The sequence below is a fragment of the Pararge aegeria genome, chromosome Z (assembly GCF_905163445.1).
Source record: "Pararge aegeria chromosome Z, ilParAegt1.1, whole genome shotgun sequence".
Taxonomy (NCBI): Eukaryota; Metazoa; Arthropoda; class Insecta; order Lepidoptera; family Nymphalidae; genus Pararge; species Pararge aegeria.
In genome coordinates, this window is record NC_053208.1 from 37,213 (window position 1) to 98,599 (window position 61,387).

At 39.4% G+C, this 61,387-nt stretch overlaps 4 protein-coding genes across 4 annotated transcripts; 1 reads left to right on the forward strand and 3 right to left on the reverse strand.

Annotated features, from left to right (window-relative positions):
- The first annotated feature begins 4,714 nt into the window (after positions 1–4,714).
- LOC120636270 lies at positions 4,715–8,953 on the forward strand. Its single transcript, XM_039907679.1, has 4 exons — positions 4,715–5,074; positions 6,063–6,993; positions 8,143–8,378; positions 8,948–8,953. Exons 1-4 carry the CDS (start codon positions 4,715–4,717, stop codon positions 8,951–8,953), a joined length of 1,533 nt encoding a protein of 510 aa, XP_039763613.1.
- A 6,234-nt stretch (positions 8,954–15,187) lies between these two features.
- LOC120636341 lies at positions 15,188–16,461 on the reverse strand. Its single transcript, XM_039907773.1, has one exon. The coding sequence runs from the start codon at positions 16,373–16,375 to the stop codon at positions 15,488–15,490; it is 888 nt and encodes a 295-aa protein (XP_039763707.1). The 5' UTR covers positions 16,376–16,461; the 3' UTR covers positions 15,188–15,487.
- A 7,895-nt stretch (positions 16,462–24,356) lies between these two features.
- Positions 24,357–25,289, reverse strand: LOC120636274. Its single transcript, XM_039907682.1, has one exon. The coding sequence runs from the start codon at positions 25,287–25,289 to the stop codon at positions 24,357–24,359; it is 933 nt and encodes a 310-aa protein (XP_039763616.1).
- Positions 25,290–27,269: 1,980 nt separating this feature from the next.
- Positions 27,270–57,806, reverse strand: LOC120636279 (DENN domain-containing protein 1A). Its single transcript, XM_039907691.1, has 15 exons — positions 57,606–57,806; positions 55,062–55,217; positions 54,743–54,880; positions 46,810–46,993; positions 45,692–45,949; positions 44,865–44,966; positions 43,080–43,192; positions 35,996–36,104; positions 35,159–35,329; positions 35,060–35,092; positions 32,804–32,910; positions 32,390–32,528; positions 30,903–31,169; positions 30,598–30,718; positions 27,270–28,692 (listed from the first exon to the last, which is right to left on the reverse strand). Exons 1-15 carry the CDS (start codon positions 57,632–57,634, stop codon positions 28,514–28,516), a joined length of 2,106 nt encoding a protein of 701 aa, XP_039763625.1. The 5' UTR covers positions 57,635–57,806; the 3' UTR covers positions 27,270–28,513.
- Between the last annotated feature and the right edge of the window lie 3,581 nt (positions 57,807–61,387).

Genomic DNA, 61,387 nt, shown 5'->3' on the forward strand with positions numbered 1-61,387 from the left:
ATAACAATCAAAACTTGAGAACTCACATTAACAGACGCGATAGCGATTTAGAATCGCCAACGCCTGTTAATAAAACCACATGCCCAGGGCGTATCGTAAAAATACCAGTTTGTTTTGCTAATTTACCTAATCAGCAAAACAAACTGGTATTTTTTCTTATAAATAAGTTGATTTACTTTAAATACCTCCATAAATCAGTTGCTATTTAGCTATTATAACATTATCTTTACGATACGGTAAATAGTTTAATGACCATATTTATAAACATGGGGGAAGACTCAAAGCAAAAACTCAAGAGGTTGTTATTGCTCAAAATGGTACAAACAACGCTGAGGCTACGGCAAATTAAGAGTACAAAGTGGATTTTTTTTCCATTATTACTGTATTAATGATATGCTGTATTGGAGCCATAATTTGTACGATCACTTGTAAAGAGTTTGGGGAATATAAAAAGAAAGCTTTTGTAATAGATATTGTTTCACATATGGAGAAAGCTCAACCAGCCGCCGGACAAAGCACAAACTACGTGTAGGCAGTAAGAGACAGTTTTCAGGATTTTACTTAATACTTATATTTGTTAAATTCAATAGTGTCAGTTATACATTACTAACTAGAATAAGTAGTAATTTATATTTAAACTATTGTTGAATAGGGGCTATAATACAACCTAGTTGCACAGGGATGAAAATATTCCAGCCGCTAATGATTGGAATGTTCCAAAGGAATGGGGTGGATTAAACTTCAATGCAAAACGGGATCATGAATATAATGGTTTACGAGATGTGTTGGATGCAATGGTTTTAAAAACGAGATTGTCCCGAGTAGGATTTCATAAAATATTCAAAAAATGCACATGCACCAGTTCTTCTAAATGGCAATATAGCAGGATCAGTTCAAAGTCAAAGTCAAAAATATCTTTATTCAAGTAGGCCCACAGGTGGCACTTTTGATGCGTACATAAGAATTACACGGTAGTGAGATGATGGCGATAACCACATTCGTAAACTTAAAACTAAAGCTACGAGGGTTCCAAACGCGTCCCGGTCTAAGAAGAAGCCCACAACAAACTTAGCCGGGTGTTTTTTTTTTTTTTTTTTTGTTATCGCCATCTCACAATGTCATTTTAAATTATTAGAAGAGCAACCTGGTTAGAGCAATAATTTACACCCAAGCTTTTTTATCGTTGACGTAGTCCTTTATACTATAATAGGACTTTTCTATAAGCTTACGTTTAATACAAACTTTGAACTTTTTAAGAGACATCTCCAAGATGTCAATTGGTAGTTTATTGTAAAATTGTATGCAATTTCCTTTAAACGAATTATGAATTTTATGTAACCTAGTATATTGCACTGTAAGTTTATTCTTTGTTCGTTTGGATAGTGTGCATCTAAACGTGAATTCAACGTGTGCTTTTGACTCAATTTTCCAAGCAATTCCTTGCGGCCTGCAGTTAAACATTACTAACTAGAATAAGTAGTAATTCAGTGTCATATTTCAACTATTGTTAAGTGTTTTTATAATGAACTGTCTTCCGAAATTAGCGTTTTTCATTATCATACCAATGAATTAATTAATTTTTTAAGGATGTTTTTGATATATAGGTATATGAATTGCTGTACCAATTTCAATGTAACATTACATTTTTTTGTATGGGGGGGATATTGTGGGGATTACTGCGTAAGAAGATTTTGTATAATACATAATCGTCGACGTAAACGGGTCGCGCGTGTTAGGAAATAGGGAATTACAGCACTTTATCTATAATAAACCCGATGATTATATTAAATGTATCAACAAATCGTAGTATCAATGAGTATACATTGATAATGTATTGAAAATAGAATAATGGACTTTAGTAGACTGTCAAAGAAAAGTATAGGATCTATGGCGGGAGACGCGAGTTTGACAAGTTAGATTGGCGGCAAAGAAAAGTGAGGACGGATTTAAATTAATGAATTGAGAATAGAAGATTAAGTAAAGTATTGTGGATAGAACGTTACAAATTGGGAATAGATGATTTATAATGGAAAACGACATACTTAACGAAATATTGTTGTGGCAAAACAAGAGTCGTATATACTGGTGATGGAGTTGAGATAAGTTGTTAAAAGTTGTTGGTACTATGGTTGTACCTGATGTAGCATCAGATAAGTATATGTCTTATATCCTTTGGGTTATTCAGGTATCATATATGGAGCCCTAGCATTATTTCATACAGATAGCTTATGTAGCATAGGTTGCTCTATACAAACAATTTGTTTCAAAAGTCCTGATGTTATAAGTGATCATAGTAGTTATGTTTGACCTGTCTTATATGTCTTGTATCAAAGGGCCTAGCGTTATATCATATGATAATGTTGTAATTGTGTTTATAAGTCTTGTTTTAATTGATTGAATAAAAGAGCAACGGTAGAGTTTCTTGCCAGTGGTCTTCTCTGCCGAAGACAGCATTCCGAACTGGTAGTAGAGTCATTTGAAGGTAACAAGTAATATGAATTATAGAGAAGCTTAATATCAGAAGCTTAGAGTCAGTCCGGTTGTTTTATTTCACTCCTTGGGAAGTCAGGTTTATAGAGTACAGACCCACAACACTGCTCTAAAGCAGGTTTGTGGGCTTTAAAGATGTCTTTTATAAAATGAATACTTTAATAGTAAGGAAGAATAGTAGTCATTAGAATAAATAATTACTGCTAAGAAACTAGGTATTTAGCTTCAATAATACTGTTAATTAAAGAAAGATCTAAGTGCCATCCTGAACATTGTGGGTATTGAAGTGAATATCTGAATACCATGACCTTCCATTCTCTATATTTTTTTAGCACGCGCTTATTAAAAATATACGTCGCAATTAGTATTTAATTTGATTCCAACTGACCACCCTCTCCACTCTCTAGTTCAGTTGTTTAGCGTAGAGAAGAGCCTCAACAGTGAAGTATTGTTTTTACCTCGAGATGTTTATGTCGAAAACTTGGGTTGCCTATCAACAATTTTCGACACTGTACAATCTCGACTTCGGCAGGCTCATATAAAAAATACTTCCCACTATAACTTGCGCCGTAAGTTTGCTGTATTTAACGTTGGTGACGTAGTTATGAAGCGTGCTTACTTCCTTAGCAAGAAGAAAAACCGTTTTTATAAAAAACTAGTTTATGTTTTACAAGACATGGCTGGAAAGGATCTAGGAACCTGGCATATCAAAGACTTAAAATCAACCGTATTGTCCAATTAGTTTTCCTATCTAAATTAGTTTTTTTAATATTTTATTACACAATATTATGTTATTTTCTTCTCATCGCCTTTCGTTATTTCATCTATGGCTAAGTTTGTAGGAGAGTCTATGGTTTTTCTTACAACCATTAACTTTTAATGTGGAAGGATGCGTCAGTATTTCAAATACAAACACTGTTGCTTTTATTGTATGCGTGAAGTACGAGAGAATTTGAAAGTTGAGTTTGAATACGTTATTGTACGGACGCTACTAAGCGTCCTAGCGGATTTCATTACAGTGGAATGAAATCCTCGGAAGGCGAGGGGGATATGTAACGTAATAACATTACTATTTCATTTTATATATTAATATTGTTAAATATAGGTTTGATTTCGCCAAAGGGTGGGTTCCATATGTACCGCTGTGGACAGGGATTATGATACCTATTTTTGGAAGAAGTTCAATTATCGCCTCATCTGCTGCCGTAGAATCGATATTTGCAGATTTGAATAATCATGAGATTAGGGGTGAAATTCCAATGCGAACTGATAGATTTGTTATGCAACATCTCGAACGCATCGACATTAAATTTGTGCGCGCACGGGAGGAGACGCGCGGGGGGCCAGGCGAGTCGACGGGGACATCGCACGGTCGCGGCGGCGAAAGGCACTCGCAAACGGACCACCGACGACGCGATCGGCGGTTTTATAGACAATTGTCTTTTGTCTTTTGTTGTTCTCATTATAACCAGCTTTATATACAGTCCACTTAGTTTTATTTATAAACACATAAAAGCGGCCGTGAGGACGCCAACAGTGGTCCTTCAGGATTCGCCTAGAATAACAAAAGTTGGTCAGCATAGTGGAATCGGAGCACCTTAACTGCGGTCTTCAGCTGTGGAACATTCAAAAACTTCAATTAAGCAGCCGCACAAGCCCGAGCGAAGTCTACCATACAAAATCTGGCGATCGTATATCGGACTTTGGACCCGTCGAGTCACCTTCAGAGGACATACCTACCTACATACTACCTACATTGGAAATTGTTATCGTGTGGATGGTTTGGATCTTCATCAGTGAATCCATCTCATCTTCATAATTCCAATTATTTCCTTATCTTTCCTTCGCTTAACGTGCATACAACCTACCTATTTTCTTTATCCAAGTAATGTAATCCAGTGAAAACAGCCTTATTTAGCGATAGCGTGGGTATCTCATAGGTATTCCATAGTAGTAAGTATTTTGTTCAATTGACAAATCCCTTTAATCTTTCACATAGCTATCACCTAGTTGACAATAAGTAGGTATTAGAACATTTGGAACGATTAGCAAAACCTCGCGTGCATATGGCAAGCGGCCGGTTCTTATCTCAATGTATAGGTTAAACATAGTTCGCTTCTTTTGTTTCAAAACATTCTTAGTACAGCAGGTGTTGTAAGTTAATTGACTTGGTTTTGTTTGTTTACGTATTTGTAAATTTGTATTTTGCGCGTAGATTATCATTATGGCTGAAGAAAAATTTGAAAAATTAATTAGAAGACGTAGTTGTATGAAGTCGAAATTAACTATATTCAATAACTATATAAAGGTTTTTCAAAGTGGCGGCACAGCTAGCAATTTGCAACTACTAGACTTAGAAAGTCGTTTTAATAAATTCGAAATCTTATATGCTGACTTTGATAAACTTCAGAGTAAGATCGAGATGCTTTCGGAGGACCTCGACGAGGAGACCGGAGAGCGCGCGCAATTCGAAGACCAGTATCACAGGCTGGTGGCCACAGCGCGCAGTCTGCTCGGTACGCGGCGTCCCGAGCAGGCTCCCGAACTTCGAGACAGCTCCGTAACGAGTAACGAGGATGTTCAGGCAAGTGGGTTTAAATCGAGTTGCGTAAGATTGCCTAAAATTGAGTTACCAGTCTTTCATGGTAACTATCAACACTGGCTCGAGTATAGGGAAACATTTATTTCTTTAATCCATTCGAGAAACGATATTGACAGCATAAATAAATTACATTATCTTCGCGCCTCTTTAAAAGGTAGTGCTTCCTTAGTCATCGATAAATTAGATTTTAAAGCTGAAAATTATGAGTCAGCTTGGACTTTATTGTGTTCTAGGTATGATAATAAACGCCTTCTTGTGAACAACCATGTGAATGCCATATTCAACATCGAGCAAATGCAAAGCGAATCATACCAGTCCATACGCGACACGGCGTGTCATAGACATAACTAATAAAAACTTGCGCGCTTTGCTTACATTAGGTCAGCCCACTCAGCATTGGGATACAATTATAATCCATATGATAGCCGCAAAACTTGACGGTGTGACTCATCGAAAATGGGAAGAGCATAGAAATACTATGTCTGATCCTCCTTCGTTAGAAATTTTTATTAGTTTTCTGAGCAGCAGGGCAGACTTATTAGAAACTTTAAAAGAAAGTAAAACTACAATGCAAACATCAGCATCATCTAAATCTAATACAAACTTACTTATAGCTACGGAAAATAAACATTTACAAAATAACAAATATAACAATAAAAATCAATTAAAAAGTAATAAAAAACCATACTCGTGCCCTATTTGCAATCAGCAGCATTATCTTTTTAACTGTGAATCATTTAGGGCCCTACCCATAGAAAGTCGCATTCAGAAGGCTACCGACTCTCAGGTTTGCCGGAATTGTTTACGGCCCGGGCATTTTCCGGAAAAATGTCCTCTGGCTAGCTGCAAATACTGTAAAAAGAAGCACAATACACTCCTGCACCTACATGAGTCGCAGACAACCCCTGAACCTGTCATACCATCAGTTAACAGTATTAATAATTCCGCTAACTCAAAAAACCAAATACAGGTTGCTACCTCTTCGCAAATTTTGCTTTCCACAGCGCTCGTGAAAGTAGTCGATAGCAGAGGTGATGATCAGCCCTGCCGTATATTGCTGGACAATGGCAGTACGAGCAACTTTATTACACAATCACTCTGCGGTAAGCTGGGTTTGACACGACGTAGTGCCAACTCCACGGTGACAGGTATAAACAATAATACTTCTCATATTACACAGTCTTGCAGCCTTATAATGAAATCGTACTATAATAATTACAGTTTAACTGTAGACTGTTTTATTTTGCCACAAATAACTCAAGCATTACCGTCTTCTTATTTTGAAGTTAGTAACATTCCACTTCCAATTGGAATAAGCCTTGCTGACCCCTCCTTTAACGTTCCTGCAGTCATAGACATCTTAGTAGGCGCTGAAGTCTTTTGGTCAGTCTTATGTAGTAATTCCATATATTTAGGTAAAAATCAACCTAAATTATATGAAACGAAATTGGGTTGGTTGGTGTCTGGGTATGTTGCCCGTCTTAAAGCACCGTCTTCGTCTCTCTTTTGTAACTTTATAAATGAGAAAGCTAATCCAGACTTAACTCGCTTCTGGGAACTAGACAGCGTAGCAGCTGAGCACTCTTTATCTCCCGAAGAACGTGCATGTGAGCAGAGCTTCTTAGAAAACACTACACGCAAGAAAGACGGACGTTTTGTCGTGACAATGCCACTGAAGGAACATCCCTCAGTCTTAGGCGATTCTTTCTACAAGGCAAAATGTCGTTTTTTGTCTTTAGAGCGTAAGTTTCTTCGAGAACCTGTCTTCAAAGATAGGTATATAGATTTTATGCGTGAATATGAGCGCCTGGGTCACATGACTGAAAATAAAGCGTCAGCAAATAGCTGCGCTGATACTATAAACTACTACTTGCCACATCATAGCATAGTTCGGGAGTCGAGTTTGACGACCAAACAGAGAACCGTTTTTGATGCTTCTTCTCCTTCTTCCTCAGGGTTATCTTTAAATGATATACAAATGGTAGGTCCAACAGTACAGGAAGACTTATATTCAATCCTGTTACGTTTCCGCCAACACAAGTATATTGTTACCGGAGACATAGAGAAAATGTATAGAGCGATTGAGCTTAATCCAACTCAACGTTCTCTTCAACAAATTATTTTTCGGTACGACCCATCGGAACCTTTGAAAACCTTCACCCTTAACACATTGACTTATGGAACTGCATCTGCGCCATATTTGGCCACCAAGTGCTTGGTTAGTCTAGCATCTAGCCCTTCAGACATCAGCATTTCACGGTCAATTCAAAGAGACTTTTACGTTGACGATTACTTAGGTGGTGCGTCGACTATTGATGAAACCATAAGAATATGTAAAGGGGTCATAGATACACTAAAATCCGCGCAATTTAATTTGAGAAAACTTAAATCGAAAAAGCAGGTAATTCTTGAATCAATTGTACCACTATATACTGAATCAGGCAACGTATTAGAAATTTCAAATAGTAAAAATAATAAAACTTTAGGTCTAAATTGGATTTGTGATTTAGACATATTATCATTTTCAATTAACATTGAACTCCATGATACGATCACGAAACGTCACGTGCTCTCTGTGATTAGTCAGATTTTTGACCCATTGGGTCTTGTAGGCCCATGCATAGTGGAAGCTAAAATCATAATGCAGAGACTTTGGATCGAACAATGTTCGTGGGATGAAGAAGTCTCAAAGGAAATACAACAATCATGGATGTCATTCGCTAAAACTTTACCTATTCTTAATAATTTAAAAATTCCTCGTTGGATACTTAATGATGACATCATCACCCATGAAGTTCATGTATTTTCAGATTCGTCAGAGAGAGCCTATGGGGCCTGTTTATATGTTCGTTCTGTCAGCAAGTCAAACTTAATTTCAGTACATCTTCTAACCTCAAAAAGCAGGGTCGCCCCAGTTAAGCCAACGACAATTCCACGTCTTGAGCTTTGCGGATCTTTATTGGCTGCAAGATTATGTAAGAAAGTTTTACATTCTTTAACTTTTCCAACTGAAAAATGTAGATTCTGGTGTGACTCGATGATTGTTTTAGGATGGTTGAAAACTCCGTCAACACGACTTAAAAGCTTCGTTCGCAATCGTGTTCATGAAATACAAGATAGCACCAAAGGTCACACGTGGAACTATGTACCGTCGAAAGATAATCCAGCCGATCTTCTTTCTCGAGGGCTGAAGGCTGATCACATCAGCAATTCTCGCTTATGGTGGTCAGGGCCAACATTTTTGGCTAATAATGAATCTGAATGGCCAAAAGTGCCCAATACTAATGTGAATAATGATTTACCTGAGATAATTACTTGCAACTTAATGCTCGATGTGAACCCTAATGCCAATTTATTTACTGACCTAATTAAAAATAAATCAAACTTAACTAAGTTAAAAAACATAATAGGTTACATAATACGATTTATTTACAATTGTAAAAATAATGCTAAGCGGTCCGGTTATCTTACGACTCAAGAACTTCAAACTTCATTAAACTTGATTATTCATAAAGCTCAACTAGACATGTTTCCCGATGAGTATGAAATTCTAAAAGCCGGGAAGGTACTGTCCAAGAAAAATAGACTTATTTCTTTGACTCCATTTTTAGACTGCAATAACATAATCCGGGTAGGTGGCAGGCTCGATAATTCTCCTTATGCTTATGACACAAAACACCCAATCTTGTTATGCAGTAAACACCATTTCACTAAAATACTTTTTGAATATTTTCATAAGAAATACCTACATACACCACCGCAGCTCTTACTAGGAACTATCAGGCAAACATATTGGCCTTTAGGTGGAACGAATTTAGCCAAAGCCATTGTGAATAAATGTGTACGATGTTTCAGATATAAAGCCGAGAATGCCCAACCTATAATGGGGCAACTACCGACATCCAGAACTGAGTTAGAGTTTCCTTTCTTGCATTGTAGTGTCGACTACGCGGGACCAGTGATGATAGCAGACCGAAAGGGCCGAGGTTGTAAAATTTCTTGTAAAATCGGACCTTCAAAATCAAATTGCCCAAGAAGGCATTGAATTTAAATTTGTGCCGGCCTACACACCTCACTTTAATGGGTTAGCTGAAGCGGCAGTTCACTCCACAAAGCATCATCTTAAAAGGTTGCTGCAAACCACTCATCTTACCTATGAGGAGATGGCTACCTGCCTCGCTCAAATAGAGGCTGTTTTAAATTCGCGTCCGCTCACCCCTATTTCCTCTAATCCAAATGATTTTACAGCTATTACCCCTGCTCACTTTTTAATTGGGCGTTCACTGACGTCGATTCCGCATCCACACATACCGGACGATGCCAACGTCAATCGACTCGAGCGATATAAGAGAGACGAAACAATTAAACAGCATTTTTGGCGTCGATTCTCAGTTGAATATATAGGCCTGCTGCAGAAGAAAGTGAAGTGGACATCGTCAAGAAGGGAGCTTAAGGTCGGAGCTCTGGTGCTTATCAAAGAGAAAGCCCTTCCCCCTCTGCTTTGGAGTATGGGTCGCATAATAAATGTTTATCCAGGCAGCGACGGCGTCGCTGCCTGGATAAAGACTCAGCGAGGAACAATACGAAGAGCATTTAACAACATATGTCCCTTTCCAGAAGGTTGAATAGTTCAACCCGGGGAGCATGTGCGCGCACGGGAGGAGACGCGCGGGGGGCCAGGCGAGTCGACGGGGACATCGCACGGTCGCGGCGGCGAAAGGCACTCGCAAACGGACCACCGACGACGCGATCGGCGGTTTTATAGACAATTGTCTTTTGTCTTTTGTTGTTCTCATTATAACCAGCTTTATATACAGTCCACTTAGTTTTATTTATATACACATAAAAGCGGCCGTGAGGACGCCAACAAAATTAATGGAGCGATGTAAGGTATTAGACGGACATAAAATAGCTAAAGACTTCGTTAAAGCTTCTGAGGAACAAACTATCTCAGTCGAAGAGCAGCTCGGAACAGAACTCGACGATCCACAGCACACAACCCTACAACCTGACGAATTCCCGTTTGGCGTCACTACAAATAATATTTGTATCACTTCAAATGAGAAGGCGAGCAAAGGATTACAACATAAACCAGAGTGCAACGAAACTTTAAGCATTATTTTAAATAAATTAAATAATTATAAAACAACCCAGTTGCACAGGGAGGAAAATATTCCAGCCGATAATGATTGGAATGTTCCAAAGGAATGGGTTGGATTAAACTTCAATGCAAAAAGGTGCAGTAACAAAAAGTTTGTTCAACAAGCATTCCATCCTAGCTTGTTCCTAACACGACCAAGATCCTCTTCGGTTGGAAGTAGTTCCACAAGTAATATTGGGTGTAAGATACCCACCACTGCCACAACAACTACGGCGAAGGACAAAGCAGACAGCTGGCAACAAGACCATGTTCCAGAAAAAAGAAAGAGAAAGAGAAAAGAAAACAGCCCCAACCAAAATGAGAAAACAAGCAAATTTACAAAGAGCAACATCCAATACACTGTACCTACACATAATCAGTTTGATCTACTTGAAGATGATAAACCAGATAGAAGCAACCAGGAGCAAACATATATACCAAAACCAGAGCCAATATTGGTTACAGGGGTAATCAACATTGGACCTCTGAAAAATTTGCTCAATGATATAATGGATTATAATTCATACTCAATGACTACACTTAGATCAGGGCATATAGTAAAGATAATACCACAAACCATCGATACCTACAAGAAAATGAGAGAAGCATTTACTGCAAATGACATCAGCCATTACACATACAAACTAAAAAGTGAAAGAGCATACAGAGTGGTCTTGCGTGGACTTCACTCATCGGAAAATACAGAAACAATTTCAAATGAACTTAGAGAACGAGGACATGAACCAAGGCAAGTGATAAATGTTCTTCATAAGAAAACGAAACCTTTACCTCTATTCTTTGTAGATCTGGAGCCTAATGCAAACAATATAGACATCTTCAAAATAAAATCATTGAACTATACAAAGGTTACCTTTAAAGCACCATACAAAAAGAAAGAAATTCTACAATGTAAAAGATGCCAGCGCTTTGGACACACTAAAAACCAATGCTTTAGACCATTCAGATGTGTGAAGTGTGGAAGTGACCACCCTACAACAACATGCACTAAAAGCCGAGAAATAGAAGCAACATGTGCAAATTGCCAAGAAAAGCACCCTGCGAGCTACAAAGGTTGTGTTCTTAACCTAAAATCAAAATCGGCACTGCAAGAAAATGCAAAAGGACGACCACCTGCAAGAAAATACACTAAATCATACACTACACCGGCAAGCTATGCTGAAGCAGTAAAACAGGATCAAGAACACACAAAAAAACCGAATTTCAGACAAACGAATGTGAATTCATATAATTCAGACAGCCTAGGGGTGATGTTAGACGCAATGTTTAGCAAATTCCAACAAGTCATGACTAACATGATGGACAGCATGATGGACCGCATGATCCAACTCGTCAAGACCCTTCTACCCAAACAAGTAAAATAGGTAATTTACGAATAGTCACATGGAACGCCAATGGATTGAGGGAACGCCAGCTGGAACTTGAAGTGTTTTTGAACACTGAAAACATTGATTTAGCACTTATTACTGAAACGAGAATAACATCTAAAACTTATATAGCCCTAAAGAACTATACAGTGTATACAACAAACCACCCATCTGGAAACACGCATGGTGGAACAGCAATTTTTATAAAACAGAACATAAAACACTTTGAATTGGAAGCATTTTGTACCGAAAAAAAAAAAAAAAAAAAATTAAAAATTCATTTATTTATGATCAGATTACATTGGATCAATAACAATAGAGACGATGGCGACAGGAAAAGTTTAAAACTGCGTTCCAGCCGCCGCGCCCACCTCCGAAACTAAAGCTATTATTATATTATGTTCTAAACCAAGTTGTTGTATAAATAAAGTATACAGTTAGTTCAGCATGCAAGAAACATAATAATTGTTGTGTGTATGTGTGCATGTGTGTGCATGTGTATATGTGTGTGTGAGTGTGTATGCTTGTTTTGAGTTGGAGTGATAATGCGAGCGTGTGCATGTGTATAAGGCGAAAGAGTATGAAAATAAACATTATTTAACTACTAATAGCAGTTTTTCAGTCTCTTCGTAAGAGAGTGACTGAAGCCATTTGGAACATTTTTCTTTACAAATGTGAGTTGTGAGGGGAAGTATGTTTAATAATTTGTTAACTCTGTTGCACAGTAGACAACTTAAGAAAGGATAATGCCGTTTGGAAATTGCAGTACGAACAGACTTATATGTAGCCGCCAAATCCGTTCTTCGTTTTGTTTTAATAATTGGATCGTAGGGAACTTCGGGGTGTTTTCGTAAAATGGTACATAAAATAAACAGTTGTCGCACTGTCAGGACCTTAGTGTTTGCATAGAGCTCACAAGTTGGAAAAAGGATGGGTTTATTACACATGACTTTTAAAACTAATCTTTGAGCCCTTTCAAGTCTCAACATTGAAGTTGTCCCGGAGCCGCCCCAACAGGTTATGCAGTAGGATAAAATTGACTGAGCTAGGGAAAAGTAAACAATTTTTAAGGAACTCATGTCAAGCACATTTCTCAAGCGCTTGAAAACAAAAATGAGTTTTCTCAGTCGAGATACTAGAGAATCGATCTGGTGGTAGCATGTCATGGAACCATCCATAATCACACCGAGATACTTTGTGCTTAGTGAACGCTCTAGTAGTGGACAGTTACAGACACTATCAAGACTGGGACAATGGTGAGCTCGAATATTAAAAGATGAAGGTGCTTGTGAGGTTGAGGAAGAAGCAAAGGTAATGAATTTTGTTTTGGAAATGTTGAGAGTAAGCAAATTTAGTTTCAACCAATTCAAGACTGATTTCATGCAAGATTCCGAAAATTTGTGGGTTTCTTCCCAGGTTTTTCCATATACAAGGAGTACTGTATCATCCGCGTATGTGATAATCTTACAGTTGGGGAGAGGTAGGCAACACAACTCATTTATATATATGAGAAACAATGTAGGGCCAAGGACACTTCCCTGTGGAACGCCGTAGTCAATTGAGGACTCGTTGCTAAGGAAATTACCTATCTTGACGTATTGGGTACGCCGTGTTAAATAACTCTTAAAAACTTTAAAAGCCAGACCCCTGATACCTATTTTCTCGAGTTTAATAAGCAGCTTTGGGATGGAGACGGTGTCAAAGGCTTTGGAAAGGTCAAGATAAATAGCAACAGATTTTAATTTATTGTCGATATTGTTCAAAATATTTTCAGTGAGTTTCGAAACTGCGTCTTCCGTTGATTTGCCGCTGCGGAAACCAAATTGGTGGTCTGATAATATGCCGTTTCGATTGATGTAACTTAGCAGCCTCTTGTTCAGTATTTTTTCAAATATCTTGGACAGAGATGTTAGTACCGAAATTGGTCTATAGTTTGTGACACTGCCTCTATCTCCGCATTTGTAAATAGGGTGCACAACGCCTTTTTTGAAAGCAGTGGGAAATATTCCTTGAGAAATGCATAAGTTAAAAAGGTGTTGTAAAATTGGAATGAGAACATGTGCACCGGCTTTGATAACTGCAGATGGAATACCGTCCCAACCCACTGCGCTTTTGTCTTTGAGACTACGTATTGCATCTACTATTTCATCAAAGTCTACTGGAAGTAATGCCATAGCATTTGAGGAACTATTGTTGGGAGAGTAGGCTGCATTCGTTGGAAGCCCAGGTGGTATAACGATTTTTTCTGCAAGATTTGCCCCTACATTGGAAAAATAGTTGTTAACCATGTCAACAGAATCATTTGGATTACTGCACAAATTTAGCAACTCAGAGGAGGTAAACTCTTTTTGTTTGAGATTAGCAACTTTCTTAATCATGTGCCAAGTTTTTCCAGCATTATTTCTAGCCTTCTGAAATTCATTACGCTCATATTCTTGTTTAACTTTCTTGAGGATGTTATTACAGAAATTACGGTAACGAACAAAAGTAGCTTTAAGAGTTAAATTGTCTTGCTGTTTTTTTGATTTTCTGTATAAGCTGTCTCTATGTCGAATGCATCTCAGTAGGCCGGGGGTAATCCAAGGTTTTATAATTCTTTTTTTACTAGGGATGACCAAAGCATGACTATTGGCCTTTATAGCATCAGAAATTGTATTAATGAGCAAAACAGCTGCTTTGTTAGGGTCAGAATAGTTGAGTATCGGATAAAAATCAGCTTGTTCCAAGTTTGTAACCACGCCTTTGATATCGAGCTTCTGAGTTGTTCGATTTATAGATTGAGCCCTTGTTTTGATATTGCAATATAAAATTATAGGTGCATGATCAGTAATGAAGGTGTCCAAAACCAGAGTGGTGACAGGATTTGGGGATCTAAACATAACATGGTCTAGACAATTATTGAGTCTTGTAGGTAGATTGTGTGCAGGTAGCATTCCATTCACAGCAAGCATATTGAGATATTCATCAGTAGAGGTATCACGATTACCAGCTGCAATGTTAATGTTTAGGTCACCAACGAGTATTGCATGCTTATAAGAATTGTAGAGCTTTAACTCTGAGTCAAGGCTAGTAAAAAAAGGTTTAAGGTTTTTATATGATGGGGAGCGGTATATGGCGATTACAGCGATGGAATTAGAGATTATTATCGAGAGACTGTTTGCATCAATTAAATTCGTGGTTTTGACTTCATGGGTCATATTAGATCGTATATAAACAACGATTCCATCATTTTGGCTATTAAATGATGAAGCATAGGCATTGAAACCATCTAAGGGGGGAATGGACGGTGTCTTACTTAGCCAACATTCAGATAAAACTATTAGGTCTAGGCGGTGATTTATTCTATGTAACAGAACCAGCAAGCTATCGAAGTTGCAATTAATACTGCGTATATTTATGTGCATAACTTTGAAGCATTCGGCTGGATTGGTCACGTGAAGTAAAGTCTCATCAGGGGAACATACCATGGATTTCGATGTTGTTATCAGTTCTATATCCTTTGCTATGTTGAGGATGTCATCCATTATGTAAGTAAAATATTAACACTGGAGAAGTAACAGAAGACTCAGAAATAGGGCTCCGTGGATACTCTAGAAACGGTCTTTTGCTTATTAACATTGTTACTGTAAATAACAAACAAAAATTGAGAGTAGAAGAGGCGAAAAACTTTATGGATGGTTGCTGCATAAATGTCGTGTAAAAGACGAGTAGTGCGTATGAAGTGTATGTGTAAAAAGTGTGTGAAATAACTATGGTAATGAAAAGCACAAAGATACAATAGAAAGCCTTATAAAAGTTAATTATAAAAGAAATATTCTCAAATTCGAAGCCAATGATTCCAAGATGCTGGGTTACTGTTTGAAAGTCTAGTCACTTTTGATTCTTAAGGTCAGATAAGTCGGATTCGCCAGAGATTTGAATAAGCGGACCACCCTCTCTTTTCCGTAAGTAAATCCTGCCGTGCGACACCCAGCAGAACTTGAAATCATTAGTTTTGGCATAATCACGAGCTAAAAAGAACACTCTCTTCATTTTCGTCGTCAAGTTTTCCGAGATGAAAACAGGCTTGGCGGGCCCTTGGATTTTTAGATGTTCAGTCGTTAATTTATTCTGTCCCTTGTTGAACCTGCGGACCGCGCTTATAATCTTTTCTTTCAATATGACGCTTGTTAAATCGACAATTATGGTTTTTCTGTCTAGGGTTTTGGTTTTAATACGGAAAACGTCTTTAATCTCGTGTGGCTGGATATCTAAATTAAGGGCCTTGCCAGTGTTGATTACTGTGTTTAATAGGTTATTTTTCGACTCTGCGCTCTGTGTCGGTATATTTCTTATTTCTAGGCAAGTAGCCCTTGAGGACTTTTCTGTTCTTTCTAGGGCATCCTCCAACATTTTTATATGGTTAAGATCTTCCTTACGGTCCGTTTCCAATTTTTCATACTTGGAAGCAAGCAAGTCGTATTTCTCAGCCAAAAATTCGACCGAAGAGCGAAGATCATCAACTGTGGAACACAATTTTTCGATGGTTTCAGATTGCTTAGCTTGTAATTCCTGAAACATTAGTCTCATCTCCGAAATGAAGTTCTTAACATCGCTATCGGACTCAGAACGTCTCCTTTTCAGATTGCGTATAGTGAATTTTGGTGTACTACAAATAGTTTCATTACTGGTTTGGTCCAAGGCGGTATCAGTAAGATTTTGTTCTAAAGATAAAGAAGAGGCATGATCCTTTTTCGGCTGCGCGCGATTTAGCGGCATCACTGCGCGTGCGCAGCTTCGAGTACCAGGCGTTCAGAAATATATAAGAGTAGAAAGGACAGTTCGTTGATCGGCGCCACGGAGGGGTCAACGTTATTTGGTGATTATCGGCGATTTCATACAGTTTTGCTTTCCGTCCAGTATAAGTTGATCCCGCCTGGTCCCAAGTAAAGTAAAAATGCTCCTTATAATTGGAAGCTTATCGTTATGTACATACGGCTCGAAACTTGGTTCCAGTTAATACAGCAGTATTGTGGGCGACGCCGAAGTAATTCCACTACGCGGCTCTTCAGATTTTATGCTGTCCGATTATTTGGCACAAATTTTTACTACGCAATATAAATTAACAAATTAATTTAAAACATAAAAACAAAGTGAACACGTCTTATTTGCACGGGGATCCGGAAGGAAGAGGGGAAAAATTCAGGCAACCTCAATTACTGTCCAAAACAATAACAAAGAAACCAGTATCTCGGCTGTATACTGTCCACCTCGGCATACCATTACTACTGCTGATTTCAATGCATATTTTGCCACTGTTGGCCCAAGATTCATATGTGAGGATTGGAACTCCAAACACACCTACTGGGGGTCGAGGTTAACAACATCTAGAGGACGTCAGTTATTTCAATCACTGAAAAACTTATCTCTGAGACATGCATCATGCTGCACTCCAACATACTGGCCAACTGACCGAAACAAAACACCAGATTTATTGGATTTCTATATAACAAGAGGAATAAGCTACAATTACTTAAAAGTTGAATCTTGCATAGATTTATCATCAGATCACACTCCTGTAATTCTAAATTATAGTTGCAGAATATTTTTCGTAAAACCTGTCCCAAGGATATACAATAAAAAAACGAACTGGGAAATCTACCAGGATAAAATATCTTCTCAGGTTAATCTAAAAGTACCTCTAAAAACAGAGCAAGAGATTGAACAAAATGTTGAACATCTCAACGTCCTAATACATAGAGCAGCACAAGAGTCAACCCCAACTTTAAAAAATACTGAAACCAAGGGACAACCGTTCCCAAAAGTAGTAAAAGAGCAAGTGACCAAAAGACGGAACCTTCGGAAAATCTGGCACCAAAGTAGGTACCCAAGTGACAAGAAAGCATTTAACATAGCGTCTAAAAAATTGAAGAACCTAATTAAAACATTCGCCAATGATGTTTTACAGAGTGACTTAGCAAGACTGGCACCCACATCAAGTACGGACTATTCCCTATGGAAAGCGACCAGAAAAATGAAACGTCCTAGCAAGCATATCCCACCAATTAAAAAGCGAAATGGCACATGGGCCAGATCAAACATTGAAAAAGCTATAGAGTACGCTGAGTATCTAGAATCTGTTTTTAAACCGCATGACAGTTCCGACTTAAATCACGATGACGAAGTACGCTCATATCTCCAAACCCCTCTTCAAATGAGCCTTCCGCTAAATAGCTGTTCCCCGAAAGAAGTCATTCGAGCAATAAAGGATCTGAAAGGAAGAAAAGCACCAGGCTACGATCAAATAGATGATAAATTATTAAGAAAACTACCCCAAAAAGGTCTCATGCTTCTAGTTATCATATTTAACGCCTGTATACGGTTAGGTCATTTCCCAAGCCAGTGGAAAATTGCACAAGTGGTCATGGTACCGAAGCCTGGGAAATCACCACAGAAGACATCATCATACAGGCCGATAAGCCTGTTACCAGTAGTTGGAAAGCTTTTTGAAAGAATTGTTCTTAACCGGCTATTACCTTACCTACAAGAGATTATTCCGACCCACCAATTTGGCTTTAGACCTAAACACAACACCGTGGAACAGATTCACCGCCTGGTGGACGTGATTAGTAGAACCTTAGAAAATAAACAATATTGTTCTGCTGCCTTTATAGATATTGGTCAGGCTTTTGATAAGGTCTGGCACGATGGACTTCTTTACAAAATTAAGAAGTTATTTCCTCATTCCTTTTACCGGCTTCTTAAATCCTATCTGCACAAAAGATGTTACGAAGTTAAATGCTTGGATGAAACATCTCCACTACACGAAATTGAGTCAGGAATTCCTCAGGGTAGTATTCTGGGTACGGTGCTGTATCTCTTATACACTGCTGACCTGCCAACAAAAGAAATCACAACCACAGCTACATATGCGGACGACACGGCGATATTATCAGTACACAAAGTTGCTGAATCTGCCTCCTTAAACCTACAAGCCCACCTGCACGTGATCGAATCCTGGTTAGAAAAATGGCGCATAAAAGCGAATCTAAGCAAGTCGACGCATGTCACTTTCACTCTCCGCAAGGAAACATGTCCACCGGTGAAACTCTACGGTGATGAACTACCGCAGGCCGATGATGTAAAGTACCTAGGCATGCATCTCGATAGACGACTAACGTGGCGAAAGCATGTCTGGACTAAACGAAAACAGCTTGATCTGAAATTTAAAAGCTTATACTGGCTAACTGGTAAAAAATCGCAACTCAGTCCCATCAGTAAGATAGCGATTTACAAAGCGATTATAAAACCGATCTGGACCTACGGGATACAACTCTGGGGTACTGCTAGCACAAGCAACGTGGAGATGCTGGAAAGATTTCAAAACAAGGCCATGAGAAGCATGTTAAACATCCCACCATATGTGACTAACAAGAATATCCAAAAAGATTTAAATATTAAAACAGTCAGAGAGGAAATAAGGACATACAGTATTAAGTATCAAGGGCGACTAGCGGCCAATGTCAACGACTTGGCAAATCAACTGGGAGGAGACGGCAGTCTTCTTTTCTCTCGACTGAAGAGAAACAGCATTCCAAATTTAATAAGTTGATATATGGCTACTAGGGTAAATTCATCAATGGATGATACCCTGAAAAAGAGAAATAAAAATTACCTTAACCCACAAACGAACGGCCCAATGTCACAAGACAGATTGCCGAGTTACAGCAATTAAAGAATAGAGAAAAAAAAAAAAAAAAAAAAACGAAAATATGCAAAAAGGGTCATGTAGATGATGGTTTACCCAATAAAAAACGTGAAAAACCAACGTAGTTTGGATGATTGTCCCGAGTGGGATTTCATCAACTATTTATTTATTTTATTTATTTATTTAAGGGACAATCAACAGGTTACAACAACAACTCTTAAAAACTAAACAAAAAATGAAATAACATATAAATGTAATATTGTAGACCCACTTAAAGACTGCCACAACTTGCAAATAAAAACTATATTGTTAGTTAGAAGGAGAAAAAACGATTAAGAGAGACATAAGCTAGCTAAACTAACACAAAAAAGAGTAAAGGAAAAAAAATAATAATAATAATAACTAAGTTTAAACAGTACCACCGTATTGCGATAGGAAGTGGTCCTTTAGTTTTTTTTTAAATATAGGAAGATTATCCCCTATTATGTCTATGTCAAGCACTTTATTAATGCTGTTATACAAAGTTAACAACCTATTAATAGGCGCTGAGACCCCCAGATTTGTTTTCGAGACGGCAGCTTTAAAAGGCATATAATTTTTTACACGACTGAACGGCCTTGGGATTCTGACAGAAACTTTGTAAAGTAGATCAGACGCATCTAGGGCATTATTAAAAAGTCTATATAAAAAACAAAGGTCCAATAGTTTTCTACGATCAGATAGAGTTAATAACTTATAGTGCCGCAGTCTGGAAAAGTAGCTAGAATTAATATTACATAACTTATCACCAAAACTTACATAATGCAGGAAGCGCTTTTGGATTCGTTCAATTCTCATAGAAGCAACAAGCAACTGAACCATACTCAAGGAGACTCCTTGAAAGAGCGTTAAATAACAATATTTTGGTGTTCGAATTCCGAAAGTCTTTGGAGCTACGCTTAATGAACCCAGTGATTTTTGATGCTCTTTTACATATATTATCAATATGAGGAATGAAACTGAGTTTATGGTCGATGGTGATCCCTAAATCTCTAACACAATTTACATTTTGAACATCATGGCCATTTATACTGTACACGAATTGAAAAGGATGAACTTTTCTATGAAACGATACACTATAGCATTTTTTATGATTTAGATCCATTTTGTTAGCGATGCACCACTGAGTTAAACAATTTAGATCATCCTGCAATAAGTAGGAGTCATTAAAAGAGTTGATCACTCTAAACGCTTTCAAGTCATCAGCGTAAAGCAAAACTTCAGAGTTAAAACGATGTATTATGTCATTGATGAATATATTAAAAAGCACCGGACCCAGGATGGATCCCTGGGGCACTCCTGAGCGAGCTATATAAGAAACAGAGGATTCAAAGCCTCCCAAAACTACTGTCGTATGTCTATCTCTTAGGTAAGAATCAAACCAGTTAAGAATATTTCCGATAAAACCAATATATTTAAGCTATTATTATTATTATTATTACTAACTATTCAAAAACTGCACATGCACCGGTTCTAAATGGCAATATAGCATAGCAGGATCAGTTCGTTTGGATAGTGTGCACCTAAACGTGAATTCAACGTGTGCTTTTGACTCAATTTTCCAAGCAATTCCTTGCGGCCTGCTGTTAAATAGAGTCTACACAAATGATTTGCAGATGTCAAATTGCCCTACCATCAATTTGGCACATTCAAATTGTGTACTCTTCAAAAAAAAGATACTAAAAGAACATTATGTTCACCGAGCCAATATTTAGACACAAGCTTCAATATTTAAAAATGCGGTCATAAACTTTCTAGAGGCATCAAGCGTTTAATCGCAGAGTGCAACGCTGCCCACTTAGCACAGTATTTATTGAATAAAGTAATTAGCTCTACGTGCTACAGTAATTGTGACTGCGGTTACACAAATCGGCGTGAATAAACATTTATAAGTGTCAAAATTGTCAAAATTCTCTGCCATAGTCTTCGTCATACACAAGAAGCAATCAATGATTGCATAGCTATTGTAAGATCTTGTGTCAACTGTCACAAGGAATTAACATGCATTACTAAGTACGGCACTTTCACTGCCCAAGGCGCCAGTGTCGCCGATTTATTTATGATTGTTTTCAGTTGCAGATTTAATTTCTTACGGTCACGATGAACGGGCATTACGGTCAGAAGATGATCTGATCGCAGATTTTGGATGATGATTTCATATTAGACGGAGCAGCGTGTTATTTAGATCTTTCCATCATCGATGTATCTGACTCACTTGGCATTCATTTGTACTGTTTACCGTCAATCAGTACCCACGAACTGCAGCTCCTTGATAAAGCCGTTTCGATCGATCATTCGAGCACCAATGGGATGCTAAAGTGCTTTAATTTTTTGACCAAAACAGAAAGAAAAAACTCACTACAGCACGCTTCAATATCATTATTTCAAGCGTTTGGGCGAAATATGACACACAGCAATATCACGAGTGGCTTTAGAGCGACTGGCTTGTGTCCCTACAACCCACAGGCGATACCAGAAGTAGCTTTTGCTCTTTCAATTTTAACGGAAACTCTGACCAACTGATGGCCATCAAGGGAACGTACTAGCTCTTAAATATCCTCGAGCACTAACTCCAGAATCCGGAAATATAACACCTACTATTTTATCAGAAGCCTCAACGCCTGAACTTGACCAAGATAATGTACCACCTATTGATGGTCATCAACGGAATACTCCAGAACCTGTTGATATGATGACGAGTGGGATTTCATCAAATATTCAAAAACTGCACATGCACCGACTAAATTTTCTCAGCAATTCCTTGCGGCCTGCTGTTAAGTAGAGCCTACACAAATAATTTGCAGATGTCAGATTGTGTTACCATCAATTTGGCACAGAGTGTACTCTTCAAAAAAAGATACTAAAAGAACATTATGTTCACCGAGCCAATATTTAGACACAAGCTTCAATATTTAAAAATGCGGTCATAAACTTTTCTAGAGGCATCAAGCGTTTAATCGCAGAGTGCAACGCTGCCCACTTAGCACAGTATTTATTGAATAAAGTAATTAGCTCTACGTGCGCCGACGACACCGCTCTCTTTGCGACCGATCCCAAAAAGAGTAACATAGCAAGTCGACTCCAAAAGGCGCTCCACCTGCTGGGCAAGTGGTTCCGCCTCTGGAGGATCGAGGTGAACCCCGAGAAGAGCGCAGCGGTGCTCTTCACGGGCAAACCGAGAGGCCGCTTCACGCATGCGCATGGCCACGGGCAGCCCATGGTTCGTGCGCAACGTAGATTTCCACCGAGACCTCGATCTTCCCACCATAGTCCCGTATTTTAAAAAATTATCCGAAACCTGTCCTTTACGACTATTACGATCAAATAACTACCGACAATGTGTCCCAACAGCACGCAAACACACAACCAACAAAGCGTCTTCACCGGTGAAGACGAGGGCCCCGATTTCTGACGTCAACCGGACGTGGATCCTTACCACGGTCACGGGGGCGTTCGGACTAAACAATGATTAGTCCAAAAGTCCACCAACACTCAGATTAACGTCGGACCGAGCCGAGGTCAGAGCCCTCGCAGGAGGCACCCTCGGGTCGACGTCTCCCACTCTCCCCCCGATGTCGTCGAGCCCTGGGGCTCTTCTCATGGCGAGCTTTCGGGCTCGCCCCACTCCCCCGGTGACGCCGTAGCAACCCCTCAGGTGGTTATCGGCAAGTGTCCATCCGAAAATCGAATCGCTCTATGTGCTACAGTAATTGTGACTGCGGTTATACAAATCGGCGTGAATAAACATTTATAAGTGTCAATATTGTCAAAATTCTCTGCCATAGTCTGTCGAAGACGTCATACACAAGAAGCAATCAATGATTGCATAGCTATTGGAAGATCTTGTGTCAACTGTCACAAGGAATTAACATGCATAACTAACTACGGCAATTTCACTGCCCAAGGCGCCAGTGTCGCCGATTTATTTATGATTGTTTTCAGTTGCAGATTTAATTTCTTACGGTCACGATGAACGGGCATTACGGTCAGAAGATGATCTGATCGCAGATTTTGGATGATGATTTCATATTAGACGGAGCAGCGTGTTATTTAGATCTTTCCATCATCGATGTATCTGACTCACTTGGCATTCATTTGTACTGTTTACCGTCAATCAGTACCCACGAACTGCAGCTCCTTGATAATTCCGTTTTTCGATCATTCGAGCACCATTAGGATGCTAAAGTGCTTTAATTTTTTGAGAAAATGCGCGTTGAATGGTGAAGTGTAACTCTCGCAGTTATTCGGAGTCCTTTACAGTAAAAGCGGCAATGCTGTGGAATTAACTCCCTGATTTTATTGATTAATTGATTTATGTGTGTATTGAATGACAATTTTTTATCCAAAATAACACCTAGGTCTCTACCAGTATACACCTCGTCAAGCAACACATTATTAAGATAATAAGAAGTTTGAAGAGGCATGCGTTACGTTTTTTTGTAAATTGAATATGTTGGCATTTTTTGATATTAAGAGGCAATTTATTTTTAGCATACCAGTTCGATATGCTATTTAAGTCATTTTGAAGAGAATCAGAGTCTAGAGGAGTTTTTATTGCTTTAAAAATTTTCAAATCATCAGCAAACAAGGTGAAATTGAAAGATTTAATGTTATCGCACACATCGTTAATATACACTAAAAACAACATAGGGCCAAGGTGGGACCCTTGTGGGACGCCAGATGGAACCCTGAACGGATCTAATTCGTAGCCACAAACAACCTTCTGCTGCCTGCACGACAAATAAGATGAGAGCCAAGAGAGCAAAGTTCCCTGAATACCAGCATCATACAATTTGGATATTAAGATCATATGGTCGACCCGATCGAATGCCTTACTTACGTCCATATAAATAGCATATATCGTACTCGCACGACATGCTGTTCAAGTAAAGACTTTCTAGTTTACCTCGTATACTTCTTGCGTTTTGATAGTACACACTTAATCCGCTAACAGAACCTTTTAAGAATTTACGGCTAAATCACTACACCAGAGAATAAAAGTCCATTTACACCCTAACTCTTAATTTGCATAAGAGAGTCACTATTCTTAATCCATATGGCAGGCGAAGAATCGTTCTTTCTCATCATAACGCGACCGTGTCTGACCCAAAGATATTTATATCCTTTTTCCTTTTTGTAGCTGCGCGCCGTAGCATGTAGACTGCGATTAGCTTGTGAGAGGTGCTCGGACACGTAGATAGGGGTTTTATCGGCAGCTATACCCAGGTGGGAACTGTTAAGTTTATCCAAAGGGTTCGATTTGTTGAATTTTAAGCATGCACTGAGAAACTCATCCCGTTTGCGGGGCGAAGACAGCTTCAGGATAACAGACCGCGGCCTACTGCTGCTGGCGTTGACCTTGGCAATTCGGGTACACGATATAATATCGTTTTCCATAATCGGGTAAGAGATAGTTTTTCCAAGTTGAATGGCCGTATTTGTAAGGTTTTCCTTCGGAAATTCTGGGATACACTGGAGATCCAAGTTGGACTCCCGTGCCCTCTGCTCAATTTCCAACATTTTATTGTCAAGATTACGCACGTTATCTTGAAGCTTCGTGTTGTCTGCACGTAGGGTTATGACTTCCGATTTCCATAACTGGATTTCACTTTGCATCTGGTCAAATTTATTAGACATGAACTCGACGGTTTTGATAAGATCGGGTATTTGTTTTATTAGACTCTGAAGCGAAGTCAACTCTTTGTTAAGTTTTTGTGCCAATGACGACTCTAAATTGATTATTTTACTCGATAAAGCCTCTTCGAAACGATTAAGACGTTCGTCAATGGTTAAAAAGTCGACCTGGACCTTGGGCTCACCCAGCAAATCTAACTCTGATGTCTTCGCTGTGTGTGTTGGTGTTATCGCCCTTAGCTCGAGGCATTTTACAGTCAGGACATTTCCAAGCCGCCTTGGCTTTTGACGACAATTTAGAGAAATTTTCATTTGATAAACCGATGCATCCGTAATGGTAGTAGCTAGGACACAAGAAGCAGGTTAATCTCTCAGTTAGGCTCACAGGCGATACTAGAAGTAGCTTTTGCTCTTTCAATTTTAACGGAAACTCCAGCATCTGATGGCCATCAAGGTAACGTACTAGCTCTTAAATATCCTCGAGCACTAACTCCAGAATCCCGAAATACCTACTATTTTATCAGAAGTCTCAACGCCTCATCTTGACCAAGAAAATGTACCACCTATTGATAGTCATCAAAGGAAAACTCCAGAACCTTTTGATAGATTACCATAAATTCTGACACAGATTAAAATATACGATGTTGAGCGAGGCAATATTTCACCTGTTCATTGTCTTCGAACAACGACTCCAAAACAAGATAAGCAGATCTCAAGAGAGCTTCAGTTTAGACGCATTTAATGATTTGCCACTCAGTCATTTTAAAAGATATGATTTTTATTACCGCCTGCCTACGCCTGCTAAAGTTCAAATGAAAACACAAATTGTCAGACAAAAAGCCATTCACGTCACAAAAGATCTGTTTGATAAATATAATGAAAAGAAAAACAATCGTAAGGTAAGGTATTCTTTTGTTACCTAATAAAAGGTAACAAAAGAATGAAAACTAAACATGATGAGAAATTTAATGAAGCGAAGAAGGATAGAACAGGAAAGAGGAAAATTTAAAGACTTCAAATCCAAAGAAAGCTAAAATCGTATCGGCAAAAAACTCTACCACTATAACAAAAGCAAGTGAGTTTGTACTATCATGCCTGCGAAGAAGACAGGATGTATGATGCAATGAGGCAATGCTCGCGATGCGTCAAGTGGTATCATGAACGGTGTGTCGGTTTGTCGGTACAAGATATTGATGACTTTCAGTGTCCTGATGGATGCGAATAGAGGCAATTTATTTAATTTTCTAAGACCATTTATGTTCCTATTGCTTTATTGGTAGGATTATAAATGTCAAAAATACCAATTTACAAAGTAGGAATAAGTTGATTTTTCTGTAGTTAAAACTATAGGCCTTTTAACACACACAGGATAATAACGCCTTCAGACAGAGTTTATAATAAAGTTTAATATTGTTTTAGTTTTAAGCAGAAGATGCTACTTTTCGTTATCACTTTGTAGTAATTTAATTAAATGACTGATTAATAATAAATCTTGTTGATTATGTTGGATACTTTTCATTTTATTACAAATTATATTATATATTTTATTACAATAGCTAGGCCTTAATACCCCCGCCTTAGTCCATAGACTGGTGTGTCAGAAACCAAAGAGTTCCGAGCGGCTACGGGTCTTAATTTTTTTTTTCAAAGGTCTAGTGTACGGTATTTGGGGTTATTTTTTTTTCAGTATTTACGACAGAACTATAGATCTAAGCTGCATACGTCCAGAACAAGCGTCAAATTTAGATTTGCTCGAAAATGATCTGCTATCGGAAGTTAGCAGATATTTCCTCAGATGTTGAATTTACGATGAATAATTGTTACATACACATTCTCCTGCGTTTCGCGGAGTTTATCAAATAAAGCAAAACTTTCATAATATATCATGGAATTCCGCAAAGAAACGCCTGCTTCCAATATATAGAAACTTTAATCGTTAAAACGATTAAAAGGAAACTCACGAAGGGAAGAAACACCCCGATTTTTAATCATTCTTAATTCTTAATTGGTTCTATACTCCTAATTATCTTGGCTTGATGATTTACAGCCTATAGCCTTCCTCGATACATGGGCTATCCAACTGTGAAAGAATTTTTCGTATCGGACCAGTAGTGAACTCAGGAACTACTGGTCCACGTTCAAGTAAACAAACAAACTTCAGCTTTATAATAGTAGTAAAGTAATGTATTTATGAGTAAACTGAAAGGTCTTTCATATTGGCTCTGAACTAAAGTAGTGTTGCCATGACACGTAACAAAAATATACTTGTTTTATAATTCATTTTTTATTCAAAATAATTAAATACAGTTAAAAATAATATACGAGATAATATATTTTAATCTAAAGACAGCTACTTGTACTTCGATTTTATTACGTTGGTTAAATATAAAGGCATACGTTATTACATCGTAGATTCCGAGCGTTCGGTCGCGGAGCTCGCCCGCCTCCCAGTGGACAGCGTGTCGCCGCACGTCTCAAGGCTACCAGAGTATAACAACTCCATCTTACTCTGCTTCAAAATATATCACACCGGCCGGTCGGGGCGCCTTCGGGAGGTAGCGCCTAGGTGAGTACCGCAGCCTCCGTTACGTTACAAAGGGCCTCAAGTCGGAGGCGCGGACCACGACAACTTGAGTTCGGGAGATAGTCTTCCATTGGCGCAGCCCGGCCGGGACGGTGTTCTGCTACAAAGTATCACTAACTAATGTATATTTATTGCTTTCAATCACGAAAATACGTTCAATTAGTACATAAGAGACAAAACGTCATCAAATAATTTAAAATTGCATCTGTACATTAAACAATATATACAATATATTGGTACCTATTCATACCATAGTGCTGTACGTTTGAACTCGCTAGAATTGACAATTTCGCATTAATATAGCTAGCACCCTACAGATAGATTTTGCAGTCTTTAGCCCGAGCAAACGAAATAAACAAACAAGGATAAAGTCACGGGCCAGAGCTAGTAGTCTTGAGATTCGAGTTCAAACATACAGACCATGATTTATAATATAAGTATAAATTAATTCATACAATATTGCTTTTTACAATTAACAAAATCATTTCAGTCGTCTTCGTTTTGTCGCGCCTGCCGGCGACCGCACGGACCGCTTCTCAGTAGACGAGACGAAGACAAATACATCACGATTCAACAACGAAACGATAACAAATAGGAAGAACTAGAAGCACTAAACGACTTCATCTTTACAATATGTATATAATAAAAACAATCGTCTACGAAATATACAGCTTAGAATGATATGTGTAACATTACATAGTTATGTACAGTATACAATCAAATTTTCGCCGCGAGGTAAATAACATTTAATTTAGTTGCTAGAGAAAGCGTATCATTGATTTAAAATATTATTATTCAAGGCCCCTCGTATATTCGGTAGTTTGGTAGTGGGCGATTTAGCTAAATTCTTTCTTTACAATCGGTCACGGCGACTGTAGAGTTCGGGTTCCCCGTAGCCGACGCGGATCCACAGGTGCGCCTCGTTCGAGTCTAACGAGGGCTCCGCTCCCGGCTAGTCGAAGGTGGTCCAGCCGCGCGGCGCGGCGGGCGCGGGCTCGGCCAGGCCGAAGCGGCTGAAGTCCAGGCCGTACTCGTGCAGCAGCGCGCTGTCGGAGGCGCGCGCCGGCTCGCCCAGCGAGATGAGGTCCGCGCCGCCCGGCTGCAACACGGCGCAACGAGCTTCGGGTCGCTCTTTAAGTCAACGAAAGGTCACATTGCGTGTCAAAAATAATTACTCTCTCCGTTCCTTATTTCCCACGTCAAGTAATTTGACAGTGTCTGTAAAAAAACGGTCAAGGGTACGAAATTCAGTCGTACGATTAACGTTCCGCACTAGCTATGTACTTCGACTAAATCTGGAGCTACCGAAATTAGACTGATTTAAATTTACTTAAATCCACGAAACAAAGATCAAAAATCCGTAAACAAAAGGATAAAAATCTGATAGCATGAGAAACGCATTTACAATTAAGCACAGAAATTGCGGCGTGTCAAGTGCCACGCCCCCGCGTGAAGTGTGAACGCGTGTCCGCCCGCACTCGCACCACCCACCGCACTCGGCTAGCTCTACTCCACCTCGCCCGATACGAGCGTCACTGGCCGGGCTCGCGCACACACACACACACTACAACCGAACTAGCGCAGTTAGCGGCTGGATTTAAACTAAATGTATACTTGTAAACGTATTATATTATATTTATTCCAAACGAATACAAATAATATATGATATGATAATTTCCAGCCGATTTCAAATAAATGTTGAACTTTGTTTAAAACAATTTTATATACTTGACCGCTTTTACAAAAAAAAATATAGTTTCCAATTGTCGAATCTCGATCCAACATCCAACATCCGGCACACCAGAGGAATGTCGCAGCACTGTGATATAAATCAGGTATGTTAACTGTGTCGATTACTATATAGCCTTACTGCGGGATCGACAAATTAAATTTTACAGTATTGTAGAAAAATATAGTTGCCTTCTTATGCAAATCAAATTTATTATAAAAGTAGCCGAAATATATGTCATATATGAATTCTAGATTCTTTATTAAATAACTGACCGACGTCACATGTGCAAGACATCAGTCGTGAACTGAACGGTAACAAGTGTGCAATACATGACGTGAAGGTGCAATCAAAAACTATATTATTAGTATTCCAACTTTCAGTCCAGTCAATGTCCACATTTAGAGACTAAGGGTTAATACAAAGGATTTGCGTGTCCGAACGTGTTTGAAGTCGACTCGTCGTAATTAATATAAAAGCCTCCCTACGCACGCTCCGACCGCTCGCTTCGTGCAGCCTCTGGTATGTCTGGCCGAGCGACAGCTTCACGCATAGCAACAGAGAGTTCCAAGTGTCCGTAAGGGAATATAATTAGAATATAAGCGCGCCGCACTGCGGGTCGGTCGGACATCCCACGGTGCACACGAGCCGCGCGCATGAACCGGAATGCAGTGTTCCCACCGGCTCATGCCAGGAAGCAACAGTGTGCACGGCGACTAGTGCAAGCGGTCACTGACCGCGCCGCTTCATACCGATCGCTTTAGAAGATACAGTTCCTCGTGGAGGACGCAACATCGTATTAGTAAAATAGATTTAAAAATAATATAAACAAGCAGGAAAGATTTGCTCGCAATGACTTCTGTTAGCGAGTACTGTGATTAATTTAGGGGACTAATATAAGCAGATACTCCAGTAAATAATGTTGTCATATCCCATGGTAATAGTTTCAGTTCAGAAGATTTTTAGCTCACTTCAACAAACTTAATGGGAATAAATAATAATTGTATATTGAAGTGATACTCCAATAAAGGTAGATTTATCTAACAAATGATTAAGGCACTTTGTTTCAACAAAATTTTAGTTTTATCAAAACTGCCAACGCGGTGAACATCAGTTCCGGTAATCGGAGTGTCGGGGGACGTTCGCACGTTCCGTGTAACGTGAAGTCGGCCAGTGCACAAGCTTCATCTACTTGTCACGGGACAACGCGCTCCGAAGTAGTGCCCCAATAACTCTCGTCGCTGCATTCACTTCAGATAATTCACAATGTACTAGAAAATATCCGCATCAAGAGTGTTTCGGTTTACGATACGCGCCCAGCTGCGACCAGTGTAGCGCGGCCACTAGAGGTCGCAGCGCGCACGGTGTCGGTCTGCCGGATATCAGATCCCGCCGACGTCCGAGCGGGTCGTGTGTTTCTCGGACTCGCTACTCAAAGAGCAGCTCGAATTGACATTGTTTTTAATTAGCATCAATGCCATAGATAGCTGCGGTGGGAACACTGAGAACAAGCTTCGGATAACGAATACAATGCAGGCAAACATTCCAAACGAAACCACTAGTGTCTACAAGCGGGCGTGCGGGTGCGGGTGCGGGCGGGCGGCGCGGGTACCTGCGGCGCGGCGGGCGGCGGCGCGCGTGCGGCGGGCGCGCGGCTGGACAGCGTGAGGCGCAGCGCGTCGCCCGAGAAGCGCAGCGTGCTGGCGCGCGCGCCCGCCACGCCCGCGCTGCGCGTCTCTTGGCGCGCGCACACGGGCGCGGCGTGCGCGCGCGGCGGCGGCGCGGGCGCGTCCGACACGTCCACCAGCGTGCGCGTCGACACGATCGGGTAGCGGAGGGGGGGCGCGGGCCGGGGAGGGGGGCAGGGGGTCAGAGTTTTCTGCAAATAGAAAGTTCACACTGTGCCACGCGAGCACGCGGCGCGAGCCGCCGGAGCGCCCCTCCGTCGCACGTCGCTCGAAACCGAGGCGTTCGAGGCGCCCGACCCGCGAATTCGATGCGCTCGACGTACGTCGACCTACTTTTTAATATTTTGATATAAATGAAGGAAGCAAAAATGAATTCGCTCGAAATATCTGCAGAGGTTTCGAGTGGGCGTTTGAAGCCGTAGGCCAAGGAACGAGTTCCTGTTCCAAATGAAAAGACCGCTCGCAGTTCGGGAGTGTGTCCGCCGCACGCAAGCGCCCACCACGCGGACCATGCCGCGACCCGTGCAGTGCGCACTACTTACAACATTTCACAACAATCTACTGCGTGCTCTCACTACATCTATACAAATAATGCGTGATGACAATCAAAATCCGCAAGCGAGTAGTGGCGCCGTGCTCTAAGCACCTGCGCCCGCCTGCGTGCCCGCGTGCGCACCGACGGGCTGAGGCGCCGGATGACAATCACGTAATGTTCACCGACATAGCAAGTCAATGTACAAATGCATGTTACCAGTAACACTTAAATGTTCAAGGAAATCTGAACACAAGTGGGATCATAAACGTTACGCTGATTGTCATCCGAGTAGTGTTCGCGCGAGGGCGAGCGTGTCGACGGCGCACTGTACTATGATATCATAAAAAAAGTAAGAAAAATTGAAAAAATTTAAGTTTTACCGTTTCGTCGGATTTGCGTTTCGCCAGCCCAAGTAGAATCAGAAGGTGCGATATAACTAGTTGATTGAACACAATACAATTATTGACACATATTTCATCTGCTTTTAATATGATCCACGTAGTGAATGTAAGTATACCAGTTTAAAAAGCTTTATTTTTATTAATTTTGTAGCCTTATTTTTTGCCAGTTTTTTGTTCGCAAGTGTGATGAAAATTTTCGTATGGAACGCGTGTGCATCGATAGTATGATAGCGTGTAATAAACACACTTGACTTCTTTATCGTGCAAATCCAATGTACCGTACTTGTTGTAAAATGTACCATTAGACTCGAAATACTATGAAATTCTAGTAATACTCTTTCACGCGAAAACTACTTTGGATTATACCGCGGATCAACACGTGGGCCACTTTTTCCCGTCGGCTAGTTACAGTGGTAGCTTGGGTTGCCACTCGGGGCTGGCGGAAGGCAAGCCGGCGGCGCGGGGCGGCACTCACGGCGCGCTCGGCGGCGCTGGGCCCGGCGCCGCCCAGCAGCAGCTCCATCTCCGACAGCAGCTCCAGCGGCAGCGGCGCGGGCGAGCGCGGCGGCGAGCCCGACGGCGAGCCCGACGACGACGACGACTCGCTCGACAGCCTGCGCACAGCGACACGGTGGCGTCAGCGACAAAACATGTAACGGTGTATGCAGGAATTAACTTTCTTTTAGATCTCCGAATCATTTTGAACCGTTCTGCTAGTAGTGAGCTACCTCGCCGGATAGCTCGCTCGGACGCTAGTTTCACTCTTACAAACGCAGCCCTCGGTCTAATTAAGTCCAGCCCCTCTAACATCGCATCGGAACGTAAAGCCGACATACAGTCGGTGTCCCGTGCGGTACGTGCGGTACGTGCGGTACGAGCGGTACGTTACCTGCTTTCGTCGATGGTGTTTATGGAGGATGGTCTCGAACTTGTTTTAGGCATCTTGTTCTTTAACCCCTTCACAGCCGACTTCATGTTTTTGCCGCCCTGACGTACCTGCCAGAGAAATTGATTTAATGAGAGTAGCTCTCATTGCTGTGCCAATACGCAGCTATCTATGGCATTGATGATGCACTTAAAAATGTTTCTTTTTAAAATAAAATTAATTAATAAAATCTCCCTTAGTTTTAGCATTAAATCCACCAAATTATAACCTTCTGTCATTTTGCAGAAAAAGTTACATTGATTGTTCTTCCTGAGGAGTACACATGTCATGTCTCATATTTCATTACTCTATCGCGCGCAACTCAAAAGCTTTCCTAGAGGTACTCAGGTACTTTAGTGTAGAAATATCTTTAAGAATATGATAAACTCTTTTTAAAAAGCCGTTGCAATAAAAGGCTTGTACGTGCTCTAAAAACAAATTTTCCACAACTTAAGAAGCCGTCAAAATATCAAACAGCTCACATTTAGTATAAGCAGCTTTATACATATCATATGTGGATCCACCGCCAACCATTACCACCCCGTAATGGTCGATGGACTCCACACGCCTTCGAGAACCTTATGAACAACTCCTTTACTTCACCGTTGAAGCCTAGAATATTTGAATTGCTTTAGACGCACATTAATTAGAAAAGTTAGAGGTGCGAGCTGGGATTCAAACTGGGTGTCCCGTGTAGTCGATGTCCTACCAACTGGGCTGTCATCGCTTGATATATTCATAGATTAAGAAGGTAGAAATCCAAATTGATAAATATTATAACCAAACACAGCTGCGCGGAGAAAGGAGCGGTAGATTAAGAAGTAATGTTTAAAAGGGTGGGAGATAGGCCACCAACCCACTGCGCCAACGCCTTGTTCCTGGCGGTACATAAAGCCGCTAGAGGCGTTGTCCCGCTCTGGGTTGCGAGAGTCTCGCACTATGACGTGTGATCCCATGGTAAGCTGTGATTGCATCGCGCACATTTCCTCCGAGGGACAGGTGCGCCGCCCGCACCGAGCCAGGCAAACGGACAAGTTGTGCGTTTGCGTTTTCGCGTCCGTTGCAGGTGAACCATCACATCACTACTCAACTACGTGACGCCACTCGTCATTATACATGATCATTGAAGTTGGCAAAAGGTTATTTTCGCATGTGTAATATTCCCTTTGTTTTCTTGGGATATTAAACATCTAATATCTGAACAGCAATGAAGCCAGGTCTGGGCTATTGTATACCAATAACTGTCATGGCCTCACTCGTGTGCTAAGCCTGTGGACAAATGCACTTAGGTCAGATGTTTGGGAAGCGCTAAATCCGTAAATGGACTTTTGCATGTATACTGGTAGTAAGTACAGCTAGTGTGGGTTCTTCCTCCCTAATTTTGTGGACGGTCGGAGAGATAACCTCAAGTGGTTCTACGCCAACTCCTACATGTATTATATATGTCGTATTAAAACGCGATACAGTCTGTCTGTTTCTTGGCTGTCTCAAAATGCCACTCACTTATTTGAAACCATTCATTGCTTGTTCGTAGAGGGTCGTAATACTGTGTAGGCATTGTAAGACGCGTTCGATGAAATGAACTGTTGGTGATTTAGTTAGTGCGAAGAATGCATGCAGTGAAAGAGCCAGACATAATTTAGGATTTCGCGCTATTCGCGACTTGGTGGAACCTGTAGAACAATCTGTACGCCTTCCGTGCATGAAAGCGTTTCATGTCTGGCCTCAGTGGCGCGCAATTCCGACGCGAAACCGAGCCCTAACTAAGTAACACTAAGGTGTCCGCGGACGGCGCGGCGGGCGCGTGCGATGACGGCCGCACGGACTACACTAACATGTTTAAGAATAAAAGTGTTATCAAAGTACGTCTACCAAACTATATTTAGTATGACCACGTGATGACGTTACGGACGCCTACGTGGCTGGCTTCCGTGCTGCGGAAGGGCTTCCGAGGTCGATTACGCAGTTTTACTACTAACGATACTAAGAAAGAAAAAAATCTTAAATTATCTTAAAGTGCGAAATAAAAATATTGGTTTCTAAATGTATCTAAATAGTTTAAAAATAAATGCTTAAATTTATCATAACGAAATTGGCGGTGGCAACCACAAGTTCACTTAACATTCGGTTCAACACCATCCGTCGCGTCACCAGAAGCGAACCGCGCGACCGTTCCGAGTGCGGGGAGGCAGTGCGCTCGCTCGGGGAAAGAACACTCACCGTCTTGACAGCCGACTGTACTGCCGGGTTCGCCTGCAAATATTCACACTTTAAAGGCCCCGCGTGCGCACAGCGCGCAGGCGGGGCCGGGGGGCGCACCTTGTCCTTGACGGAGCGCAGCAGCGCGCCGCCCTCCTTGCGCAGCGCGCGCGCCCACTCGCGGTAGTGCGTGCGCGTGCGCGGCGCCGCGCCCGCAACGTTGCATTCGGCCTCGAACTCGTCGCTGAAGCCGCGCCCCGAGTTTAACAGCTCCAGCCTTTCGTCGATGAACTGCAACAGCCCCGCGCGCCCACTTATCGACTGCGATGCGATGTTCCGCCAGGAGTGCTTCCCGCTTTTTCGCAATAAATCATTTTTAACATGAAATGCGTTATTTTATATCGAATTAAGAAAGTAAACACCAATATTTTTGCAAAACAAAGTAGTAAATACATCTCCATCATCATATCAATCCATTACCGGCCTACTACAGGGCGCGATCTCCTCCCACGATGAGGTTTCAGGCCGTAGTGGATTGGGTGACTTCACAAGCCTTCCTTTACCGTTGAAGCAAGATATATCTATTTTTTTTACTTAAAACAAGCATACCCTAATAAAGTCAGAGATATAAAATGTTACCATCGAATTAAATTATGGTGATATCTCCGAGTGAGTCCCCAATTTTATAAATCGTACACTAAATCCCTGAAAACATTGCACTACTGCTGGACTACTGCTAGGCAGCCGAGTAAAACAACACTCTGCTCAATGTGTCGCGGGCTAAAGGCGCTCGTGACTGGTGCCCGCCTCGCAGCGTGGCCGCAATGTGCGCGTGTACACATGTCAGTAGTTACACTTCGCGTCACAACAGGCATTAGTATACAACTGGACTTAAATGATCCGTGTGATTCGCAATTAGCTGCATTTAACAAATTTAGAAGATTCTCAAACACATACCTGCTGAAAAATCTGAGACTGCAGTATTTTTTTCAAGAAAGGTTGCATATGCTTTCTCGTTCTAACAAAGGCTTCCGGATTGAAGGTTATCAGTTGACCTTTTTCGATTCTGCGTATACAAGATAAAACAATATATATATAAATACATTACCAAATGTAGCAAAACCACGAAAAGCATTATACAGAGAAATGTGTAATACATATTAATGAAAAAAAATATATAATATATTCCTATAAAAAGTATTTAATTCCAAAATTCATCGAAGAATCAGAATTGTATATAAAAGCCGGAATTTGAATTTAAATTCTTGCTGACGCTAGAATAACAATAACAATATAGAATATTTGGGATCGAGATATATTCTCCCACAGGCTAACTTCCAAATATTATATACACGAATAAGAAATCGCGATCTTAAGAAACAATTTGGATTACACTAAACAACCTTTAGTAATATTTGAAAAAAGCACTTGTATATATAAATTTAGAGATAAAGATCAATATTGTAAACGTTTTAAAAAAACTGGTGCGTTCGATCCGAGAGTCGGCCGCTAAATAGAAAATTGTGATTTACGTGCCGCATTATGTGTACTCGCCGACAATTGATTGAACGCACTTCAACACTGCTCGAGGGCTATTCGAGGTACTTACACCTCGTTTATTCCTATCACGGGTTATGAAACGCTTTTCTAGATAGATCGATTCAATGTATGCAGACAAAACAGACGTTTGTCAGTTATTCTTGCTTGCTTACTACAAGTAAAGAATGACGATTTAAACAAATTCCATGCAAACCGCAAATCCCTATTCATAAGAAATGTTGAACAACTGCCCCGTGAACTAACTGTCGTTCTGAGGTATCTACTATATCGAATTCATAACTTATTTTTGCAGAAATTAAAAGTTTTGTTGATTTCTATTGCAAATTATATTCTAAAAAGTTATTTCCTGCTAAAACGTTCGCCGGGTGGTACTCGTGACGTTACAGGCAAATTAGACCTTGAGTAAGTCCTTGTTCCCGAGCTAAAGATTATTGATTACGGCATTGGTAACAAAAAACTGAGCAACTGGTAGCTTCAAATCACGAATGATGTAAATTGAGAGTTTCGCAGTTCACGTGGTACAGGATTGTGTTTATTCACCTGACATGGCGGATCGTTAGATTTTTTAGTTTTATATATTGAAATGAATACCTATCACACTTCGAATGTATATATTCTTTTATAATTCATGGTGCACCATTTGATGAGTATACCTTGTATTGTTGTAAGCGATTGTTTGTCACTGTCACGGTATTACGTCGCCCAATGCGCTCGCTCTTGTTAATAAATGTAAACTTATCGAAACTTCGTTTATAAACATAAACGTGCAAATAATGTGATGAGAAATACTCAAACTAGAAACTTAGTTTTAAATGAATGAAATTCTGAAATGCTATTAACAAAGATATTAATGGCTTTATTTGACCAGTATGTTTTAAAAACACTCGTAAATCTAGTTACAAATAAATAATCACAAAAAACATAAATAGGCCGTTTTTGGTAATGTTTGTATTATTTAAATAAAAAAAATTGTAAAACATTGCACTTCCGTACTCGAACCCGGAGACGAATAAATTCATAACAAATGCGTTATTAAACACTAAATTCCAAATATTAGTAACAAGTACAAACGGTGTCGTTATTTCTTTATTATAGAGCTCAGGTGATATCGCAATTCGGAATTCATTAATTTTGTTGGAATGTAATTTTTATGTTTAAGGTCAAAGGCGCGGAAATCTTCATTAAGGTTTATAATTTGAATCTGTAATTGAAGAAACTGTAAGTCTTTTTTGAAAACCCACTTTTGAGAGTGATTTATAATCACTCTATAAGTTATTTATATACTCTAAAAGGGGTAAGTCCTAATTTTACAATATTTTCATAATATGGGCTGCCATATTATTGTCTATTGTTTAAAATGGTATGCATCCTAGTGGGAACCTTTGGGGGCACTTTGGGCTTAACGGGCACAAGTTCAGCTTGAAGCTGCACGACACAGATGTATGCAGACTCTGCTAGGAGGCTGCGGAGACGCCGCTGCATTCAACCGGTTTCTGCCCCGCTTGGCAAGTATATAATACAACCAGGATATATTTTGCAGCGAAGAAACTGCTGCTGTTCCTGGCGGCATCCAATGCTTGCTGGGAGATCTAGGCAACAGATCTACACCGTAACCGGTCCACGTGAACCCGTGACCAGGACAACTTGAGTCGCAAGCAGAAGAAGTAGAAAAAGATTATAACCAAAGTCCCCCTCCGCGTCTGCCTTTCTGTTTGGGCGCGAAAAACTCACAAACTACCGAACGGATTTTCATACGGTTTTTACTAACGGACAGAGTGGATCATGAGGAAGGTTTTAGTGTATAATTCACATGTGTTTTTGAAAAGTTTATTTTGAATTAAATTAGAGATTTGCAATAGTGCAATAGAGCAGCAAAATTTTGCTTATAAAAGTTCACATTAATATTCAAAGACAAACACCGGGAAAACTGTCGGTTCCCGCGTGATTTGCGTACTACCGGAAGTAACGCGGACGAAGTCGCGGGCAACAGCGGATTAAATAATTATATGGCGCCCGCTAATGCGATACTGTAACACTTAAGCAAGCAGACTCAGATGTCCTAAGCTAGCCAGCAGCGGCCATTGTCGAGTCGCCAGGCGTGTGCCGCGGACTACCCCGCCGTGACCGCGATGTCCTTGATTGAAGACTTGTTTACAATCCGGGGCGTCGCATCTCGTTACATTGTTGCAGTGCTATTCTCAGGAGTTCTAGAATATAATTCATTTTAATAGAATAATGACAATGTCGGGGGGACAGTGTGTATCGAGCCATTACAGTTAACTGCCGCATAAAGCACTTCCGCGAGTCCAAGAAATGCATTTTAACCCTTTGTGCAGCGACCGAGAACTACCGCAACGGATCGACACTAATATGAATATATTTCGAGTTTTCATACTAACGGTTACATCGCTTAGCCAAACTGTTTATTTATGGTTCATGGCTTAACGAGATAAATAAGACTTAGTTTTTCGTAAGCGAGTATACCACCCCGCGCCGACTCGTATCGTTGGCTCCTCGGAGCGGACGCGTGTCCAGCACTGGACGTTGGTCGTTTGCTACGACAAGTTGTAAAATGTGCCTTTGAGTAAGAAGTAAAGAGTTTTTAAATAACGTGGAGGCCTACTAACATACACTCTTAATGTGTTTCTTATTAAGTTTAACCCCCAGCATATTGGTTCACGTATAACAAGTACAGTTATAACCTACCCGTGCGACCTTACGGGTCAGGTTGTTTTAGGTTCCGTAGTAAGAAGTATCTGCATGCTGCAGTGATCCAAAACTTAAAATATCAAATGGAAACCGCGCCCGCGGGGGCAGTATTAACCTTCAATATAAAAGGGCGAGCGCAGTTCTTTTCCTGTTAGGACCGGCTAGGACTGTTAGTTCGGGACACACTTTGTTACTGTAAAGTTTTATTATATTGAATACAGATGGAAGAGTTGTAACTTTTTAATAGACTCGCTGCAATGAGAAGGAGACCAATAGCTACAGCTTTACCTGACCTATTAACATGTATTGATAGTATGGCGGGATTCTACATACAAATATACAAATACATTCAGTGGCGTGCATTGGGTTCCTTACCAGGGTATGCATACTGCGGGACAATTGAATATAACGGCTAAAATTCTCCTCTTATACGGGTTATTATATATAAATTTAAGGGTATGCAGTGCTTTTGTGCATGTATGAAGTGCACGCCACTGAATACATTCCCCTGTTCATTCCCTGGGTAATGCATCTAGAGCAATTTTTTTTACTTGAAAAGTAACTCAGAAGAGAATTTATCTTTCTCGAAAGGATGATGACCGATGATGCAGTGTGGAGGCATATCCTTATCAGAAATCGCAAATATTTTTGTACAATGACAAAATGAACATACGGATATTACCTAGCCTTAACTCCTGCCTGAGCAACATTGTATTGATTAACGTGCACTTGAATCTGGGCATGTAGATATTGTTCACTTCGGGATCTATTGTACTCGTAACAAGCGAGTCCCGCTGAGTGCGAGCGCGCTGGGGAAGTCGGTGTGGCTTGATATCGTCGTAGTGACTTGCGCAAATACGACTTGCAATGTACAATTGACAAGACAATCATGAAATCGACAGATATCCAACTAATAAAATTAGTTCAAATAATTACTTTTTTATTAAGGTATTTTTATTAATTAAAAAATATAGTGTTAAAATGAATTAATACCTTTCGATACGGCTTTGGTGGTAAAACGCGTTAATGGGCCGAAATAAATTTTTAGAAGTAAATAAAAAATAAAATAAAATTATTTACTATTAAAAAATTTACGTTTTGTAGACAGTAAATTGACACTAAATTGCTAAAACTTTGTATTAGATCGCCTTTATTTAGTTTTCTTTACTTCACTTTACTTCAATGCAAAATACTTAAAGATATGAATGTGCTGATCTTGCTACATAAAATAGGACAGAAGACCTCCGACCTTTTCAACGTCATTGAATAGTTTTGGATGAGAAAACGGTGGAATACAAAACTTTTATTGGTAAAATCTGTCTGAACTGCGGCTGTTACTCTAAGGAGGAAGACACCACTATTCGGTCTGCTACCATGATAGCAGACCGAATATTCGTCGATTGCGTTGCGTAATCAAAGCTGTAAATGGATGGGCGACAAACAGAGGGTGGAAGGAGAATGTGGCTCTCTTGCCTCGCAGCTCCTATCAGAAACAGTTATAAATCATGACTAAGAATAAATTAGTTTTAGCCTTCAGATCTTAGATCTGGGCACATGATTCAGTCGATTTGAAACATCTCACGACGAAGCTTGGTTTTCATTATGCAGAATAATGCTCGGCCGCATACCGCTCGGGGAACTCAAGCTTATCTTAATGATATGAAATATGAATATTACTGTTATGGAGTGGCCGGCGAGACCACCGGATATGAACCCAATAAAGCACGTCTGGGACTTGCTGAAAAGAAAAGTTAAGTACAGAATTCCAGCTCCTGCCAACGTGGGTGAACTGCGAATCGCCGTAGTTGAGGAATGGGATAGACTATCCCAGGAGACCATCGGTAACATCATTCTCAGTATGCCTAGACGGGTAGAAACTTTAATAAGAGCACGTGGAGGAAAAACGCGATATTATTCAGCATTTTCTAATTTCATGAATTGTTATTTTAATATTAATTTTCACTTATCCCGGTTACATGAAAAGTTCCATAATGTACCATTTTTCACAAATAGCCATACTCGCAAAATCTGTTCTTAATGTGATTTCATTTTAAGTAAAACAAATAAACTTTAAATAACAAAAGAAGTGTAGTAAGTAGAATTCAAAATAAAACTATATTTTTTAAATTATGGACCTTTTTTTTGTGTTACGCTAAATATATACATATATATAATATACATGTATAAATCGTTAAACTAAGAATTGAAATCGTATTGCTAGTTGGCTCGTACCACCACTAGTAGGTAAGGACCATTTACAAATATTCTTTATCTATTGAGTGCCGCGGTCACGTCCTTATTGTGTCATGTTTGTAAGTATTAAATTCGTTAAGGCTAAAGTGAGCGGTTCGCCACTGTCTCTATTCTCTCGCTTCCAATCATTGGCTAAAATGGTTTTTCTGCAATATTATGAACAGTATTAGCCGAATTGTATTTAAATACGCCCTTGTGTGATGCACAAACCTACAGACAATCATCGAATATTTAGCTATACTTATAATGAAACTGTAACTGGGCCCATCTGCGTATTGCAGACGCGACTGCGTGTAGCACAAGCGACGTAGTAAATAAATGAAGTTGCAAGTTTAAAAAACATGTTTCCCACCACATCAAGTAGTCAAGAACATTACGCATACTTGCCGGGATTTGGAATTTAACTATTACGTACTTTACACGTACGTCTCCTACGTTTTAAATGTCACGTTATATCTGTAGCTTTACGAATATATTCGAGAAGATAATATTCCGCAACATTATAAGTAAAATAATAAAAGTTGCCCTGAGCGATTTCGGTCAATGTTGACAATCTCCGTAGATCTGATGAAAATGAGAGAGCACAGAATGCCTTGGCAGACAGCAGCAAACTCCTCGGTAAAGGCTTAAATATTGAATATATAGTGTCGCCACATTTATGAGGACCTTACTGCTAGGGCAAAAAATGTTTGAAATTTTTTAGGTTAATCAAATTCAAATTCAATTGTTTTTCATTCATGAACGACTATCACGGGCACTTGTGTAGCGTTCACACAAATACATATAGTAGTAGTAGTACAGGTTTACATTAGTGCGAGGTGACGGTTATAATTCGTTAACTTAAAGCTTCCGTACGCACCTTGGTCTTAGATGAGCTTTAATGACCTAGCCGCTTTTCTTTGAGCAATCAGTAATTAGCTATGGAGTTTTAACAATTCTTACCACAACTTTTTTATTGTTTATGTGCTTAATATAATATAGTATGTATCTAGAAGCTTACGTTATACATTTATTATTGAGACATATTTGCAATGCTATCTAATTGAAACCATCCCTTAGCAAGATAAGGAAGGTCATTAATGAAAATGAGAAATAGGAGGGGTCCTCATAGAGACCCTTAAGGGACACCTATTTCCACAAATGATACGTTAGACCGCTTTCCATTCACGTAAATCTTTTTAGTCTTTAAGATAGGAAATCATTGAATCTAGAGTATTTTATGTTGAATATAATCAAAGACTTTGAAAAGGTCGCAGAACATGTCGAGTGCTTAACGTGGCTCCCCCCAGTAAGAGTCAACTAACAATGCGATTTCAACTTCTCCTTTTACGACTACTATTCTTAGTTGGTGATAAGAGCTGAGACTGACGGATGCCAAATCCAACCCTCCAAAGTCCGGCACCTATTCTTAAATTGGCTTTTGTCCACGTTGCTTACTCTGTGATATCGAAGATGTGGCCAAATATTATGATGCCGGGGCGGTACCTTTCGATAGACAGGGACACAGAGCTCGACTCACCGAATGGCGTCCCGGTAGCCGCCGATGAGGCCGACGAGCGCCCGCAGGAAGGCGCGCGACACCGCGTCGCCCAGCGCGTGCTTGTCGCTCAGCGCGCGCCGCAAGCTCGCTACCTGGTCGGCACATTGCATTGTCACCCTTTGGTAGTAGCAGTGCGCGCACGCCGGACCCAGCCAGGGCATTACCACTCAATCCCGATAACAATCGTTACATCAGCACCCGGACCCGCCAACCTGCCGCTTTATCATTTAGCAGGGGCTTCCTATTCAGGCTGATGAACATTGTTATAAATATCAAACAAATAACACTTCAGAAATTGAAACCAGCTTACGCACACTAGCAATCTAAATCTGAACGGCATAAACGACAAAACCAAATGTACAAAAAAGCTTTAAACCCTGATTTAATAAAAAAATTGCGTTGTTGGCGTCGACAAGTGATTATATGGATTGTGACCACCGAATACACCTATCTGTACTTATAATAGCACTGTAACGGATCGGATCGGATATGCAGTGCATCTTTTTGGAGGGCATTCTGTCATCGATGCTTTACACGAAACTATCCTTATTTGTTTGCCTGTCTGTCTGTATCTCGACCACGCATCACGCTGAAAATACTGTAGGAATTCTAATGAAACTACAAGATTTGAGTTCATACTTCGAGGATGGACATCCGGAATTCAGCAGTTCATTTGAAATAAAACTGTTTTACGATTTTACACCATTGAATACCGATACAAATAATTCATTTTGCACTGAATAGATTGTAGTATCTACACCATCCAAATGTACATCTGATGAATATGATTGGAGATAGAGAGCCCACTCATCAGCGGACAGCAGCGAACTCCTCAGTTGAGGCTTAGCGATGCTGAATACATAGTGTTGCCACATTTATTAGGATTTTATCTAGCTATAAAATCCTGAATGAAAAATGATATAAATTTTCATGGAATCAACTAAAACTACGATTTTGGATTCTTTCTTTAACGATTACTGTTCTTTGTTGCTGTTAGGAGCGGAAACTAATAGATACCGAATCTCCTTTCAAACTTCCTAAGTTGCCACCCATCCATTTACTGACTTGGGTCAACGTTGCTAACTCAGCGCTATCGATTAATATGTGGTGCTGTTATTTAGCTACACATCAGTAATTTGTTATAGGGAATTAAAAGTACTCTAAGTAAGGCGAAACGGGGGTGACTTCCTGGGACGGTCATTTGCGATTGGTAATGTTGATATGATTGAAGGTTTCGAATAACACACATCACGCCCACACCTCATCGTTTGCTTAAATACTTTAAAAGAATTTGCATAGCTGTATTTTATATCTTTACTTTATATATATATATATATAGGTTGGTATATTTGGCACTCCCAGAACGATTGAAAAAACTTTTACGTTAGGTGTCTGATTTACTGTGGTAGGTTGTGGACTATGCAGCTGTACGCTGCGTGCCATAAATAACGCGGGCGAATCTGCAGTTCGTAATAGATTACTTAGTTACTAAATCAGGGTTTAAAACGTCTTTTTTTCATGTTTTGTACTTTTGGAATGAGCACTTTGATATTTGTCTTCATATTTTTCTTTGCGAGTTTTATCAGTCGTATCCGCCATATTAGATTTACTGTGTCGTACATAGCAACGAGCACCTGCGACACATAAACCGTAACCCCATTGCCCTCCCGTATCCGGGTAACAAGCTAAAAGAGCAACTGGCTAGTGGTCCGCCCGCCCCCAGTCAGTGCTCTCGTGGACTAGTGGACCGTAGCGAGCACGCACCATGTCCTGCGGGAGGCTCTCCAGGTCGCGGAAGGGGGTCCTCAGCTCGTTGGCGTCCACGTCCAGCACCACCACGTCGCCCACCTCCGACATCCTCACCGTCTGCCGACAATGACAACTATCACAGAACGCTCCTTCCGAACCAGCTTTTGTGCATTTATTTTATATACATAAACGTTAGAAAGTTGAACCACTGAATCACCGATCAATCAGAGCCGAGAGCAAAGTACTTCTTGTCAAGACGAATCAAACGAGCCTAAAATATATGTCGTTGCATCATTTATTTCAGAGTCCAAATGGCTGGCTGTCGCATCGAGGGGCCGGCACGATGGCGGGGATGCCAAAATCAGAATAAATGTATTCGCTTGAAACATTACAGTTGCATAGATGTTATCATACTAGATTGGCATCCGATTTACTTATATAACATTTCAGCTGAATAAGTAGTAGGGAAGTGATTAAATTCGAGTACAGACCGACGGACACCGGAACACTGACACTGACGAAATTAAATAAAAGTCAAACAACACTGATTAAAACCTGGTCAGATTGCCGTTCGGTCGCGGCCTGTGTGCAAACGGCGCGCCGCCCAATCTTTGTAATTTGAACTGGTTCGATATAAAACTGGCCCCGAGAGGATCAAATCGTTTTCCTTTCAGATTGGCCACGAAGGCCCACTTCCCGGGTGCGATCCAGGCGAAGTCACAAACTCCACGCTTCCGTCGTAAAGCCGGCTACAGAATCAAAAGTCTCCTTCCGACCGTGTCGAAGGTCGGAACTCCGTTACCGCAACAACCGCTAGCCCGGCTCCGAGCCGGCGCACTCACCTGCATGACGCACCGGGGCACGCCGATGAGGAAGGGCATGGGCGCCAGCAGGTAGTCCGCCAGGTGGCGCGGCAGGATGGGGATGAAGATGTGCTGCCACGACATGGGGAACAGCGTGGCGTTGGCCGCCTGCACGCACGCCGACAGCCGCGCCGGCTTGCTGGCCACCACGGCCACGCGCCGCTCGTGCAGGAGCGCCGCCCACAGCCCCGCCATGCACTTGGCGTCCACGGCGCTGAAGTACTCCGTGAGGTTGCACTGCGCCACACTCGCCCGGTTACATTCGGCGGGCAGGGTGGTACGGGCTCACCCTGCCCGCGCAATGCTTTTCTTAAATCAAATCATGATTAAATGCATTTCCGGCTCAGACGGGGAAGCCGATGGTCATCACGCTCTAAGCTTTAGTCGTTAACACCGCGCCCCAAACGATATCTTACACAGAACTTTTATTTTGTAAACGTGCCCTTCGTACTTGAGGAGGCGGTAAGCGCCCTGACACTCGTCCCTTGGCAAAGCGGCAAAAGCCTGTTATGAGTCGCGACGCCCAGCCGTGTCGGCGGGCGCCGCTGCAAGAATCTTAAATATGCCCCACTTTTGCACCAATATCTCATGGTTCCGCTGGCGGTGTGGAGACAACTGGTCGCTCGGGTGGGTGCACTAAGGGTTTCACCCGGGAGATTGGGCGCCGTAGAAATATTCACTTTTTAATATTATCGTAATAAAAAAACAGACGCGCCATTTTCCGGAAACAATATTTTTGTTATTATTTTCGCTTTGTGGTTGATTATTAAAAATTTAAAATGTCCAGTTCAACTTGGAAGCAAAGCAATAGAAGATTTCACTCCGCCGGGAATAATAATCGAGAGCGAACAGCCTGTTGCCAGCGAAACCTATCAGAGTACGTAACTTTCATACAGTGAAGAACAAGTGTGATATAAATCGTCTAAGTCACGTATGGTATCGTCCACCTCGACTGTAAGCCCGATCTACCAAACTCGTATTAGAAAACACTAAATTGGGATTTTTCATGAAACTTTCCAAAGGTTTTACCACCACTTCTGCCGGTAATTTGCAAAGTCGGTAGAACCTTTAGGTTGCGACGTGTGCGGGCGACTCACGTTCTCGGGGATGGTGGGCAGCTTGTGGTCGGGGCGCTGGCACGCGAACACGCCGCGGCCGGCGTCGTACGTGACGCGCAGCGCGTGCCCGGGCGGCGGCGGGCGCGCGCGGCACGCGTCCAGGAACGCCGCCAGCTCGGCGCGCCGCTCGCCGCCCGCCAGCGCCGCCGCGCACGACAGCAGCCTGCGGGGGATGTATGTTTTAAGCTTGGCACTATCACCTTCCTGCGTGTCTGCGTGGCATTACTGAAAATCGCTTGGCAATGGGCACCCTGCTTTTACTATTTTCTGTTTATTTATTTCGTTAGATACACCATCGATACAGCTTGTTATAGATTTGCCCTGCTCGCCGAGGCAAGTGGACTCCACACTAAATATCTTAGTAGTAGTAAAACTTCTTTAGGCGCGACAAGGGAGTAACTCAGACTTTGTCTGACAGAGGTAACGCCTACGTCAGACGTCTGTGTAGTTTCAGCTATTTAAAAGTAATAATTTGGATTGTTCGTAAGTATATGTCATATACTCCACGCTTCTTGACTTATACGCCAGCTTGTGGCAATCGGATCAATTGTGAATAGCAAAGTGAATAAAAATTGAACAGTTAAAAAAAAAAAAAATTAATTGCATTGTTTTATGAAAATCTCTAAATATTTATTACTTTTAAATAAGTAAATTATAAATCAATTTTCTGACGATTGCGTCATTCTATAATATTCAATGACAAGGTTTAATTGACATGTCCTGATCTAAACTTCAATCATTCTATTTAACAAATGAAAATATTAATAAAATTTGAAAGTGATATTAATGAATTTTAAATAGAATAACATTTGACTCTTTCATCAATAAATAATAATAAAAAGTTTTACTTCAATCGCGCGTAAAGGTTACACGCACACACTTTTTATTTTTTAATGCACAGCTTTTAACCGTAGTTTTTATAACACCACTTTTATAAATCACGTGGAATATTACTGACATACTGAGTGTAATTCTGTCTGTTTCCGGCTTGAGATATGATGAAACAACTCTAAGCCATGGAGGATTTGCTGGACATCTCGGGATTTTTTTTTTTTAATTCAAGGGAAATCTAAAATGCAAGGCGGAAGAAGTCGCGAGCAACAGCTAGCTATAATATATACAGTGGCGGGAATACCATACAAGCCGAAAAGCCCGGCTTGCGTTACAATCATCATCATCTCAACCAATGGACGTCCACTGCTGGACCTAGGTCTTTTGTAGGGAGTTCCACAATGCACGGTCCTGGGCCGCTTGCCTCCAACGGCTCCCAGCTACTCGCCTGATGTCATCTGTCCACCTCGTTAGGGGCCGACCTACGCTGCGTTTACCGGTGCGGGGTCGCCATTCCAGCACCTTAAGACCCCAACGTCCATCGGTTCTCCGAGCTATGTGCCCCGCCCATTGCCACTTCAGCTTCGCAACTCGCTGAGCTATGTCGGTAACTCTAGTTCTTCTACGGATCTCCTCATTTCTGATTTGATCACGTAGAGATACTCCTAACATAGCTCTCTCCATCGCCCGCTGAGTGACTCTGAGCCTTCTTATGAGGCCCATAGTTAGCGACCATGTCTCTGATCCGTAAGTCATCACTGGCAACACGCACTGTTCGAAGACTTTAGTCTTCAGGCACTGGGGGATTTTGGACGAGAAGATGTCACGAAGTTTCCCGAACGCTGCCCATCCGAGTTGGATTCGGCGGTTTACCTCTTTCTCGAAATTGGACCTACCTAACTGGATCGTGTGTCCTAGGTATATATACTCGTCTACAATTTCGAGTGCAGAGCTCCCAATAATTATTGGGTGGAGCGGAACATGAGCGTTGGACATAATTTTCGTCTTGCTCATGTTCATACGAAGGCCCACCTGTTGAGAAACTCTGCTGAGGTCATTAAGCATCTCCTAAAATAATTCATACTTCATAGCAATGAGGAAATAAACACGATGTATTAACTGACTCAATAGTGTATGCACAATGAGTATACAAGCACTACGGCTGGAGGTGTGTGGTGTTCGAACGCAGCGGTACGGAATATCCCGAACGCAGCGAACTTCCGAGTGGCGGCGATAGAATGCCAAAATAGCACGATCGAGCACGAAGACCTCTCGCTTTGTCTCACTCACTCTCGTTGGCTTGCATGGGGCTTAATTTTTACTGCTTTCACCTATAGAAATGTTAGTATTTTTTCCAGCCGTTTCCAGCCCGCTTCGCTGGGCGAATTGAAAAAGGAAATAAATTACATTTTATGTTTCATTTTTATTTATTTTTTTCATATTTTTATTATTCTCCTTTTTTTATTTTTGTATGAACATAAATAGGCCCCGCGGATAGAACTGTAAGCATCGATATTGTTTAGACTTACTCAAATTCCAAATTCCATCGATTTAGCCTGTATCTTTCATCCAGGTGATTTTTCTCACTAATATTTATTGTAACTTTCAATGTGCAATCATTTCCGTGCCTTTCTTCCAAAAATTAATAATAATTGACATGAAGAAAAAAATTTGAAATGAGCATTGAAAGTTTAAGTTAAAGTCATTGCAAGTCTCATATGTGAAGTTGAAATCTGTCTAGGTTCAAGTGCGACGAATTTTCTGTTAACTAAAATTTTCTCCGTGACATCAATTTTTTATAGAAAATAAATTGTGCATGTTTTTTATGAATTCTATTGGAATAAGTAACTAAATTTCTTTTCCACATCTCATGTGCTTGGAAAATGCATTCATTTTAATCTGTTACATTTCCGCGATCCCGCAATAAAAGAATTCGTCGGTTATGTAGTCTGCAAAAGTAAAATGAATGTAAAATTCTTAGTCCGTTGATTGGATAGCTACATGTAAAGTTAAGTTTTTGAAACCTCTCAATGACTTTTTCTCCGCTGCCAAAAAGACGATTGTTGTAAGGAAATACACGAATATCCCTACATACACGAAGATCCCCACCAAATTTGGAGTCTGTAGAAGTTACAGGTTAGAAATAAAAATTTTAGATTTTAACACCCACCCCCGCAATTCCTGTCGGAAGTAGACTTTATTGAAATCCATTTTGAGATGTTCTTTATGTGAATAATAAAAGATTCCTACCATATTTAGAATTTTTAGAAGCTATATTTCGAAATTGAAATTTTTTATTGTTAACACCCACCCCCGCGAACCTTATTGGAGGTGATTCATTGTAAAATCCGCTCGAAGATCATTTTTATATTACATATAGAACACTCTCACTAAATTTGGAGTCTATGGGAGCTATCGCTTGGAAATTGAAAATTTTCATTGTTAACGCCCCCGCAATCTTCTTTGGGGTGGGATATCGTAAAATTTGTTCATAAATCATTTTTACATCACTCATAGAAAATTCCTACAAAATTTGGAGCTTGTAGGAGCTTTAGCTGGAAAATTAAAAATATTAATTGTTAATACCCACCCCCGCAACTCCCTGTGGGGTGAGCTATCGTAAAATTCGTTCATAGCCTATTTCTACACCTCTTACAGAAGATTCCTACCAAACTTGAAGTCTATAGGAGCTATAGTTTAAAAACGGGAATTGTTCATTGTTAACGCCCCCGCAATCCCCTTTGGGGAATGAATTTCTTAAAATCTATTCAAAGCTGACCTCTACATAGCAAAAGTAATATTCCTATAAAGTTTCACGTTTCTAAATCTTATGGTTCCCGAGAATTCGTGGTTTGTGACTATATAGATGGGAATTCTTCGATTATCATCGAAATTTTAAACTTTTTATCGGGCTTTTTTAAAATTTTCTTACATACAAAACTTTCTCCTGACAATTCTGAAGATAAAAAAAAGCCCAATTGGTCCAGCCGTTCTCCACTACCGTGAGTAGATTCTTAGGTGAATGTAAAAAACCATAATCCCTTTAATACACTCTGTTGAAATCCATGAAAACAAAAGAATCAAGAGAAAATGCTTATCTTTTGTTTTTATTAGCGGGATAAATGTTCATAAAAGTAAAAAGGCAATAAAAAAATGAAGGAATGTTGGAATTCAAAAAATAGATAGCCATAAACCATCTAGGAAAAATTTCGCATCGAATGGTGGTAGTTTCATGTCGATACGATCAGTGGTTTAGGCGTGATTGAGCCTCAAACGAAGACCATTTTCATTATATATATATAGAAGAAGATATGGACAAAAAAAACAACATTACGGGTTGAAGTTCGCCAGGATGTCAAATTTGAACAACTTTACACTTCTCCTATAGATTGAATGAATGAATGAATACACTTTTATTGTACACCAAAGAAACAAAAAATAGTTACAAAGATATAAATACAAATCAAGAGAGTACAATTTGGTGGCCTTATCGCTACATAGCGATTTCTTCCAGGCAACCAATGGCGTAAAAGGAAAAAACATAGAAAAAGAGGTAGGTGGTGCAATAAATAAGATTTAAAAATTATACAAATATATAAATATAAATAAAAAATATATATGTATATAAATATAACTATATATAGATTGTTGTGATTCATAATTCAAAGTTTATTTTTGTTTGCGGAATAGTGCATTTCATTGTTTTTTTTTCATTATTAATTAAAGTTAATCTTTTTAACAATGTGTTCAAATTGGGTGAAAATTGTTTCTTATGGCGGGCTCAGGTGTGTGCCAGTGGCGTACATTGCATATATGCAAATAAGCAATGCATACTCTACCCTCAGGGTCTTAAAGAGCCTTCAGATAGGACCATTAATGTTTTGTAATTAAAAAAACACTAAGTAAAAAATATATAAAAGCGCCATCTAGTAATGAGCGGCCAAACTTCTAGGTCAATTGTCGCTAGACGTACAAAATAAAATCTTCTGCTTTGTATTTTAATTTTAAACCGTAAACGCTAATCATTTACCCTTTGAAACACGTAAAAATACCGATATTATTATTTAAATCTCATGTTATCGATTGCAGGGTAAATCAATTATTATAAATCACTCGACATATGACGCCATCTACTGTTGCATAGAAATATCAAATAAAATAATCACGCCCAAAGAAAGAATCGTTCTGCTAGATGTGTGCGTGCAAGTTAGTAGTGTGTGTCGTGTAATGTTATAATCGTGCGCTTGTACTTACAAGATTAGCATCGGTCTTGTGTGAACAGTTTCATTCGTAAATTCCGTAAGTGTGGGTGTCTATAAGCACTGCTTACGGAAGTGGATAATAAATTAAGTGTTTGATTATTTTATGAATAAAATGATTTGCTTGGTTTGTTGTTGTTGTTAACGGTCATTATTCATTTTATAGAATTAAAAACATTATTCAGAAATGTAAGTACCTTTTAGTGTCTTTTAAGAAAATTAAGGAACTAATATTATCGAATTATTCTTTCGTTTTAAAAATAAGTTATGAAACCAAACGCTGTCTAAATTTTGAAAAATGAACAATTTAGGTTTTCCAGGTATCATTGGAAAGTGAGAGAGTTAAAAACAAATATGGTTTCTATTTATTTTTTACATATCAAAATAAAAAAGCGTTCGTACCCATACTTACAAAAAAATTAAAGACATATTTTGACTAATTTCGATTGCAATATTATCATTAGCATATTCAATCGCCATTATTGTTTATCTTCGAACAATGCATACAACAATAAATTCAGTAACTTATAAAAGTTTGAGTAGTGATAGTTTAATGTGTTAAGGTTAATTTATAGTTTATTTATTCATTTTATAATGAAAGCAGTCTTCATTCGTGCGGTCTTTGTTTGGGTTCAGTGTGCCTGGAAAAAGTACCTGGAGAAAACTTTAATTTCTATCCCTATATCGTAAAATTAGAAATCATTCGCAAAGGAAGGTGTGTACCAATGTTACAAATATCCCAAAAAAAAGGTGATAAAGTAACACGTATGTTTAATAATAACTTAGCTAAGCGGCCAACACACCAATCGATTATTTTGCTTTCCTTTTCATTTATTGTCCAATATACGTAAAGTGTGGAATGATAAAGGACATTGTGATCTTAATAATTTTCATAAAGACGCTAAAAACATGATATATTGGAAAAAAATATTATCATCATCAGTGTGCTTAGAAAATGCTGCCGAATGGTGTGTCATAATTTTGTGACGAAAATCAGGGTATGTACTTTTATGCAATTAGCAGTAGATAGACGATAGTATTAAATCAATCAAAAATATAACTTTCGTAAAGTAATTTGATTATAAACCGACATATCTAAAATCTAAATTTTTATTTTACTTTATGTTTGTGCTGCACGCCACTGGTGTGTGCAAACGTTAATTGGTGAACAAAAGGTAAATTATTTAACTGTTTTGGAAAGAAAACAGCTAATACCATCACCGAAACCTACGCCAGACTTATGTATTTTTAAACCTAGTAAAAATATTAAGAGAAAAAGATCGGTATACAATTGTAGTTGGGTTGTTGCATTCTAATAAATTATATTTTGTATTGCATATTTTATTCTAATGAAAAGAACGTTTGGAACGCGGCTGGTTACAATGATTTAAATAACTTATCAGGTGCTATAAAAAGACACCCGAATTCACATAAACATTTGTGTTTTTTTTTTTTATTCGGCAATCGGCGCATAGAAACTTCTTTATCCCACCAATTATCAATTGAAATTTCCATCATAATTCGCGTGTTGACCATAATCGTAGTAATTTTCAAAGATTAGTTGATATTGTTTGTCATTTGGCACAGCAAGAACTACCTTTTATAGGTCATGACGAGTCCAATCGTTCATTAAATAAAGGAAATTTGTATTTTTACTTTCAAAATACGATCTTGTTTTAGAAAAACGTATGCAAAAATTAGGGCTTGCCTATCTTCAAAACCCTAGGAACGCCACTGAATATATACATATATATTATAGCTCCGTACGAGACGTGCACCGTTCCAGCGGCTGACGACCGGCGGGGCGTCGCAAAGCACCCTCGCGCACTTAATACACAATTGCATATATTTTGTTCGCAAGCTCCATGGCCATTTTGGTTAATCAACAAATGAATTCCTAAATATCGTCGCTATATGAGCCGCTATCATACAAAATCGCACGAAATATATAGATCTTTTTCTTCTACAAGTAAGCTTTAACTGTAATCTCACCTGGTGGTAAGTGATGATGTAGTCTAAGATGGTAGCGGGCGATCTTGCTAGGGTGTGTGGTAGTAGTACCCCTAATCGGTTTCTGCGCGACATCGCACCGGAACACCGAATCGCTTAGCGTCTTTGTCGGTAGCGTGGCAACTAGCCACGGCCAAAGCCTCCCACCAGACCAGAGGAAGTTCATAAACTATACATTACCAAATTATCCCAGCCGGGAATCGGAAAATAAAACAAAATACGGAGGTCGTCATAGCAAAGTATATCCCACACAATATTGGAGGAGTATATCCCTAAAATTCTTCATATATTCAGACGAAATATGAAAGTATAGATCGTTTGCAGCTTGTGAGCTTCACGTAGCCGGATGCACACCGGCCGGTGAGACGACAGATCCCGCCCCCGCTATCACATCACCTACGAGCATGCGCATGCGCGCACATAAACATGGCATCGAATGCTAGAGCAATGGAACCGGAACCGAAGTGCTGAGCCGAGGCCGCCGTGCCACCAGTGGGCCAACGAGGCACACCAATTAGAATAATCAAGAAAAATATCAAAACACCCTTTGAGTCCGAAACGTGATAAATATCATAATAAATATTTCGCATTGGCAATTTACTCTTTCCCTAGAAAGAACATTGTGCAAGAACTACTTGACACATTACAACGGTAACATTTTGCGAGATGCATTGTTTATAGCAGGGTATATAATTAACGTGGAATAGGAGAAGTTAACCCCCGTTTATAACTACACGCATTGTTTGGATATTATTTCCACTAGTGCGCCAGTGCTCGGGGAGGTGGTTGCGGTGCTGTAGTACAGTACTCACTTGTAGAAGATGTCGTGCCATGGCAGGTGGGACAGCAGCACCAGAGCCGTGTTCGTCTTCGGGTCGTAGCGGCAGAAGCAGAACGTGTACTTGGAGTCCACCGACGTCAGCACGAACGAGTAATGTTGGACGAATGTGCTGAAACAGATCGAGTAATGACGTCAAGTCAAGCCAGCTCACCACCCCCGCAAGGAACGAGTGGCTAGACTGCCAGCAGTAGTCAGTGCGAGCCCAGTCCGCCACTTGTGCTTTGCCTTCTATATTACTTTGATTTGAGAATATAATCCTATAAAAAAAAGATAAAGACGCTCGCACTTACTTTTCAAACTGACATGGGAATGTAAACTTTGGTATGTTTTTCAACTCTTCCTCATTTTTGTAAGTCTCTGGGTATTTCCTCACTATGTAGGGCTCTCTTACGTGATCACCGGGCGACACTTCACAGAACAATTCAAACAGGAAGCGAACGGTATCTCTGTAAACACAAAATGGGATACTATTAGACCATGTCTCATTTATAGACATATTTGATCAAAGTATATTTTATCTCTATTTCATTTAACACACATTATTGACGCCCTACATTTTATTAAATTTTTTGGAGAAACTTCTCAGGCGTCGATTAGTTAATTTTGTAGGACGAGAATTAAGAGGCAAGCTGACGTGCAGGCAGGCTCCTTGCACGAGGAGAGGACAACTACAACGTGGACAGAAGGAGAAAAGCTATATTTACCATCTCTCTGGCTAACACGACAAGCGTGCGCGCGCAGTACTGCAATGGGACAATTTAATGCGCGTTTAATTCAGCAGTTTCACTTCCATCAAGTGCACTGCGCTTCTTCAACTTCCTAGTACACTTTGTATAACCCCTTAAGAATTGTTTGGAAAAACACTTTATAGGGTTCACTTTTTATTTTAAATTGTAAATACATACTGATTTTAATGCCCTAACTTCATTAACATACAGACAGACGGACAGATATCTTAGCATATAAAATATATAAATTTTAATTGCAGAGTGAAGCTGCTGGAAGAATTTACGATTGAACATTTTAAGTTACTATTCAATACCTATCGACAAATAATTAATGTATGACTGGTGCACGAATTAAGGCCTCGCCCCAATGGAGGTTAAATTCTACAAGTGGTTTGAAGGCAAAGTAGAATTGAAGATATATTAACAATCATGTGTATTGTTGCTAGGGTAGTGTGACAGATTTTGCGAGCTCGCGAATTAATCGATTGTCTTATAACCGGGGGCTGAGCGAGGGTCGATCTAACGAACTGATATCAATATTTGGCTCAAAATAATCTGCAAAACACTACAATTCAGATTTTGTCTAGTTGTTACTCGCGACAACGTCGACTTCGACTTTTAAAACTATGATAATATCTCCTAAGATATTCATTGAGTTAAAATAAATGAGAAATTTATTCAAAATTAAATACTTGATTCATGATTCAAATAATGCTTATATAAATACGCCTTCGCAAATAATGCATAATTTTAAAACTTTAAAAGTTAGTAAGTATGCGCTGTCATGCATTTTAGAACTTTATGGACTTCAATCGAGGGCTAACTTGTGAAACTAAAAAAATAGGTGCTACATTGTTTAACGATTTATGCAACGCATCAAAAGCTAGCTCGTTCAGTCCTCTCTCAATTTTCTTTTTGCAAAATTCTTTAATGTACATACATGGCTGGTCTATGATTTTTTGAAGTGAAAACTTCTTATGGCGCACTGCACACAGATTGTTCCGTAGATAGTAACAACTATTAGGTTCATACCTAATAGTTGTCTTTGTTAATTTAATAGTTATCATTGGTACATAATAAAAATTATTTTAACAATTATTTGGTTTACTTTGTTAGTTAGTCTGTGTAGTTAGCGATTTATTATGTTAATATTATACTTCATTGAGATAACATAATAAACATTAACAATTATATAAAACACAGTTATTGTTTTTTTTATCACTTCTGCTGTTCTTAAGCACACACTCTTTTTCTTTATATTATATATATAAAAAAGATCTATAGACTAGTGTAAAATTAAAAGTCTTCTTTCTGAGAGAGATCTGCATCCATAGCAACAGAGCCATGGATGCTGGACATGTGGTCAATAGAATTCAAACAAAAATGTGTTTGACTGATTATTTTTCCTTTCCTTAACCAAGCAACCAAGAAACTTGATATTTTGTTGAGAGGATGGGCCACACAGGATACTTTATATCCTAGGGAAACCAAGGAGTCACTACATTTGTAAAAACTGTAATAAACGGGAACAACGAACATGTGCAACAGCTAGTTATCTATATTATAAAAATAAAGTAACCAAACAACCAGAAACGGACATGTTGTCTGAGACAAATACAGCAACAATGAAATCAAAACATATTTGCTATATTGAGGTAATTAAAGCTATCAACTTCATATTGACAAAGTTGTTTTAAAGAAGACAGAGTGGACTGCTTTGTTTATCTCACACAAGATTGCAAAAAAGAGCAACTTTACCAACACCATTTAAGTTTAGTAACAGATTTATGTGCAACAGCACCACCAACACCACCACCAATGGTGGACATTCTGTGCAGCACAACCTAACCTAGCAACAAATCCACTTGATTTTTGGCATAGACTTAAATGGAAGGAGACTTACATAGATTTCTTAAAACAGCTAGTTTCAAAGTTATATGATATATTATTAAAAACTACTCAGATATTTTTATAGACTGTATGAAGGGTTAATTAATGTGTGCATATTTTGGATTTTTTTTCACTTTGTAGCAAATTTGCCCCACAGCTCCATTTAATAAAATTCTTTAATTATATTAAATTATAACATGAGACTTGTCAACATACATCCAAAAGTCACTCTCATTGAGTGCCATAGTTTAAGAAACACTATAAATCTTTGGAAACAGTGGTTGTTTTTTAAGAATCCACTTATTCAAACCATTACTTGGATTGCAACAGTCTGCACACACACTAACTGGTAACCGGACATTCAAATCACATGTCAGACTAAATTGCCAATCCAGTATAGCACACTAGCTACAGTTATCAAACACATAGCTACTTCTTGATAGACAGTAAAAAGGGGAGTTATCACACACATTGCAATCTACACATATGTCATAGTGACCAGTTTGTACACAGGAAGTAATTGTTACAAATGAACACCAAATTATTTTAGAGGAGTTACTAACTACGATCTGATGAGGGTTAAGGTCAGAATGGATGATTTGGCAGTTTCTTCAAAATATAATTTGTGTAGCGTCTATGAAAAAACCAACCTTAAAACTATTATTTTAATATTTATAAATACCGTAATCTCGAACCCATAATTGGACCTTCGGAAATTTAGATTACATCTTAGTCGGATTATTTTTTGACAATAATTATAAAATCTCTCATGATGCCATTGCCAATCGTCTAACGCCATAGATAAATCACTTTTTAGTTGGGATGGACATTTTTTTTCACTGACTGTCCATTTACTTCTTGATATGTATTACGAGAACGATGTTTGTGTCAGACTTTTATAGTAAAAATCAAGAGAAAAATTTCACTTCGCTCATTGCGATTGCTTTTCAATGTATTTTTTTTAAATAAACAACAGGCTTTGCAGTTCTGGCTGCTATAAATTCTAGCCTTTCTAAGATAGACCATGGCTCATTATTGGCATAGACTAAAGACCTATACGTTGCTTTAATTTTCCAATACGATAGCAACATAATATTATCATATTGAAGTTTTATTAAAAAATCATAAACAGATATTTAGTATAAAATTTTACTTTTTTGACATACAATTCATATATTTTGTAACACGCTTCTAGGCTAAGATTGATCACAGTGGCTGAAGTTGGTCAGGCAAACAGATTATATTGAAATGTTAATACAATATTTTATTATCTTTAATTACTTACGAAATGTAAAAAAAGCTAAAAATATTAATAAGTAATAATTATTTGAAAAAATCCTAATCAATTTAAGAAAATATCTGGCAAATATGAATTTCTAGTTAATAAAATTACTGTAACACTCGCTAAGGACTGTTACAGTAATTTAATAATCAAAGTTGAAGATACTTCCAAGTAGGTAGATTAATCGCTCAAATTGCCTGTATTTTTAATTAACTATTCCACATCACCAACTCATTACCGGTCTACTAAATGGCACGGGGCTCACCTCAGAATGAAATGGGTTTAGGCCGTAGTCCACCACGCTGGCCATGTGCGTCTAACTCCGATCATATATTTGGTGATTCTGAATGAACATCATTACAAAAAAAATATCTTTTCCAATTTTTAAGGAATTCCAATTTCCAAATAAACTTACTAGCGCAAATGAAGATGTGAATGATGGCGTTAATGTAAAGGTTAGTACTAAACTAGGTAGGTACAGAATATCTTCAATAAAGAAAACGATTTATGTTTCGTAAATTATCGTTTCATTATAAGTTGACTAACCGTTTTAGAAGAATTGTTCATGAATGCTATTTTGAAATAAAGTCAAAATGGCGGAAGATAGGCCAGCCAAGTTCCATATAAAAATCTTCACCGCTCTCTTAAAGACTCTTGGGCCTATTTTATATATTGCACAAATAGCCCTCTTCTGTAGTACAAAAAATAAGAGAGTCAGGTCCCCTTAATAAAAGAACGTAGAAAATGCCAAATACTGTGAGATTAACTGAAATATACAAGCCTGGCAGCATAGAATCAAGAACATACAGAAACCGTGTACACGGCTAATAATGCAGCATCAAAACCACTCCACTATAGATAGGACCACACACAAACGATTAGTCACTTCGTACCAGTTAGCACTTGACAGTAATTATTTTAGCCCTGATGTTCTAAGCGTTCACCACTAAATGGGAAAATGGGAAAGAAATTGCGAGCTAGCAACATTCCGTGGGCTTATTATTTATATGCGGCATTGAAACCAGCAAGCAAGTACCAAAAACCTGGCATTAAGGAAAGAAAGGGTATTATTATTGAATAAGTTAAAAAGCTATTGTTTCTCACTTCAAAAAACAACAGCAAAATATGATACAGATGTCCAAAACTTGAATGATCAAATTAAACAGTTGGAAGATTCCTTGACAACTGTCACTTCCAAATATGAGCTGTCACAAAAGCAGATCCATGAGCAAATCCAGGCAGCTGATGAGTTGTTAGCCCTAGGAACGTATAATATGGCTCGTTTTGAGTCTTTAACAAATAAATGTCAATGTACTCATGACATACCTATACCTAGTCAAGACTGTAGTAATATATTCACTGACAATTTGGATATTTGCCCAGAGAGGTCTGGAAATGCAACACATGTTCCTGTATCCTTAAATTCTACTTTATCTGCTAAACCTAAAAAACAAAGTATAGTAATATCTGACAAAATAGGTAGAGGTTTAGGTCCTATTATGAATTGTTACCTAAACCACTCAGTGACAAATATATGTTCACCGGGGGCTAGTTTTGATTGTGTCAATAATAGCCTAAATGAAAAAAATCTAGATAGGCATACAAATGTTGTCTTATTGTTAGGGGACAGTTTAAATGTCAAAAAGCATCAGATTATAAGATGCATTGAAAAATTACTGCTTTTAAATAACAAAACTAAATGTAAGTTTGTAATGTGTGCCTTTCCTTATTGTGGCACTCTAAACTCAAAACAAAATGAACATATTTATAAATTAAACTTATTAATCTATAATTTGACATACCGTCATAGCGACGCAATTTTTTATTTTGACATTAATAAATTCACGTCATCATTTGTAATGACAAGAGATAAATTGTATCTGCCTAAAAAGTGTAAGCAGCAGATAGCGTTTTTACTAGCTTATAATTTAAATGATACTGTTACAACTGTTGTAACAAAGTCTATTGACACTTTTACAAATTGTACTTCAAGTACTTCTATTTCTATTACTGACCCTAGTACTTGCGCTAGTACTATTAAGAAATTTAATAATGATTTAAACTAGTTAATAAGACAACGGAGGAGCTCTGCCATATGAACATTGTACACCAAAATATACAGAGCTTCACCGGCAAAGAATTAGAAATAGAGCTGTTTGTGGAGAAACTCAATGTACATATTTTGTGTATAACTGAGCACTGGCTCACTGGTACACAAGTAGCAGTAAACATCGATAACTTTATATTGTCAAGTGCGTTCTTCAGAAGGACTGCAATTCACGGTGGATCTTTAATTTTTGTACGTAATAATATAATTTGTAAAGAACGAAAAGACATAGTTGGTCTTTCTGTTGAACGCATTGCAGAACTGTCTTGTGTGGAGCTGGAGCGATTTATAATAGTGAGTGTATACCGACCCCCTTCAGGTGATTTTAGCGATTTCGAGAATGTCATGGAGGATGTACTAAAGCGTTTGTGTCTTTCTACTAAAAAAGTAATTGTATGTGGCGATTTCAATGTCGACATTTTACTAGAAAATGCAACAACTGCTAGATTGCTTAACTTATTTAAATGTTTTAATTTGTGTCACACTTTTAGTGAACCTACTAGAGTAACTGCAACTTCAGCATCCTGCTTAGATAATATTTTTTTCAATTGTGACATTTTAGATAAAAGAATAATTAATAATTTAAGGTCAGATCATTGTGGTCAACTT

Bases quoted from the DNA above. Each gene is read 5' to 3' on its own strand.
- LOC120636270 (XM_039907679.1), top strand. From the start codon at position 4,715: ATGGCTGAAGAAAAATTTGAAAAATTAATTAGAAGACGTAGTTGTATG. The intron at 5,075-6,062 runs GCAAGTGGGTTT...AACCAAATACAG, and splicing joins CGAGTAACGAGGATGTTCAG to GTTGCTACCTCTTCGCAAAT. The intron at 6,994-8,142 runs GTTTGACGACCA...TGATTGTTTTAG, and splicing joins TAGCATAGTTCGGGAGTCGA to GATGGTTGAAAACTCCGTCA.
- LOC120636341 (XM_039907773.1), bottom strand. From the start codon at position 16,375: ATGCCGCTAAATCGCGCGCAGCCGAAAAAGGATCATGCCTCTTCTTTA.
- LOC120636274 (XM_039907682.1), bottom strand. From the start codon at position 25,289: ATGAAAATTTCTCTAAATTGTCGTCAAAAGCCAAGGCGGCTTGGAAAT.
- LOC120636279 (XM_039907691.1), bottom strand. From the start codon at position 57,634: ATGGCACTCAATGAGAGTGACTTTTGGAT. The intron at 43,193-44,864 runs GTGCGTGCTCGC...TGTGCCGACCAG, and splicing joins AGAGCCTCCCGCAGGACATG to GTAGCGAGCTTGCGGCGCGC. The intron at 35,330-35,995 runs GTATGTGTTTGA...GGGCTGTTGCAG, and splicing joins AGTCTCAGATTTTTCAGCAG to TTCATCGACGAAAGGCTGGA.